The sequence below is a fragment of the Carassius gibelio genome, chromosome A2 (genome assembly GCF_023724105.1).
Source record: "Carassius gibelio isolate Cgi1373 ecotype wild population from Czech Republic chromosome A2, carGib1.2-hapl.c, whole genome shotgun sequence".
NCBI lineage: Eukaryota > Metazoa > Chordata > Actinopteri > Cypriniformes > Cyprinidae > Carassius > Carassius gibelio.
Window position 1 is genome coordinate 12575631 of NC_068372.1, and position 72089 is coordinate 12647719.

At 39.3% G+C, this 72089-nt stretch overlaps 1 protein-coding gene and 1 long non-coding RNA gene across 2 annotated transcripts; both read right to left on the reverse strand.

The window, feature by feature from the left end:
* Positions 1 to 23360: 23360 nt before the first annotated feature.
* LOC128023311 (uncharacterized) lies at positions 23361 to 25901 on the reverse strand. The gene is made up of 5 exons (XR_008186023.1): positions 25520 to 25901; positions 24511 to 24638; positions 24286 to 24372; positions 23617 to 23744; positions 23361 to 23496 (listed from the first exon to the last, which is right to left on the reverse strand). It is a non-coding gene; the product is annotated as an uncharacterized LOC128023311 (long non-coding RNA).
* Positions 25902 to 40998: 15097 nt separating this feature from the next.
* On the reverse strand, positions 40999 to 46975 carry LOC127939729 (uncharacterized). The gene is made up of 3 exons (XM_052536128.1): positions 46764 to 46975; positions 41272 to 46268; positions 40999 to 41021 (listed from the first exon to the last, which is right to left on the reverse strand). The coding sequence occupies exons 2-3, from the start codon at positions 46091 to 46093 to the stop codon at positions 40999 to 41001; spliced, it is 4845 nt and encodes a 1614-aa protein (XP_052392088.1). The 5' UTR covers positions 46094 to 46268; positions 46764 to 46975.
* Positions 46976 to 72089: the final 25114 nt, after the last annotated feature.

Consider the following 72089-nt stretch of genomic DNA (forward strand, 5'->3'; position numbering starts at 1 on the left):
TGGAAATTACAAGTAAAATTTCTGCAATATATACAGCAATAAAGATGAATGTGCAGTGTTTCACTTTTCAAAACCTAACTGTGGCATCATAATGTGGCATCTTTGATACCACATTAAAAGTTCCATGATTAAATGTTACTATACAGCAAGATTTAACATGACCTCTGAAATTGGGAGTTTAAGCCAAATGTTTGCTTCTTTTTTCCTTTCAGGTGCTTGGGGAGGAAGAGCACCTGCAGTATGCTATATCAGTGGAGGGCAAGCTACTTTGAAACTGTAGCTTTCCAAGCTACAAGCTATATGCAACACAAAGTTCCATGTAGTTCAACTACATTCAATTTGCTGTTTTGAAAACATTATTGCTGAAGCTTTACTAAAAGCAACTCAATGAAGTATAGTTAAGTATATTGGAGCTATTAATGGGGTGATAATATATATATATTTTTACATTTAACTAACCTATTTATTAAACTGCAATAAATAAATAAATTATTAAACATATAACTAATCTAATAAAATGCTTATTGATTTAATGGGATAGTCCACCCCAAAATGAAAATTCTCTTATCATTTACTCACCCTTATTCCATCCCAGATGTGTATGACTTTCTTTCTTCAGCTGAGCACAAATAATTGTAAATAAATTATAAATTTCAGAATCCACATAATACAAGTGTATGCACAGTGCACATGACGGTAATTCACACTAATTGTAAATAAATAATAAATTTCTGAATCCACACAATACAAGTGTATGCACAGTGCACATGACGGTAATTCACACAACACCAGAGGTATAAGACAAATATTAACAGTATATATATATATATATATATATATATATATATATATATATATATATATATATATATATTTTAACTATAAACCAACACTTTAACTGTAAACCATATTTTGCTAAAACAGAAGATCTAAATGCTACACAAGGGCTCAAATCAGGGAATCTTTTCTTAAATTACATGAACTGAACAAACTGATTCAGAATAATTACTCAGATTTTACAATGCAATAAATAAAGATTGGAAACAGAACAGTTAGAATGTATAACAGGTTGGTAAAAGGCAAAGAGAGAGTTGCAATGAGTATCTTATTTGCAGTGGTATAGATTTATTAAACAAAACATTCAGTAGCACCAGGAAAATACAGGATAAATGCAAACCAACTTACTGTATGTAATAATGGACCAAGAACTGAACTGAATTAAATGGGATATAAAAAACAAAAGGAGTAACTAAACTAGAAACGGGTAATGAACAAGGAGCAAATTACAGCAGACTCGAAGAACATAGACAAAATGTGATTATTCCATCAGCTCATTTATATGCACATATATTGCAGAGAAAAAGCTTGGAATTAGCTTGGAAGTGTCTGCTGGTGAACATGTAGAGTCTCGCGTTCCATTTCAGTCACTGTTTCATAGCTTCTCCATTTATCTGACAACAGAAACAGAAAATGAGGTAAATGAGAACAGCATTTGTTCATGTCTTGGGTGCCAAGTTAAAGAGATCTGTCTTTTATCTAGATTTAAACTGACAGAGTGTGTCTGCCCCCTGGGCAGAAATAGGAAAGGGATTTGTTGCCCACAGTTGATTTTGATATTCTAGGTATTATCAAATGACCAGAGATTTGAGATCACAGCGGACATGAAGGAATATAATGCAATATGAGCTCACTCAAGTTTTAAATAGATAAACTATTCAGGGTATAATATGTAATTATCAAGATTTTTAAATGTATTTGTTGTTCAACAGTGAGCCAGTGCGGATTTAATCAAATAACAATAACATGTCATTACGTAATTCTTATTGTTGAGACCAACCTGTTGATATACTCATTTAAAAGATATCAGTGCAGGAATTAATTTTGGATTTAATTAGGAACTATATCAGTGGAAAGAAAAATTATCAGTGTATTTTCCAAGCACCAACTTTTCTAAATTTATGTGAAGATACTAATCCCCAGTATTATGGTAATCCTCTGACTGCATTAATGGTTTTAGAGGCATTATTCAATTATAGACGTCACTCATTATAGCCACCATGAAATTGCTTTCAGAGCAAACAACTGTGCACTGTCTCTAATGCAGAATGAATATACAATGGTGTGCAACAGGCACAGGGACTTGTTTACACTAAAAATGACTGTACACTACATTTTGGCTGATGTACGGTTTAATAGTATAGCATCAGTGACAAATTGAAATATTTGGTTCAATTTTGTTGGGGCATCACACCTAAACATATATTGAATATTGGTTCAGCTTATTATGATTTATTCTGATAATCAAAGACATGACCTATCTCTTAATATGAAACCCAAAGATCCCCAAAAGAGTTTTAGCACTTAATCCCAGATTCCAACTGTATGCATGAAGAGAACTTTCAAAATGTAATAAGAATTAGTCTGTCCAAAGAGCCATTTAACCTCTAGGTAAGTTATCAACATGAAGCACCATGTGGGAGGAAAAAAAACATGTATATATCTTGTTCCTATGCATATGAAGTAACACAGCATGTGAGATTTTATAGGAGTTATAGCGATATTTTACATTACCTCTTGGTCTTAGCTGTACAAGCTTGATAATCAAGCAGTTATCTGCAATACCTATAGTACGTACAGTACTTCTGAAGAGCTGGCAAATACTGATTGATTTATAAGATCACAATGTTCTCTTTTTTGCACGTTCTTTAGATGTTTTGCATTATATATATATGAATAATAAAGTGAAAATGGTCTGACAGAGAACTCTTAAGTCATTTTCTAAGGTAATAATGGCTGAATTTGCTATATGTATGGCACTTATATAATTGGCCTAGAGAGTAAAATCTGAATAAGTGCTCTGTAAAAGCACTTATGTTTGATCATGATAATTACTTTAACATCAGGACAGCTTCTCAGAAGAACATCCAATATATATCTGTAAAATGAAGACCTGACGGTTCGGGCATGGCAGGCTAAAGATGAATATTGCCTGGGCTTGTTCTTAATTACTGAGTGGAGAGTGGAGACTAATACGATTAAGTATCCAGAGGGCAGTGTTCTACATAAATTACCATTAGATATAACACTTAGTCAAACACGCTAGAAAATTAGGATTATGAGGTAAAATGCTCTTTTATCGATAAAAATGTACCAGGACGATGGATTTCATTTAATTTATTTACGAATGTGTGATTCAATTGCAGGTTCCTCTTTTAGAAAAATCTATGTATGCATGCGCTCACTCTTCAGAAACATTCTCTTGAAAAAAAATGCATCCCATATGGATTAAGTTCAGGGCAGGATTTGTCAGACTGATTCAGAACGAAAGTCAGCTGTTCATGAACCAGACTACACTGGTCACACTCTAAGTTGTTATGCATGAAGCCTGCAAGGACAGCTTAAATAATATGCCTTAAAATTGTTTTGCTGTACACATTTTTATTTATTTAGATTTTATTTTTATTTTTTTATTTTTTTTTTTTATTTTTTTGCATTCAATACAGAATGCAACTGTGACTGATATGATGTGATTTTCCAACCCAGGCATATTGGACTACATTTCTCAAGGCTTGCAAAAAGATACTGTTACACAGTGCAGGCCCATCCAACAAATGGTGTAGGTGGTCACCTAGGACTGACAGCTGCTTTCGAATCACTCTAGCGGTAATTAGATGTCATACACTGATCGATTTGCACAGCACCGCTTAAAGCCAAATAAACCTTTTGATATCTACAGATGATGCACCATGGATGTACAGTACAGTGTGGCCTATACTGTGGGCAGAGAAGGATCTACTGGGATACAGTCTTGCCACACCTGTTGCCACCCCATTTATAAATCAGATAATATTTTTTTAGGTATATTTTATGTTCATAGCCTACACGTTGAAGGCCAAGGAGACCCACACCAAACTTCTTTCAAACAGAAATCGCCGTTTTGGAATCCCCTCCCCTTCACAGTCACAATGGTGAAATTTCAGTGGCAGCAGGGCAGCCTGGGCAGTGAGTTTAGAGGTAAGTTTGACACCAAGTCGAAAAAGTTCATAAGCAGACAGTTAACCCTGCAACAACCACATTGTTACGTTATTTACATCCGCAATACTTTCTTTTCTCATCGAATGTTTCTGTGATCATCAGGCCAGATAAGGGTCTAGCATTAGTCTAGCTCACTGATTACACAGAGAAAGGGTCCACAATTCAAAAAATAAGACCCACACCATCCAGAAACCTAGCTACATCCCTGATTTGACTGATCTGATTATTTCAGCTGGCATCCCTGATTTTCCCACTCCGTGTAATGTAGTGTAGAGAACAAAACATGTACTGTAGCATTTTAAATTATGAATATTGTCCATGGCCCCCTTCTGAAACCTCATGCCACCCCAGGAAAAAAATCTCTAGATCTGCCACTGACTGTGGGGAAAATAGTCAGTTGATCCCCTGCTGATTTTGAAAGTTTGCCCATTTACAAAGAAATGAACCATCTACAATTTTTATTGTAGGTTTGTTTTCATGGATAATGGATAGAGACAGAATATCAACCAAAAAAAAAAAAAAAAAAAAAAAACATTATTTAATGGTTATAAATTGAATTGCATTTCAAACAGTCAAATAAGTATGTAATGCCCTTCCAGCCAGCAACAATTCTGGCTCCCACGGAATGGTTATGTACCCATGCGCTAACACAGATTAGTCCTGTCACTTTATGAAAGTACTCTTAATGTCAGCTCATTATGTGAACAAAAGACACCTGTCCTCAGAATATGTATCCTCCATTCCAACCTCTCCACCACCATGGATGGAAAGGATGTAAGAGGATGTAAGAGACAAGACTGTAGACCTGCATAAGGCTGGACTGTACTACAAGACCATCAGCAAGAAGCTTCTCTCTGCTTGCCAATAATGGTTTCTCCACCAAGTACCAAGTCTTGATTTGCTTGGGGATCAAATACTTATTTAACATCATGAAGTCTTGTTTCAAATAAATGCTGTTTTAATTAATTTCAAATGTGAGAATGATAGATAAATTAAAGTGAACTTGTGGTAGAAATCAAATCCAAATGGTATATTTCCGGAGCTGAAAAAAAGATGCTTTGAATGCTATATATTTTATCTATTGCTGTACTATTAGTATTTGTTTTAACAAACGTAATTATGCCCATGATCACAGACAAACTTGTAATTTGATGGAAAATTGTGTTACATTAAATAATAACAGATCCTGCTCCAGTATCAAATGGTTGCTTCTGAAACTAGTGAGGGTGATCTTACCATAATATTTTTGTGCCTTCCATTGCTATGGTGTAAAGAGCATTCCTTTATAATCACTAAGAAGCTATCACTCATTTTAGTTCATCAAGATCTCACAAAGTTCCATTGCAATCAATGAAGCTCTTAATCTCTTATTTACATTGCATTTACATAATGAGATTATTCGGGAGCATTCGGAACTCAGCACTGAACAAAAACTCCAGTGTTCTGGGCATGGATGCTAGCTTGAACGCAGTGGCCAATCAGAAGCATTTAAGAAATCAACCGGTATGTCTGTGATTGGCTACTTTGCACAACACTGCAAAAAACACATTGTAAATAGAAACCTTTGGTACACCACAGTGCTCGAACACAAATAGGCACCGGAGCATTTGCTGAACAAGTTTTGACAATATGTTATTTTTACAGCTTCTACTGAGGGTATCACCCCTGTAAGACCGGGCCTGATTTTATCTATCTCACTCATTCTCCCTGCCAAAAATACATCTTGCCCTTTGTTTGCTCAGTTTATTTCATTTTTATATATAGTTAATATTTTATTTATTTGTTGTATGTACAGTATATATATATATATATATATATATATATATATATATATATATATATATATATATATATACAGGGTTCTAAATTAACTTTTTTGATCAACAGCCAATGTGGCTGGTAACTTTCTAAAGTTACCAGCCAATCAGAATTTCCACTAGCCATTTTTTTTTTCTGGTAAAAATAAAAAATTATGAGTGCCACTAAATGCATTTGATCATTTTATTAACATTGTTGGCATGAAAAACATCAGTTTATAATCCGTACTCACGAATTCATAAACTGTTACCTTGGTTTAACAAATTGTGCCCACGAATTTCCAATCCGTGCGCTCAGTTTTTGTAAACTGTACCCTCGGTTTTTGAATCCGTACCCACAAATTCATAATCCGTACGCACACTTTCGCAATACGTTCCCACCAATCTGTAAACCGTACTCACGGATTCATGCAGCAAACTCCTGTTAACATGCAGTTTTATTGACTATTATTATGTGGAATAGGTTTATTAATAATAAAGGAATAATCTTTTAATAGCAACTGATTATTATTGTACAATAAACCTGGCATTGTGACTAACTCTGGAGTAATTTTTTCCTGTTTTTTTCCTGTTCCTGTTGTTAATTGTTTTGGATAAAAGATTCTTATGCATAACCTGTATAATAATATATAATAATGATAAAAATAAAAATAAAGTTATTTTTATCATTTTAATTTGTAAGCTAAATAAATGAGTACAAGAAAATAATTCATGAATTGTTTTATTTTTAAATAAATTTTGACAGTTTTGTAAATGCTTGTCTACAATTCTTTCTTAACATGCATGAAGACTTATTTTTCTGATTTTATTATACTAAGCTCCATCCACCCCACCTGCCGGAGTTAGATGCATGTTTCACTGTTAATGTTATTAATAAATAATGAGGCCGAAAATAACATTGCATTCAGTTAGAGAGAAAAGGAATGAAAACATAACAGGCATATCAGAATCAGAAACAGTAAAACACCAAAGCTTCTATTCCTTTTAAAGCAAAATATAATTAAATAGGTAGATCGATTAATAAAGACTTATTTTCATGCAGTACCTTGCATAATACTTGTTATGATCTCAAAACACTTTTACCATGGTGCGTGATCAGCATTTCAGCATTCACTGATTTCAGCATTCACTGATTTTTGCTGAAATCAGTCATGACAGATTTCAGCAAAATCAGTATTTTGGTATTTACATCACACAATCAGAACCATATGTATGGCTTTTCTGCCATAGTAAACTTGCTTTGTTGCTCACCTGGTACAGAGTTACACTTGCAGTGCAGGGCATTTGGTATGGTAAAAGAGCTCAAAGACTCGTAAAAGCAACTTAAAATAGCATGGTTTCTTCAACAAATGTGTTTCTACCTCATGTTTGTTTTGCTCACATATCTGTTAGGTTTAAGGTAAGATCGTCTCGGTTCCCTGATGGAGGGAACGGAGACGTTATGTCGACCGACAAATGGGGTCTCACTTGGGAGGCCAATCATCTCTGAATTTAAGAGAAAACGCCAATGAAAATTGGCTAGTGGATTAACATACCTGAGCCACTCCAGTGCCGACGGGTATAAATAGGGCGACAGGTGCATCCACTCATTACGTTTTACGCTGAGGAGCCGAGAAAGTGTCCCGGCAACAGCGAATGGTTCAAGGTTGTGGCATGGGGACATAACGTCTCCGTTCCCTCCATCAGGGAACAAGGGTTACGTACGTAACCGAGACGTTCCCTATCTGTCGGTCACTACGAGTTATGTCGACCGACAAATGGGGTCCTATGGAAAACGCCACAACCTGAACCTCATCACAACCCTGTGGCGCTGCAATTGTTGACAAGCCCTGGCGTGCCACAAAAGCTACGCTTAAGGTCGTAACCTTCCCAAAGCCCCAGCGCAAATTCACTGACCTTGGTACCGAAGGGGCCAAAGAGTGAGTATATCGCTGCAGGAGAAGGCCATGCTGCTGTTCCGCCCACATAAAGTTAATGGAAGGGATTTCAACCTTCAGAGAAAGATTGCTTCAAATCTTCACTATTTGTTATTTCAGCTGGCAAGACAACGGGGAAGCAAGCCTTAGGAAAAGGTCACTACGGATACCACATCCTACCCGTAGGGAGGTGACGTGGATATACCGATATGGACTGACCCAGGGGCAGTACTACATATGGAAGGGGTCTCTGAGGCAGGTCCTACCTTGGAGTAGGGATGGAACGGCTGCCAGAAGAGACTTACAGAACGGGTCTGTCAAGGAAAGACACAGGTTTGCCAAGAGGGAAACCTTACTGTGGAAGAATACACATATGGGATTACCCATAGGGAACCAAGCCATATGAACACCTAGCCCAGTACAGGGGCTGACCGGGACTACGGGCATGCTAACACCAGTACTGGGCCTGGCGACAGACTGCTCCGCCAAGTCTGACTGCCGAGGGTGCTGGAGGATGCTCGACCAGGGTACGCCAACCGGGGAACTCTACTGGGAGAAGAAAGGCGCTCACATCCCCGTGTTAGGGGGAATGGCGCAGCAAGCGTGACACCCAGCCAGCCCTTCCCACCAATTACCTGTTACCCAACACACGGGAAAAAACTGGCTCTACACGGAGGTTGTAAAACCTCGCAAAGGTGTTAGGTGTCGCCCAGCCCGCAGCTCGACAGATGTCTGCCAGAGAGGCGCCGTGCACCAGCGCATAGGAGGGGGCCACACTCCGTGTGGAGTAGGCCCTCACCCCCAGGGGGCACGGCTCGCCTTGGGAATGGTAAGCCACGTATATGCTGGACCACGTATATGCTGGATCACGTATATGCGAAGCGCTCTTACGGGACACAGCAACGACAAGGCTGGATCTGCCTCTTCCAGGGGCAGCGCTTGCAGGTTCACCACCTGGTCTCGGAAGGGAGTGGTGGGAACCTTAGGCACGTATCCAGGCCAGGGTCTCAGAACAATGTGAACTTACCGAAAATGCTTGGAGATCCCCGACCCTCTTGATGGAAGTGAGCACGATCAGGAGCACTGTCTTGAGAGACAGGAACTGAAGCTCAACTGAATCCAGCGGCTCAAAGGGACCCCTCTGAAGTCCCGCCAGGACAATAGAGAGGTCCCAGGAGGGAATCAGGGGTGTCCTAGGAGGATGTAACCTTCTGGCACCCCTCAGGAACCTAACAATCAGGTCATGCCTCCCCAGGGACCGGCCGTCCACTGCATCGTGATGGGCTGCAATGGCAGCCACATACACATTCAGGGTGGAGGGTGAAATCCCACGCTCCAACCTTTCTTGCAGGAAAGAAAGCACGAAACTGACCGGCCATCTCCAGGGGTCTTCTCGGTGAGAAGAACACCAATTCGTGAACAGATTCCACTTCAGAGCATAGGCCTGCCTCATAGAAGGGGCTCTAGCCTGAGCGATAGTGTCTACCACCGCTGGGGGCAGATCACTTAGGTCTGCCGCGTCCCGGTTCTGAGTCAGTTTAAGTCAACTGAGGACATGACTCTATGCTCTAAACTGAATTCAGGAGGTCTCTCCTCAGGGGGATGCGCCATGGAGGGGCTGTCACGAGGAGCATGAGTTCCGAAAACCAGGTCCGGGTGGGCCAGTAAGGCGCAACCAACAGGACCTGTTCCTCGTCCTCCCTGACCTTGCACAGTGTCTGTGCGAGCAGGCTCACTGGGGGAAACACATACTTGTGTAAAGCCTGAGGCCAGCTGTGTGCCAGTGCATCTGTGCCCAGGGGGGCCTGGGACAGGGAATAGTACAGCTGGCAGTGGGAGGACTCGTGGGAAACAAACAGGTCTACCTGGACTTCCCCGAATCGACTCCAGATCAGCTGGACCATCTGGGGATGGAGTCGCCATTCCCCGGGGAAAGTGAGCTGTCGTGAGAGTGCGTCGGCTGCATGATTGAGCTACCCGGGATGTGGACAGCTCGCTGCGACTTGAGCCACGTCTGACTCCAGAGGAGGAGATGGCGGGCGAGTTGAGACATGCGACGTGATCGTAGACCACCCTGCCAGTTGATGTACGAAACAGCCGCAGTGTTGTCCGTGCGGACCAACACGTGCATGTCCAGCAACAGCGGACGAAACCGTTGCAAAGCTAGATGCACTGCCAGCAACTCCATGCAGTTGATGTGCCAAAGCAGTCGAGGTCCTGTCCAGGACACTGAGGCTGCCTGCCCGTTGCATGTCGCGCCCCAGCCCGAGTTGGAGGCATCTGTTGTGACAACAACATGTCGGGACACTTGTTCTAAGGGCACGCCGGCCCGTAGAATGGCAAGGTCCGACCAGGGGCTGAATAGGCGGTGACACATCGGTGTGATGGTGACACGATGTGTACCATGCCCATCTCGGGACTCGGGAGTGTAACCAGTGCTGAAGTGGCCTCATATGAAGCAACCCCAGCGGCGTGACTGCGGCTGCGGATGCCATATGCCCCAGGAGCCTCTGAAAGTGTTTCAGTGGTACCAATGTCCTGCCTCTGAAGGAACTCAGGCAGTTCAACACTGACTGGGCATGCTCGCTGGTGAGCCGTGATGTCATACTCACCGAGTCTAACTCCATACCGAGATAAGAGATTCTCTGCACAGGGGAGAGCTTGCTCTTCTCTCAGTTGACCTGAAGCCCCAACTGACTGAGGTGCTGGAGCACCAAGTCCCTGTGATTGCACAACTGCTCTCGGGACCGGGCCATAATGAGCCAGTCATCGAGATAGTTGAGGATCCAGATGCCCACTTCCCAGAGTGGGGCAAGGGCGCCCTCCGTGAGCTTCGTGAAGACACGGGAAAACTGGGAGAGCCCGAAGGGGAGGACCTTGTACTGCCATGCCTGACCCTCGAATGCAAACCACAGAGCAGTCTGTGGCGAGGGAGGATGGGGACATGAAAGTACGTGTCTTCCAGGTCGATCGCTGCAAACCAGTCCTGGGGCTGAACGCATTTGAGAATGCGTTTCTGCGTCAGTATATTGAACGGGAGCTTAAGCAGGGCCCGATTCAAGACTCGCAGATCCAGGATAGGCCGAAGACCACCGCTTTTCTTGGGTACGATGAAGTAAGGGCAGTAAAACCCCGTCCTCATCTCGTCTGGAGGGACCAGCTCAATTGCATCCTTAGCCAGCAGGACAGCAATCTCCTCGCGCAAGACAGAGGCGTCCCGGACTGCCCCGAAGTCTCGAGCACGCCATTGAACTTGGGGGGGGGGGGAGTCGGACCGTCCGGATGAGCCAGCGTGACGGGTTGGGCAGCGCAAGCCATGCTCCCAGACTCCGTACAAGTGGCACCAAAGGGACAGTCGACATACCCACAGTGGTGCAGCGATGGGGAGTTGTGTCGGAAAGCCCAGAAGGCATTGCGTTCTGGGTCATCACAGCCACACTCCTGTGTTCCCGGAGGAACTGGCCAGAGACGCGAGGAGAGGCGTTGTGTCTCTGAACCACGACCTCTCGACGGCTGGCGAAAGGGGGCATCGTGGGTGAGAATGAGAAGGCAGTGCGTCGCTCATCGTCAACCCACGAGCCTTGCAACTCGGAGGAAAGGGAAATTGCTCTTTCATTGAAAAAGTGGGTGCCACTGGCCATTTGACCAGCGGTGGAACAGAAAGAAACATAACTGAAGATTTTCTACTCGGCCCTCCCCCGGGGGAAGGAGTGGCGCTGTCTTCGCCAGCTCCTGAAGAGCAGATTCCCACATCTCCGAGTTGCCTGTGTCAGGGCCGTTTAGTCGACTTCTTTGAGGACTTCGCAGCCGGGAGGGACACAGTGGGCGCCGCTCTCCTGCGCGGAGCTAGACGCACCGGCCTCGAAGAACTCTCAGCACGGGGCGGAGCTGGTGTGGAGGATGCAGGGGGGCGCCCACGGCGACGAGCAGGCTGAGGCACTGCCTGCGACAGAATGGTGGGAGCCAGAGGATCACGTAGTGGCGAGATGTGCTGTATGGCCTCAGTCTGCTGTTGTTCGATCAGAAACTACTGGGCACAGCCCCTGACAGCGTCGCCACACAGGACAGCCTGGGACATGGGAGCATCGAGAAAATGCACTTTGTCAATGTCTCTCATACAGACCAGGCTGAACCTGAAACGGCACTACTGGACCACCAGAGTGGACATCGCCTACCCGAGGGACTGCGTTGTGACTTCCGTCACCCGGAAGGGGGAGGTCAGTCGCCATGCACAGCTCTTGCATCAACCTCGGGTTGGTCCTACCCTCGTGCATTTGTTAAAGCCTTGGCTTGTTGGGTTTGCAGGATAGCCATGGCATGCAAAGCAGAGACAGCTTGGCCCACAGCACTGTAAGCCTTGGTAGCGAGCGCGGCCGACAGCTTACAGGCCTTGGGTGAGAGGCGCGGACTATCCCTACCAGTGGCGGCGTTTTGCGGACACAAGTGCACCGCAATCACACTCTCCTGCTGGGGAATGTCAACGCACCCCTAGCTGCCCTGCCATTGAGGATAGTGAGGATGGAGGAACGGAATGAGCTGCTTCCGGTCGTAAAAGGGGCCATCCACGACTACATCACTTCCCCATGCACATCCGGGAAGAAAGGAACCAGAGTAAAACACGGTTGTGAGTCGCGCTTCACACCGAGAACCAATCAAACAGCCATGAGCACTCAGGGCTGGGCGGTGCATTCACCTCCATCCTGATGCTCACAGCTGCCCGGGCAAGCACAGCTGTCAACTCTGGGTCTAATTCGGCAGTGGCGACAACACCCGAGGGGGGCAGCCCCGCCGAATCTTCATCCACAGAGGTCAACAGCCCATCCCCGATGCTGCAATCGACATCTGATCTCCGGCGGCAAACTGAATGACCCGTTGGGACTGCCATAAGACAGCCCAGCAAAATCACCCAGCAGCCGCACAGGACAAACACTGCAGAAGGGGTAAGAGGTCCGTAGGGCATGGCCTCACTGTCACCTTCAAATCTCCCAGAGCACTAGCCGGCAGTCCTCTGCTCGAGACAGAGAAACCAGAACGGGTAGTGACAGAGGGGTCTGCTCCCTTCCCTTTAAGAAAGGGGAGACGCGATCACAGCGTTGCCATGGTCACACATGCAGTGCGTGCATGAACCATCCATGAACGCGCCTTCAGCGTGCTGAACGCCCAGACACAGAAGAGAGCGAACGTGGCCATTGTCAGAGAACAGGAAACGACCGCATCCAGAAGGACGCGGACAAAACGGCGTCTTGAAAAAGACGCGAATCATCCGCGATTTGCTCTTTTAGGAAATCTGCTTTCTTAGTTGAAGCGCCCAGGGGAATCGCTGAAAGGGACACCGCAGTTTGCGCCGTACCGCCAACCAGAACAGCTTCCCGACACAGCAGATGAATGGCTTTGTGGAGTATAACAGCTTTCATACAACCACTCGGCTCCGAAGCAAAAATCTAATGAGTGGATCCACCTGTCGCACTATTTATACCCGTCGGCACGGGAGTCGCTCAGGTATGTTAATCCACTAGCCAATTTTCATTGGCGTTTTCTCTTAAATTCAGAGATGATTGGCCTCCCATGTGAGACCCCATTTGTCGGTCGACATAACTCGTAGTGACCGACAGATAGGGAAGTACTGTTACTTCCTGTTTACACACAATAAGATGGTTCTTAAACCTTTTAAATTGACTGTTTGTAATCATAAGATACTTTAAAAGTCTTAAGAGGAGCCTATGACCATAATGGCAGATGGCAATCATGCTTTCTGATGCCTAATTATTACAAATGATATAAATGATTTATTACTAAAATGATTTTATTTGAGTAAATATGTATTACTGCTTTCATAACACCTGCTTCATTTACATTATATTTAAAGTATGTCTAAATGAGGATAGAAAACACACAGAGTAGCATTGATAGTATTATTGTTATAATCCATCTTTGTCTTTCATGGAGTGCAGGAGTCTTCACCTGGGGCACTACTGGTGTCATTGGCCTAACCAAAGGGCATGCACTCTGTTGTGAGATCATTCCACTGCCACTGTGATCATCAGTCAAGAGAAGAGTAATGCCCAAATCAGGTTTCATCACATCAAATCAGGCCCCCAGTGCTCCACACCCAACTGTAACCTCTTAAATATTCAGGAAATGAGCAGTCTCAGCTATCACATACTGACAGATACATGCTGCAAGCAGTCAGAAAAGTTTAATCTCATTATAGACTAGCATGAATGCGTCAAACTGGCTGACTTCACATGCCCAAAGAAGCCCTTCAGATATAAGTACATCTGCTCTATGAGTCCTGGACACTGTGAAGTGCAGCCACTCAGATCTGGCTGTACCTTCAGCCTCAAACCATCCCACTGAGGTCATGGGACTCAAGGAGCAAATAGACGGAAACGTGATGCATTTGTCAGGGCGCCTGAAGTTAATGAGAAGTCCCAATTCTCTTCTCATGCTCAAAATACACAGAAGGTCAAACTATTTTGACGTAACTTATATTATACTAATATATATATTTGGTTGTGATATTTAGTTTGTAGCATGATACATTTATATGACTCAGTCAAACATTTGGGTGTACAACAGTGTTTTAGTGGCACATAAAAAAAAAATAAAAAAAACAATTATAAATTTGTAATGTTTCAAGAATGGGCCATTATGAGTTTAGATAATTAGAAATAAATTTTACATATTAAATAATGTTTTTAAAATTAAGCTATATCATTACAATATTAAAGTAAACTGTAAATAAATGTTTCCGTGTTATGTTAAATACAATACTTATTGCTGTAGTACATAAAAAAAAAAGGTTTTCTACATATTTTTTTCAGTGTAGTATTATTTTGAAAATAAAGTAAATATTAGGAGAATTCATCTATAACATTATGAGATTATTAAATTCATACTTTATTCTCAATTCTTCATGACCTTAGTTCAGTAAGTTTAGTTCAGCCTATTGTGAGATCATTCTATAAAACATTTCAGATTTTTGTTTGTTGATTATTTTTTTTTATTGTTTAATGATATACTGCCTTAAAATAGAAAATGTACAGAAATATACATTTTAAATTAATTAAGTGACTATTTTGTTAATCTATAATATTCCTTATTTGCCTAAAAAGCTCGATTGAAACAATGACAATGGCAATAATAATAATAACAACAACAACAACAACAATAATAATAATAATAATAATAATAATATTACAGTTGTTAAATGATTTAAGCTGTCATCAACTAATCAATGTTGTCACAATGTAACTTTTCTACAGCTCCAGAGTAAGTCACATAATTTATGGATTAAAAAATAATGACAGATTTTAAATTGGGTTGCAAATTACAAGCAAATGGCAGCATCTGCTTAAATTGTATAATGGGTGGTTTGTGTTCAGACAATAATTGTTTCTTGTGGGAATGTAAGCTAATTTAAACATTTACAAGGAATAGTCTTTGATTTTATGTCTACGAAATTCAGAATGTCTGTTTATATATATATATATATATATATATATATATATATATATATATATATATATATATATATATATATATATATATATTCCATCACTTGCAAACCTTCCCTTCTAAATTACCTAAATTCAGTTGCATTTAGTTGCGTTTTGAATCCATCTCTGAGTTTACAAGACCAGGATCAATACAAAAGTAAGTTTGTTAATCCTTTTTGACCACTGCCAAGCACCGTACAGTTACTATTGCATATTGCACACAACTGCACACATTTTTCCATATTTTCCATAGCATGTGATGTCAGTTTTCTTTTTATTAAACAGGATATTTAAATAATTGTTGAACTTGTGACTGACAATAAATTGCCATCTGAACACATGTGGTTTATCATTGAAGTCTCATGCAAATTCATATGACCCCATAATAAACAATTAGACAAATAGGTATAAGCTGAAATACCACGTGGTAAAGTGGCTTAAATGTTTAGCACATCCCCCCCAGAGTGGGAATAAAACAGAATTGCAGAAAAAGGCAACACACTCAATTTGCCCACAAGCTTCATAGTGACTGATGAAATGAATGCAATGCTGCATGAATAAAAGTAGCTATATGAACTACAACATAACCTTTAACCCAACAAAAACATGCGTCCTCTATGTGTCCTCTATTGAATATGCAATCACTAGTAAGCTATCCATTACCAGCCACTCAACATGAGAGATCAGTTCTGATGGGGCTTCTATAAGAAATTAATGAGGCAGGAATTGAAAGTGCCTGAGGCCATGGGTGCACACTATGGTGGGATGATTTCAGGCAATTCCTTGTTTTCAATAAGTAATGACCAATCTTCTTCTTTTATTTACTGCAGAAGACAGGTTTAACAGACTTTATGAGAGCCCTGAAGCTGTATGTGCTTACTGGAACAAGTACAATTCCGACACACGTCCTGTATGTGACATGTAGCATTTAGCAATGCCTCACATTATCACGAATGAGGGAATCACAACTGCAGACATACTAGTGATCCATAACTTACACATTAGGCCTAATCTATCAAGACATCATGACAATCCTTAAACCAGCTGCCTCAGGTGCATCTTCCCGATTAAATTACAAAGGAGAACAAACTTTTAGAAAATATACCTAGTTACAGGTTGAAAACACATTAGATTCTCTATACTATACTTCATATAAGAAATGATGCTGAATTAAAGTGAGCAAGAAACAGAAATTGTATTTTCTACACTTTTTGTTATACTTTTGTGATATACTGTATAAATAAATGTAACTATTATTTATTTATTAATCAATTCCCTAAGCAACTTAGCAGGGTGAGTGTGTTTGTGTGTGTGTGGTGCGGGGTGGAGGTGAAAGTGCATTGGTTTAAAAGTATGCAGTAGCTATAAGTGGTTGTGGAGGAGGTTTGTCTATAGATGTTTTTGAAAGATGTGATGGTCTCAGCAGTGCAGGTGGGGGTTAGGAGCTTCTTCGACCAGAGAGGAGGAGAGGGGGTGACCTTTGCCTTATTGTGAAGGAACAATGAATCATCTCTCATTAAGTGAACTGAGCAGACGGGAGGGAGTAAACATTTGTATTAGTGAATTGAGGAAGTAAGGTGTTTTTCCAATGGCAATCCTTGGGTTCATTTGGGTTCATTTGGCTTGAAGACTGGACTTGCTGGATCATCGTTACTGTGTCATTGAGATTTAAATGTTTTAAGGTCCATGTGTATCTATTACTTGTAATATTTTTTGTATATTATTATTATTATGTATATTTAGACATGATAATTCATAAGTGTTTTCCAGCGAGAATGAAAAGTGTTATTACTGTAATATTGTGCACTTTGTACTGTACTCACTGGTGAATGAGACATGAGGTAATCTGACAGCGTTTATTTCAACCCACCACTAACGCCGTGTTTCTTCGTGTCGCTTGTAAGCCTCCGGTCTGCTTTAGCGCGTTCATGTGTTATGGAGGAGGTGTGGCTTTTGTAGAGTAATTATGTAGAGACCTTTAAGTCAGGAAGTAACTGGTGAAACAGGACATTTGAATTAAATTCAAAATGGCAAAAAAAAAAAAAAAAAAAAGTTTTCACTTTTCACTGTGTTTGGCTTCAGTCTTCTATTACTAAAACTACTTTACAAAGAAAGATCAAATATTGCATAATATATTCACTCGAAGATACAGCTAGAGCGAAAAAGCTTGTTTTGAATCTATCCCTTGCATTTTCCCATCTCCCTCCCTGTCTGGTTTTGATAAGCTCATAAGTGCATTTCGGTGAATGCAGGCATCCTCTGCAGCGTTCCAGTAATAGGTCAATTAGCCATAATGGTCCGATAATGTAGTTTACTTGAATTGTAATTGGATTTGGATAAGTCTGTGGTCTCTATAATGTCCTGTGTGCATGGGAAAAAAATGCATATCAGTTACTACAGTTAATTGTTATCACATGACAAGGTCTTGAGATGTCATTGGGAATCCTTTGGGTTTCACAGGATGCAGGACTCACAAAAAATCACAACATTGAAAAAAAAAAAAACTGAACAAGCACATTAATTAATTCCCTACAACATGAGCAGTGCCCATTTTCAACAGATAACTTGGTCTGTATTGTTGGAGCTGATACTGGGAACACATTCAGCTCCCGTTGTTCTGAGGCAGATGATTAAAACAACAATTCTATGAAAGATTTTCCTCTTCCCAGCTGTGGAATAAGCATGCTGGCATTAAAGGAAAACAGCATCCCCCCTGAGATTAGATTGACATTTAACATTCTAGGACCATCCACTCGCTGTGAATGCAGGTCATTTTTAATTTTATTATTCATGTTTCATTTTTCTAATAAAAATACCCTTCAGAGGCTCAGAAACACATCACTTAAAGCTTAACTGCCAGTATTATTCCGAATGGAGCACAAAAAAACATTTATGAAAATGCATATCCAAGTATGTTACCAGTTGTATATTCATGTGTGTATTTAAGTTTAAATTAAATATTAAGAAAGGATCTTCCCAGGTTTTATGTTCTTGGTAAAATTCCAGCATTTTAGTTTTGGCCATGAGAGTGTGTATTAATTTATTTATTTATTGCAGTTAAAACAACACAGTCTCACTCCCTACTCGTCAAATGTCTGACGCATGGTCAAGTGATCTGGCGTCACTTTTTTGACGCACTGGGTATACCTTTGGCGTTATTTTTCAACGTGCAGGTTAGTCCGATAGACTTCTATAGAACTCAGCAGCGTTTAAATTTGACGTCTTGGTTCAGCACACCGCAACGACACTGAATAAATAAAAATAAGTAATAGGCTACAAAAAAATTATATATGACAGAGATCGTTTTTATCTGGTCCTCCAACTTGTTTTTGAGGTTTAAATATTCTCGCAATCTGATATCAAAGTGATCTCTGTGCCAAAGCTTAGCGCGTTCATCAGTGGTGAGTTTAACAACACTCAACTGCAGGTAAAACCGCATTCAGCGGTGAGTTTGACCAAAGCAAAACTCAACTGCAGGGAAAACGGCATAAAAAGGTGAGTTTAACAACGCTCCAAGGCGCGTGCAAGTAAGCAGTTTAACCGTTTTCTTACAACCCATTCTCGCTTATCGCTTATTCATAGTTCATCATCTCTATGAAATCACGTTCAAGAAGTCTCATTCAGCACACATCGCGATACTTGCCATCAGTTTCCATGTGCCACAGGGTCGGTGAGTAGATATAATTACGCTCTTTTAATGCCTGTTATAAAATGTATTCTGTCTTTATTAATCATTTATTATTGTTTACTCGCTGTATTATATCAGTCATCTGAGGCTGTCTTTGAGTTTCATTGCGTTTAACTAAATGAACCCACCTGCTAACTAGTGTGATTAAACCCTGTCGGTCACGTGACGTGCCATAGACTTTCAATATATTCATTTCATGTCAAAGATGTAAATTTGTAGTAAAATCATGGTAACCACTACACGTACAATAGCAACAAATTAGATTTGAAGTTAAAACCCAGGAACGGGACATTTACCATGTTTTTACCTCAGTAACTGTAGTTCTACTATGGTATATTAATAACCAATACAACAGTACAACAGTAATTGTCGTTTTTGATGTGCTTTTACATTACAGATATCACACATTTACTGTACCATGCTTTTGATACATTTTTATGTAAATCCAAAAAAAAAAATAAAACTAAAAGGACACATTTTTCCCTTCCTGCAGTTCATTCATATCAGTTTATATTTTAAATATTTTGCTCACAAAACATTATTAAAATTCTGTTTATAATTCTATTTTATTCTACCCCTCCCCCATTCTTATTTTTATTATGTATTTTTTTTTAGCTGAAAAGATGTAAAGGAAGCAGTCATCCCTGTGGTGTTTGTGGAGAGGTATTTTTTTCAGAAATGGAGAAGACAGAAAGCTGCGGAGGCAGACATTTGCAGCAGTAAATCTGTGTTGGTTTTACCTTTTTATCAAACTGCTGTTATAAATTGCACAGCATTTGTTGTTTCTTAAACTTTTGCACTGTCCAAATACCCACACTTGCCATCTTTGCACTTGACCAATCGATTATTTATTTGACGTATTTCCTATGTTTAGGCCAAGTGTTCGAGTGAGCATGGTGACCACAAGTGTGTGTCGAACTATTCATGACCTGATGACTGTGTTTCCCAATCCTGATCCTGGAGAACCCCAGCACTGCACGGTTTTGGTGTCTCTCTTATCTGACAAACACACTTTTGAGGTCTTGGAGTCTTCACTGATGAGCTGATGAGTTGAATCAGGTGTGTTTGATCAGGGAGACATCTTAAATGTGCAGTGTTGGGCTTCTCCAGGACCAGGATTGGGAGCCACTGCCTTATGGGACACACTTAAGTGTTTACAGAGATTTTTATTTTTTTTTTATTTTTTTTTATTGCATTTTAAAATAAATTCTAATTCTCTTTTCATTAGTCCCTATTACAGAGGGCAATTTAATTTTTGGGGCTTCTAATTAAGTGAAAAAGCAGTTGCAAATGATGTACAAAATAAATATACTTTTCTGTACACCATGAAAACATGCAACACTTTGTTTTACTACCAAATTATTCTCAGTATCTAATTATTATTATTATTATTATTATTAATAATAATAATATTTCACATACATTGGAAAGGTTTCCGTGAGCAGATCAATTACACTACTGATAACATTCCTTTAAGCATGTAATATTTTTTTTTAATAATTCATATGAATATAGCTTGCTATTATTGACTAGCTTTTAATAATAGATGCATTTAATATATAATCATACAGCATCTTTACAGAGGCTGCTTTTATGGTCTAAAAGTAGCATGTAATAATATTTCCTTCCTTTCTGTCTTTCAGGATTGTTTGCAGAAAATGATGTTCTTCTCGATCATGCACAAGGACTCACCTCTTTAACTCTTTATCTTCCCAACACACACAGAAATGCACCCTTTATCAGTGTTTAGACTTTGCAGTGCAATTTTGTTTTAGTTCTAAGCTTATAATGAATACATTGTGACCTTCCAGCAACCCATATATTGTATACAGAACCAGTGATCAAAACAATGGTTGAAAATAGTATTTTTATATTGATAAAGCATTGTGTTCTCTTTTTCAAGCTTCATACAGTAAACTTTACTTCTGGTGCTTTTATCATAAAAAAACAAACATCAGTTCTCATCAGGAGTTTTCGTAAAGGACGTATTCATGCACAGCCATCCCCTAGTTCCAGTCATGAAGTGAATGATGTTATTGTCAGTTTTATTTCTGCATTTTTATGTAGCAGGTGTTTGTTTTCCTGAGCGTTATCTTTCTTCCATTGTTCGGACAATCAGTGTTTATTTGATGCTGTGCTGATGGAGGTTTATAGATGATATTGCACACTTGACATGCATGTCTTCATGGTTTTTATTTTCTGAGTTTGAAACAGTGTGTTGTATCACTTTTTGGTCAAATAAATTCTCCAGTGTTCTCTGAAAGACTATCTGTATTTACTTTTTTTTTCTTTCTTTTTTTTAAATAAAAGTATTTGCAAAGAATTTTTATTCTTCATAGTGGCAAAAACAACTTATTGACAGAGGATGCAGTGCAGTTATATGGGCAATTTGTTTTTGAATCAGTTTTTTTGAACTTTGTTTTTATTGCTAGAGTTTAATTGGTAAAGAATGGCAAATCACAGAAAAACAAAAGTGAATAATTTTTATAGCTTTAAAACAAAACATAACATGCAATTTAAATGTTACAAGCTAATAATTTGATTAGAAAATGCACCTGTCTTTGAAAAAAAAAAATAGATTTAATGAGAGGAATCGGTTCGATAGAACTGCGAATGCTGGCCATGTGCTCATCAATATTGCCCAATTTTTGTCAAGCTGAAAACAATAATTAGCGCATTTGCATTATTGTTGGAGGAAGGTGTAGACGTTAATAAAACACAATCTAATAGGTAGCAAATGTTATTGATGGTTAACCAATCTATCCCTTCAGCCGAAAAACATCGGTCATAAATGGATAAGGAAGCGTGACGCCGCTGCTCAGCTTTGATATCATTGGCTGTCAATATCCCTTGTCATCGCAGGGTTGTCTGTGGTTGGAATATCCTTTAACCCATATTAAACAGCGCATCGTGTTACAAAAGTACGTTTTGCTACTATTATCACATTAGTAATATATTAAGTCAACAATTAAGGGTTGCTATGTTGAGGAAAAATACCTCTTTAGCGAGATCCTAACCCTAACCCTAATCATAACTTCGACGAACTACAAAAAACAGCCCCTAGTTTCGCCTTTCCATATATAGAACGACGGAGGCTTGTGGGTAATGTAGTTTAAATCGTTTTATTGACGAAATGAAATAATATATTTAATGGAAAACTGGATATATGAATAGTTTCATTGTGTAAACCTCTATGATATAATTGAAAGACAGAGTGAAATTTGGTATTTTAGAGTGAGCAATATTTAAAATGGCTTTATGAAACATTTCCATTTATTTCTGAAAACTGTGCCCGACATTATTTTATCAGCATAGCATAAGTAAAAATCCTTCTGGTTTTCTCTTTGATTCATTAATTGGACTCTGATTTACAGCCATTTCAAATGTACAGTTTTTGGCTCTTCCGGGGGGTGCTACTGGGCCCCTGGGGGTAGAAGGGCAGTAAAACCTACATATATGTATTCTCCTCATCATGGACAACAAACTGAGCTGAGTCACATTTATGTCTGACAGTTTTCACAGACTAACCTTTTCTTATTCTTATGTCATGAGCAGTAAAGCTTTTGACAGGACATGGTGAGGCCATCTGATGAAACATGGCAAAATAAGAAAGAAATGATTTAATAATAAAAATTATAGATTATTTATTTTATTTTTGAAGTTAACAGTAATAAATATAATGGATAAACCTGCAACAACTTGCCATTATCTATTCCCCACTGTTAAGCAGTAATCAAGGACAATTTATACACATTGTGATACTTCACTATTCCACAAGGAATAATTCATGGAGTACTCAGAATACTATATATATTAACTAATTAGCAACAATCAGTGTAAAAATGTCCTCCTCATCCCCTTATCTTGGTCCTCAGATGCTGAACATCAGTAATGTGCATGTTCTTGGATTTAATGCAGTACAAGATCCATGTTGATCATTCCTGCTACATTCTCAGTTATCCCTCAAGTGTTTGTAACTATAAAGTAAATGGCTTTTCAAAATAATTCAACTAGTAAATCCCTTTATATAGATATATATAGGCATATTTGTGATTAAATATATACAATAATAACTTTCTGGTGTATTGTTGTTCCAGATGTCATTAATGTTTAAGCAAAAAATAATCCTGGTAATTAATATGTAGTTTTTCAAGTGTAGAATAAACCCATAGTAGCCTACAGTATCTAGTAAAATTATGAATTTACCAAGAATTTTCAACACACAATATTCACCATATTAATTTTATTGAAGCATAGACTATGAAGTTGATAAAGTAGCTTCAAGACAAACACAATTCAAGGAAAATAATAATGGATCAAAAATTCATTAATATCATAAATTAATCAGTTCACACAGATGAGTGATGAAATGTCCTTAAAAGTAAAAATAATCCATTCCCATCATCACATCTAAACTGGTTTCATCTCCCCATCATGATCTTCTTCTCTCGTGTCTGGAAACAGTTTGTGGTTGATATCCAGCACTGATGTGGTGTAGCCTTTTCTCAGCCAGAGGATCTCTCAGTCCTAACATCCCAGACCTGGTCAAAGTGAAACAAACAATCCAGATGAAGTTGTTTAATGGACAGAGAGCTCAGCTTATGTTCTGTGTGATTTTAGCAGGGTGAGCAACTATGACCCTTGTAGTACTGTACACTTACCATTCTTCAAGCTGTTTTAAGACCTTTAGAGAAGGTTTTTCTCTGAAGACAATTTACCACATCCTCTTCTTTCAGTCCTTTCAAGAGCATCACTTGGTCAAAACCCCCCATTTGGCTGATGAGATCATCTGTACAAATTAAAATACTGCAATAAAAATTTCATTCTGCAAGAATTAAGGCAAAGGACTTGCTCATGAGACACCCCTTAGCATGTGACAGAAATTTTTGTCTCTATAATTAATCTATTGTTGCAGTAAATGTGTCTTTTTTCCTCTCTAATCTATCTTCAAAGTTCCTGACTTCTCTCACAAATGTGTTTTAGTGTAAGGCCTGGCTTCAAACCAATCAACTATCAATCCACAATTTATAATACAACATTTATGAAACAATGAAATAATGTAAACCACTTTTATAAAACTTGTATTCTTTTATTTAAGACAAACAGTTGGTGTTTTTTTTTTTTTTTTTACTTAAAGTTTAAAAATATTCCACTCACACTTTGCCAACATGCTATAATTGTAATAGCTGTATATAATTTTTTTTTTTATTAAGAATAAAAACATAGAAAGAATAAATTACAGCTGAGATGAACAGTCCTGTGAGATAAAATCATAAAGTGCTGTAACACATAACACAGCATTGCACAGCATTGCTTCAACACACACATACCAGAGGACTTCTGTCTTTGTTTGGGCTTAAGATGGCCGTCTTCATTCCTCATCCTGAGCAAATCATTTCCTTGGTCTTCCTTCTCTTCTGAAAAACAAGATAATCTTACTCTGTGTGCAATTAACATTGCTCATTAAACATATAATTAAGTTAATTTAAAATAAGATTCAGACCAGAGCATTTGATGAGTAAATGTTGATTCAAAAATATTTTAAACAAATGTACCTGGGAAGAGCTGATCATGGCAAGATTCGCTGAGACTCAGTAATAGCTCTTTTAGTTTTTAGGAAGGTTTGTGAGGGTTGGCTCTTAAAAGAGCTGTTGAGCTTGAACAGCATTATCTGCAAACAATCCTGTAAGACAAAAACAAAGAAAAATACTACTACATTACATGCATCTTATACATTACTGTGCGTATGTGTGTGTGTAATTATACAGCTATGTTCATATGAATTATTAAAAAAAATAATTACAAGCTAACAGGACTGTTATCAGTAGTGCGCAAGTCTTAATAATGCCAAAGCGCAGTGCCCTTAATGAAAACTAAACCCACATTATCTCCAATACCACTCAGGAGCTCTATAACAGGCTTAGTGTATCCCATCATGCATCATTTTTTGGAATAAATTGTGAGACTTTTTGTCGAGATCTCACAAGGGGTCACGGAAAATGTAGAATATTAATAATAATAATAATAATACTAATAATAATAATAATAATTATTAGATATTGAAAATAATTTTTCAATTAATTTATTTTAAAATGCAAAGTTGAATAATCAAACTAAAAATCTCTGTAAACACTTAAGTGTGTCCCATAAGGCAGTGGCTCCCAATCCTGGTCCTGGAGAAGCCCAACACTGCACATTTAAGATGTCTCCCTGATCAAACACACCTGATTCAACTCATCAGCTCATCAGTGAAGACTCCAAGACCTCAAAAGTGTGTTTGTCAGATAAGAGAGACACCAAAACCGTGCAGTGCTGGGGTTCTCCAGGATCAGGATTGGGAAACACAGTCATCAGGTCATGAAAAGTTCGACACACACTTGTGGTCACCATGCTCACTCGAACACTTGGCCTAAACATAGGAAATACGTCAAATAAATAATCGATTGGTCAAGTGCAAAGATGGCAAGTGTGGGTATTTGGACAGTGCAAAAGTTTAAGAAACAACAAATGCTGTGCAATTTATAACAGCAGTTTGATAAAAAGGTAAAACCAACACAGACTTACTGCTGCAAATGTCTGCCTCCGCAGCTTTCTGTCTTCTCCATTTCTGAAAAAATACCTCTCCACAAACACCACAGGGATGACTGCTTCCTTTACATCTTTTCAGCTAAAAAAAAATACATAAATAATAAAAATAAGAAAGGGGGAGGGGTAGAATAAAATAGAATTATAAACAGAATTTTAATAATGTTTTGTGAGCAAAATATTTAAAATATAAACTGATATGAATGAACTGCAGGAAGGGAAAAATGTGTCCTTTTATTTATTTACTTTTTTTTGGATTTACATAAAAATGTATCAAAAGCATGGTACAGTAAATGTGTGATATCTGTAATATAAAAGCACATCAAAAACCACAATTACTGTTGTACTGTTGTATTGGTTATTAATATACCATAGTAGAACTACAGTTACTGAGGTAAAAACATGTAAATGTCCCGTTCCTGGGTTTTAACTTCAAATTTAATTTGTTGCTATTGTACGTGTCGTGGTTACCATGATTTTACTACAAATTTACATCTTTGACATGAAATGAATATATTGAAAGTCTATGGCACGTCACGTGACCGACAGGGTTTAATCACACTAGTTAGCAGGTGGGTTCATTTAGTTAAACGCAATGAAACTCAAAGACAGCCTCAGATGACTGATATAATACAGCGAGTAAACAATATGGCGCTAATCTGATTAATAAAGACAGAATACATTTTATAACAGGCATTAAAAGAGCGTAATTATATCTACTCACCGACCCTGTGGCACAGAGAAACTGATGGCAAGTATCGCGATGTGTGCTGAATGAGACTTCTTGAACGTGATTTCATAGAGATGATGAACTATGAATAAGCGATAAGCGAGAATGGGTTGTAAGAAAACGGTTAAACTGCTTACTTGCACGCGCCTTGGAGCGTTGTTAAACTCACCTTTTTATGCCGTTTTCCCTGCAGTTGAGTGTTGCTTTGGTCAAACTCACCGCTGAATGCGGTTTTACCTGCAGTTGAGTGTTGTTAAACTCACCACTGATGAACGCGCTAAGCTTTGGCACAGAGATCACTTTGATATCAGATTGCGAGAATATTTAAACCTCAAAAACAAGTTGGAGGGCCAGATAAAAACGATCTCTGTCATATATAATTTTTTTGTAGCCTATTACTTAGTTTTATTGATTCAGTGTCGTTGCGGTGTGCTGAACCAAGACGTCAAATTTAAACGCTGCTGAGTTCTATAGAAGTCTATCGGACTAACCTGCACGTTGAAAAATAACGCCAAAGGTATACCCAGTGCGTCAAAAAAGTGACGCCAGATCACTTGACCATGCGTCAGACATTTGACGAGTAGGGAGTGAGACTGTGTTGGTTAAAACACTTTCTTGTCTCAGCTTAATGCACAGATATGACTATAAGTAAGCCATTTGATTGCCCTGAAGAGTGTAAAATCATCCGCGCTAGACGCTCTATTCGCGTTTGGTGTGAACACAGCATAATACTGTGTTTTCTTTTTGAGCTTTCATCATCAACCTGTCCATGTATGATTTGGGAAGTATTTAAAACCTTAGAAACATTTATTAGTTTTTACAATTCAGTTTTTACTCATAATGCCACTTTTGTTTAAGCAGTGTGACACTGATTCTCACCAAATGAGCTGCCCTTGGCACCCTGACACTTGGAAGCAAGCCACTGCAGATGTAACATTCTGATTAACCGTACTTGAATGTGTGCCAGTTACTTTTGCAGTAATGTGGAATAAGGTAAGACATTAGAAATATTATCTGTTCCTGGCCCCTTTTCAGCACTAAAAGTTTATTTTCATTTCATTTTTTTTTTCTCTTAATTCTGTTATACCTGTTATTGTTGTTTTTTGACACCTTTTATATCTTTCACACAAATGGCATATTCATTTTTGTTATTGCAACTTTGCAACTTTATTGGTCATATTTGTTATATAATTTCTTATTATTTGGACAATATTGTATAATTGCAACAAGAAGCTGGTGCCTTGAGCAGCGTAATCTATCCATTCTCACTTCTTACATGCTGTAGAAGAGTGTCGTCAAAGGTTCTTGGTTCTACAACCTGCAGTATTTTTTTTTTCAGTTGATGTTAATTTGTGTTTTTAATTTAGTAACGTATTGTATTTTGTATTGTGCTTTTATAAAACTAGGCTATAGAGATGATAATTCTTTCTCAATTGGATATATATATATATATATTGTGACTAAAAATAAACAGAAACATACTCAAGAAGGTAGGCTATGTTCATAACTTGGACTTAAATCTTTAAGAGAGCATGCAAACATCTGCCTTTGTCATGTTCATTTTGTGATTGCGCTAATGCGCCTTATGTTTTATTAGTTTTCTGATAACTTCTCTGTTGTTGAAATGATGGGGTTGCGTGACGTTGTTCCTCAGAGGCGTGTAAATGCTGGGTTTTAGTGAAGTGCTGTGTAGCTTCTGGCCTGACGATGGAAATGCAGCGTGATTTTTGCCTTGATGCTACAGGTCCGAGGCTATTAGCTCTGCCAGGGCCTTTTGAAGCATTGGCTCGCTCTGGCCCGACAGTGGAAAAGCTACTATTGAAATCTCTACTCTTCCAAAGGGACAAAAAAAGCAGAAGTATTACTTATAAAACTAAAAAAACGGCTAGAATCTGCATTTAAAAATAACTTTTACAAAATATACTACTTTCTGAGACAAAAGGCCTTTGTATTTTACAAATGCTTCACTCCCTTCATCACACATAACAGGGATAAACTGTTATTGTACCTTTCAACAATATCTATGGGTTACTCCTCAGGGGTGAAAAAGTGTACCAAATTCTTCATCTGTTTTTCTCCAGCTAGTAACGCTGTGTATATCTGAGTAGAAATTATTATTTCAAAGTGACAGATTTATCTTTTTCTGTTACAACTTGTCAGAAATGCCAAGCTTCAATTTTCCAAGGCCTGGTTGTTATTGTGCACCCAACTTCCCTCTTTCTTTCCTATCTGGCTGATCCAAACTAATGAAAAATCACGTCTTCCACAAAGTTGCGAGAGCAGCATGATTCAAGTGGCTGCAATTTTTGTATGACATTAAAATCTGTTGTTCGCAGCATTCCAAACTTGTGCATTCCAAACTGATGTTGAGAAACGACACCATTTATTTGGAATAAAAAAATAATAATTAACTGTAGAAAGCAGGAGCGTGCTGAGATAGTGATTTTACTTCTGCAGCTGCTTAATAAAAGCATCTCATCATCTGTTGTTGTGAAGCATTTTCTACGAACATTTCGTATGGTCATAATTAATTTACATATTTTTAATGTGCAAATTTGTTAGGTGCATGTCATTTGTTAAAATAATTAAATTAATGGAGCAACGAAACACTCCACTGTATTCCAGTAAGTACCCCCAAGAAAAATGTATTAGTATTTCGGGCATTCAGAACATTGTGCACTTTAACTAATTAAGTAATATTGTACATATTTTATATTGTGCAAAGTTTTGGGAATGACAAGCATGATGTGTGCTTGATTAAAAATGATAGAAAAGTTTTTGATGGCATATTTGTTTTTGCTCATGAAATATTTTTATTAAAACTTAATATTTAAAGTGCATATCACAGTACAATCTAGTGTATTATCAAAGCTAAAATGGTCATATTAAATGTCTCCCTTTTTTGTGTTTAGTTCGCCTACCATAATAGCTTAGCCTACCAGCTTAGCACACTGTTGCACTGTTTAAGTAAAGCTCTGAATATGTAGTTCAATTAATTGTTAATAGAGGTGCCATGCTTTAAGCTTCAGATGGGAAGAAGCTTTAGTCTGTAAGAAACAGATATGAGGCAGCTTAAAAATCATCATCATCATCATCATCATCATTGGTAAAATATCAGGCTATATTCCTGAAATTTATAACTGAAATGTTGATACATTGGTGTATTGATATTGTTGAAACAACCATTGGAAAATCTGATGCACTGTAGAACACTCCTGATATAAATACTATATAAACTGCAAAAATTAATAAAAATAAATACAAACCATGGAAATGTATGGTACGTTATGAGTGGTGGTTTTATGGTCAGTGTATGTGCTCCAACACACAATGATCTGTGTCATGTTTTCCTCTCTCTCTCTCTCTCTCTCTCTCTCTCTATCTATCTCTCTCTCTCTCTCTCTCTCTCTCTCTCTCTCTCCTTTTGATTACCTGTCTGTCTTTAAAGTCTCAGTGTGCTAATATAAAAAAAAAAATATGGTAAAAGTTTATTGTACATATAAAATGTATGAAAACACAACTCAGAATATGTAAACAATCTTTCAGTTGACCTGAACTTAAACTGCTCTTTGTCTGTGATTGCTGTACAGTTGCTGTGCTGTGTGTCCCCTGGCAAGAACTCAAACAAAGAGCATAACTCATAAGTGCCTCGCTTTCAGTAATGACTGACTCCACTTCCTCATGAATGCCTGTCACATGAACTCAAAGAGCACCCACTGGAATACATTAGATAATTGGGAAAATGATGAGAAAACAATCAGTTTCAGGCTGCTCATCTGCAGCTAATGCGAGGGAAAAGTAAGCAAAACATTGAAGTCAAATCTGTTCTACAACAGGTGCAATGACAGCAAAGAGTGACAGCATGAGCTAAATACAACATCCTATGATTATAGTGACATTACATCATTCCCACAGTTCCTCGTTCTTCATTTGCATTTTAACTTTTAATTAGTAACAAAATGGACATGGAACAGCTCCATCAACCATTGCTGTAATGAGTCATGTGATGAGTTATGCAAGTGTCTTGAGCCTAACTGGATTTAAATGCTGTTTTATAACAAAGTTCGGGAGGAACAGTCGCAGTTCATTAACCTGATTAACACAAGTGGAGACCAATCAGTAATCAACTCATGACAAGGTATAAATAACAGCAGAACCTATCTCTGTTCATTGACGGTTTTCAGCATCCCGGTTCGCGCTGTCCGTCATCTTATCACAGACGAAATTTTCCTTCCAACAAGGAGATCCATACCGGCGATTTCTCAGATCTGCTACTTTGCTGACCATGATCATTAAACACGGCCGTTGAGCACCATCAAACGTCATCGCGACAGCTGCTCTTCTTGCCAAGCCACACGTCGTGGCCAATAGACCGTGCGAAGTTCAAGCTCGCCTCGCTTGACACCACAATTGATCCGATCAAGACCGGGCTCTCTTTGAGCGCTGGAATCGCAGCACCAGCAGGCATTCAACCAGCCCGCTCCTCAGTTCTTACTGCAGCAAGCCTCTTTCACTTCCCGCAGCGGCTCAGCCTTTCACCGCGGCTTTTTCCGGCCGAGGCGCAGTTTGAGGCCGCCTCCTCTAGCGGTGCAGACCGTGCGTCATAAATCAATACATTTTCAGATGAAGACGGTAAATACAGGTTTGCGGCCAGAAGTAGTGCGAAAGCCGCGTGGAGTTCCGATCACATATGTATGTGGAAATTCAGATCCAAATTGAGCCTCGGATGCGTTCAAATATTTAAACTTCTGCGACCAGGCCGTGTGCAAACGCCCGACGGGATGTGATCTTTCGGTGCGAGGTCAGAATTACCTATATTTTGTTAACCTTGACATTATTCTTCAACATAATTTATGTAAAATGATGGTTCATAATAATTATGGCAGAAATAATTATTAAACCATTATTTACGTGATTAGCCCCACAAAACCTACTGTTTTTATTTAGGGGGTAATCTGATTTGTGACGATGTATTCATACATTATACACTCTATTCATTCAAATTATTAACTTTACCATGGTGAACATGTCAAGGTAACAGTTAGGGTTACTGCACGACCAGTTTGAAAGTTAAGCACGCCTGCCGCGAGAGGGAGAAATGCGACAATCGTGTACAAATGTCGCGTGCTGTGGAAAGGAGGCTTAAAGTTCGTTAAATCAGGCCATGAGGTAGTCATCATCCACACTGAAATGTCCAAAGATATCATCTGCCTTACCGTGCATGTTTAAACCTCACTGAGGTTTTACAGACAAGTTTCATGCAATTATTCTGGCAGGACCAATTTTCTTGGGGACATATTTCACCATCTACTGGCGTGATCATTATGCCCTCGTTTTGCCGCAGGACAGCAGTGTGAGTAAATTCTGAGTTTTTCTAGGACCGTAATATGAAAGCATGCAAGTAAATATCTTTAGAACTGCTTGTAAGTGAATAGCACATAACTGCAATTAACGTTATTGCCATAATCATGTCTGTTGGTATGTTTTACAGACATAATGATTTTCATTGCATAATGATTCTCATAGTTTTCAGAAGCCTTTGTTTCCACAGTCTATACTACAACGTGAAACCAGTGTTCCAGATGTATCCATTAGTGCTAGTGATGTGTCGTTCGTAAACGAATCGTTCTTTTTGAACGAATCTTTTAGGTGAACGAATCTTTTAGGCGAACAAATCGTTCATGTTATCCACGGACTCATATTTCTCGTTCAGTAAAGTTCCTCCCTTCATAGCAGCGCGGCGCTTTAAGCAGCGCATGTGCAGCTCAGTGAACCGGGTAACAACCGTTCATCCTGTCAAAGAATTACTCAACATCGAGCCGATAGCCTTCGAGTATGAGATGTGACAAAGTATGTGATTTGTTGAATGTAGTAACGAATACGCCCTTCAATGAACGAGTTTCATATGAGTCTGAACTAGATCTAGAGATCTTATCGTTCGTGAGTGAAATGACTGAACTGGCACACTTGTCATTCGTGAACGAACTGAATGAACGGATACACGTCGTTTGTGAATTAAATGAACTGGCACATAGCTTATCTTGTTCGCGAACATTTGAATTAGAGTAAACTGGGTTAATCTGCTATTTTAGCATGTCAATCTCGAAAATGCAAAGCGCAGTTATAGGTACAGTACTGTGCACATACGCTCGTCTTGATATTTAGCAACTCCACGTTTAATCCATAGACCGTAAAAGAAAGGTTAATCCCCGATTTATGGATGTGAATATATAATATACAAACTGTCTGACCAAACAATTAAAATGCTAATTAGGCAAGAAACCCCGTGCTTTGTTCATCTGAACAACTCAATTAGACTTCCTATATCGAACACGATTATACACACATTTTAATAAAGCCAGATCAGTTTTTGTAACAAGTGAATGCGTTCGTTGACGTAAGACATACCACATAATACACTCTTTTGCCACCTGCTGGCATATTCTGTGTAAAACGAAGAAATTATCTCTGAACTAATCATTTTGGTGAATGAACCGAAAATGAACGAATCTCTAGAAAGAATCATAATTTCCACCACTAATTAGTGCTGCAACGACGTGTCGACGTCATCGTTTACGTCGACTACAAAATGCGTGCAATGCGTGGACGCGTCACACTGTTTACATCTCGCATAATGGCATACGGCGAATGAAGAAGTTGCATTCTATCACAAACAGAGACCACTGTTATTAAAAGTATGAGAATACTTTAAACAGAGGACAAATAAAACGTCTCTTTGTTCCCTTTGCAAAACCGATATGGTGTACCACGGCAGCACAACTGCGATGAGCGAGCACCTCAGAGGAACATCTAGGCGCTCTCCGGTGTCTCCATGCAATTTAACTGGTTACCCTGTGATCTGGTGACCAACTTCCTAGTTCAGGTCTGATATTCTTGCGCTGCGGCATCCTGAAAAGTTGAGATGTTTTCAACTCGATGCGGTGTGGACGGCATGCCTGAGAAGAAGGAAGAAAGAAAAAAAAAAATAAATAAATAAAAAAAAGGGGTGATAGGTGACCGGCCCCTTAAAAGACAGCGCGCCACGAGACAACAGTCACAAACCACCGAGCTACCCAGAATCAGCTCCAGATCTCTGGAAACCATGGTAAACCTTGCAGAACCATGACTACATTCTATGGCCATGATGCTAAAGAACATTTCATGACGTCTCAGACAACGGTAAATTTATTGCTACCGAGGTTTAATTATAAACGCTGTCATAAACTCATATTTACAATAGTAAAATAATTTTTGCCTCTTATTTTATACTGCCAAAAAAAAAAAAAAAAAAAAAAAAAAAAAAAAAACTTCCTCCACATTGGTTGAAAATGAACAAAGGTTGAAAATGTTACTAACCTGTCTACTCTTCCCACAGTCAAGGAGGGGGAACTCAGGGCCCAGTGGTTAGAGAGTGGACTCCTAACCCTAGGGATGTGGGTTTCGAGCCACGGCCCGGCCATGCCATGACCTGAGGTGTCCTTGAGCAGGGCACCGAACCCCCAGCTGCTCCCTGGGCGCCGCAGCATAAATGGTTGCCCACTGCTCCAGGTGTGCGTTCACGGTGTGTGCGCGTTCACTGCCGTGTGTGCACTTGGATGGGTTAAATGCAGAGCTGCTTCCACAGGAGCCTTTTCCATATCTCCCCATTGCCGCAGCAGTGCCTGCTCCCGCAGGAGCCTTTTCCGTATCTCCTCACTGCCGCAGCAGTGTCTGCTCCCGCAGGAGCCCCTTTCGTATCTCCTCACTGCCGCAGCAGTGTCTGCTCCCGCAGGAGCCCCTTTCGTATCTCCTCACTGCCGCAGCAGTGTCTGCTCCCGCAGGAGCCCCTTTCGTATCTCCTCACTGCCGCAGCAGTGTCTGCTCCCGCAGGAGCCTTTTCTTTACCTCCCCCATATATTTAAAAAAAAAAAAAAAAAAAAAAAGTCATCATGTTAAGCCATTTCACTGAAATAAGCTGTTCAGTTTTCACAATAAGCGACGTGAATTTCAACAAGGGTTTATGATCAGCTTCGATGCCCCACATTCCCAGTCGCATTAGCCTCTGCATAATACGCTGTTTTCAAACATAAAAAAAAAAAAAAAAATGAAAAAAAAAAAAAAAAAAAAAATTAATTTAAAAGACTCTCTTGTTTCCACTTTCCGTCCAGCGAGCACCAGTCTCTCAGCGGACGCAGTAAATATTTATTTGTTTCCACTGTCCGTCCAGCGAGCACCAGTCTCTCAACGGACGCAGTAAATATTTATTCGTTTCCACTGCCCGTCCAGCGAGCACGAGTCTCTCAACGGACGCAGTAAATATTTATCCGTTTCCACTGCCCGTCCAGCGAGCACCAGTCTCTCAGCGGACGCAGTAAATATTCATCCGTTTCCACTGCCCGTCCAGCGAGCACCAGTCTCTCAGCGGACGCAGTAAATATTCATCCGTTTCCACTGTCCGTCCAGCGAGCACCAGTCTCTCAGCGGACGCAGTAAATATTTATTCGTTTCCACTGCCCGTCCAGCGAGCACGAGTCTCTCAGCGGACGCAGTAAATATTTATTCGTTTCCACTGCCCGTCCAGCGAGCACCAGTCTCTCAGCGGACGCAGTAAATATTTATTCGTTTCCACTGCCCGTCCAGCGAGCACGAGTCTCTCAGCGGACGCAGTAAATATTTATTCGTTTCCACTGTCCGTCCAGCGAGCACCAGTCTCTCAACGGACGCAGTAAATATTTATCCGTTTCCACTGCCCGTCCAGCGAGCACCAGTCTCTCAGCGGACGCAGTAAATATTCATCCGTTTCCACTGCCCGTCCAGCGAGCACCAGTCTCTCAGCGGACGCAGTAAATATTCATCCGTTTCCACTGTCCGTCCAGCGAGCACCAGTCTCTCAGCGGACGCAGTAAATATTTATTCGTTTCCACTGCCCGTCCAGCGAGCACGAGTCTCTCAGCGGACGCAGTAAATATTTATTCGTTTCCACTGCCCGTCCAGCGAGCACCAGTCTCTCAGCGGACGCAGTAAATATTTATTCGTTTCCACTGCCCGTCCAGCGAGCACGAGTCTCTCAGCGGACGCAGTAAATATTTATTCGTTTCCACTGTCCGTCCAGCGAGCACCAGTCTCTCAGCGGATGCAGTAAATATTTGTTTGTTTCCACTGTCCGTCCAGCGAGCACGAGTCTCTCAGCGGACGCAGTATATATTTATTCGTTTCCACTGCCCGTCCAGCGAGCACGAGTCTCTCAGCGGACGCAGTAAATATTTGTTTGTTTCCACTGTCCGTCCAGCGAGCACCAGTCTCTCAGCGGACGCAGTAAATATTTATTCGTTTCCACTGCCCGTCCAGCGAGCACGAGTCTCTCAGCGGACGCAGTAAATATTTATTCGTTTCCACTGTCCGTCCAGCGAGCACCAGTCTCTCAGCGGACGCAGTAAATATTTATTCGTTTCCACTGTCCGTCCAGCGAGCACGAGTCTCTCAGCGGACGCAGTAAATATTTATTCGTTTCCACTGTCTGTCCAGCGAGCCTCAGTCTCCCAGTGGACGCAGAAATACCTATTTGTCTCCTCTATCAGTCGGCGAGCACTAGTCTCACAGCGGACTCAATAACATCTATTTTTCCACTGTTTGTCCAGCGAGCACTAGTCTCCCAGCGGACGCAGAAATATCCATTGATTTCCCTGTCCGTCCAGCGAGCACCAGTCTCTCAGTGGATGCAGTAATTATCTAATTCCTTCTACCTGTCCATTGGGCCTCAGTCTCCAAGGGGACACCGTAAATACATATTTTTCCTCTGCCTGTCCAGCGAGCACTAGTCTCTCAGCGGACGCATTATGCATCCATCTCTTCCTGTTCTTCGTCCAGCAAGCCCAGTCTTCCAGCGGACGCAGGGACATAATTCGTCTCCCATATCTGTCCAGCGAGCCTCAGTCTCCCAGCGGACGCAGTAATATCTATTGGTTTCCTCTGTCTGTCCAACGAGCACTAGTGTCTCAGCGGATGCAGTAAATACCTATTCATTCCTCTACCCGTCCAGCGAGCCTCAGTCTCCCAGTGGACGCAGTATGCATCCATCTCTTTCTGTTCTTCATCCAGCGAGCCAGTCTTCCAGTGAATGCAGGAATATAATTTGTTTCCTCTATCTGTCCAGCGAGCCTCAGCCTCCCAGCAGATACATTACGCATCTAGTCAATATTTCATTACACCTCGCAGGCAGACGGTGGAGCCCGTCTTCCCGACATCGTAACCGCTTCTTCCTCAACTATTAACCAACAGGACCTGCCTGCTCCTCTACTTCTGCCAGAGGCAATGTGAGATCTCCTGGTCAAACGACCATACTTCTAAAAACGTCAGCCCGCCAAATCTCTGAGTTTTGGGGGGTTCGTAGTCTGGCGGCTGTCCTTTTGCTCTCTTGTTTTTGGGGGGAGTACTCTGGGTTCGGGCCACATCCCGAGCTCTGAGCCCTCCACCCGGACAGCACGCCAAATACGCATAAACTTACGGTATTAATATACGTAGATGTGAACTCGTGAAATGCTGTTTTATAACAAAGTTCCGGAGGAACAGTCGCAGTTCATTAACCTGATTAACACAAGTGGAGACCAATCAGTAATCAACTCATGACAAGGTATAAATAACAGCAGAACCTATCTCTGTTCATTGACGGTTTTCAGCATCCCTCCTCCACCCCATTTCTCCTCACTTATAGATCCATCTACTCTTACCACAACCGGGGGGAGTACTCTGGGTTCGGGCCACATCCCGAGCTCTGAGCCCTCCACCCGGACAGCACGCCAAATACGCATAAACTTACGGTATTAATATACGTAGATGTGAACTCGTGAATACCCTGCATAGTTTGCAGACATTTGACAGTGGTTCAAGCGGACTGTGTGAAATTAAAACAAAATACTTATTTTCTGCCCATAAAAGTGCTTTTACTTTCTATAAATAGAAGACAAATTATGGCCTGAAAAGGTAAATTTATTTTAAACAAATAGTCAGTGAAAGCATGTACATAAATACCAACATAATTCAACATCAAAATTCAATAGCCACATTTCATTACATTAAGTAATGTGCACTAAAGCATACCATATCAGCGTATTTGTAGAAAGTGCCTACTATTGAGACGGTGTTTTTTTTTTTTTTGTACTGACATTTTGTGACTTAAGGGGATTTCTGTGATCAGTGATGAAGAAAAGATGAGAGCAGGTGGAACAGACAGACCCGCAAAGTACTGTCACGTTTTATAAGCAGCATCTCGGGACGATTTCCACATTGCCTCTCACAAGAGGATGATCCTCCCTTTGCACTGCATGGCTGATTCTCATTTCTTTGGCTAATATGCCATAAATTAATGATAAGCCGTCACCCATGCTGTAGGTCCGAGGGCATGTTTAGGGAGCGGGAGGCAGATAATTTTTCCATTTCACACTTGAATTTTTAATAGCCCTGTTTAATCCAGAAATACCAGACATAGGCCTGGAGCATCCCTCAAATGATAGACTACTGAAACTAGCTGTATGTTCAGCATGGACTAAACATCCTGACTAAACCAAGGTTTATAGATAAAAATCACTATTTACAAAAAAAAGCTTGGGACGACACTCCCAGCTTCCCTGGAAAAGACCATTTGTACCATTCAAATTGAGCAGAAAATTAACCAAATGGGGTCACTTTTTTTTTTTTTTTTTTTCACAATGTGACTGCTCAGACATAAATTTAAAGTCAGATGTGATATATGAACAAGACCACCATATTTAAAAAATCTTGTGGGATGAATATGATTCCTTTTTGCCTACATGCAGCTCATACAGTACTAGATGTTTGTGAAGGCATGTGCATTCAAAAACTCACAAAACAGAGGCAATATGTCTTTGCATTTATTTTGAAAGTATTGAGTAAAGAAAAAAAAAAAAAACACTTCCAAAACCAAATAATAATAATAATAAATAAATAAACATGCAAAATGCATATTCCATAACTAATGGTATTTTTAAATAAATATGTTAAACTTTTATTGGGTTTTAGAAGTTTTGTCTTATATGTGTGATGTCTGACAAAATCAAATACTGGTTTTACTGTAAGCCAGCAGTATCATTTTATCATATTTTATCAGATTAGTCACTGAAGATTCATGGTTCCAGCACATATCTCTTATATTCTTTATATGTTATGACAATTTAATTCATATCACATTAAGAACAATTTTACTGAAAGACTCACAGAACTGTTGAGGGCATGCTTTGTTCATAAAAACTTAGAACTCATAGCTTTTGTCAGTAATTCATTTCAGAAATGTCTTTTTGAAAAAAAAAAAAAAAAACTATTTTCTTTATCTTATATTCATGAGAAATGTACTGGTAGCATGAATGTCAATATAGTTGGCATGCAATGAAGTGGGGCCTGTTGAATGGATGATTAACCCCAAATTATTAAAAACTAATTTCCTCATTTGTTTCAGACACTGGCTTCCTTTCACTGTCAGCTAGATTCCAGCGCAGCATCAGAGTCATTTAAAACACACTGAAGTGGAAAGGCTCTGAGAAGCCAACTTGACAACAGTCTATTTCCTTTCGCCCATGAAATTTCACTCAAAACAGCTTACTGTCCAATTACACTCACAGCGTTATTTCAAAAGACATTAAAGGCGAAATGGAACAAAACTTTAGACCATAATCAAATAGAACCAGTCTATGAGTCTGTTTGGCAAACATTTAAATGGATTTATAATGTAAATTGACTTATACTCATGGTTTAATCCTTTTAGGTAGTTTTCTTCTGAGAGACAGAGAATAAACATTGCATGAACAACTGGACAGTCTGCCCGGGGCAAAACATTTTCGGCCAACAAATAAGGCATTTAAGTGTTGTAACTCGAAGCTAAACATTGCACACACAAAAATCAAGTGGGCTATTGTTTCTAAAAATTGGATTGTATCAACTTACAGAGCCATATTGTTTCATGACAGCAGAATAAAAGCTGTATACCTTTTTCAGAAAGGACTACAGTAGTTCTTGTCTAGTAAAAACAAGAATTTGTGGATTTTAATTCTGTCCAGACAGAATGTCTCTGATGATGGTACATACAAACATGCATTGTTTTGAGGTATTTATTTGGGGCTGGTTAGTAAAGGTTTGCAATCACTATGGCACATCCGGTTAGAATGCAATGACTCTGATGTTTCTTCTTTAATTTTTATTCTCCACTGTAGATGGGTATGTGTGGTTCTGAAAGGATACACACAATAATGGTAAATAAAAGGTACACAATGATAAGTATAACAACAATAAAAATTTACAACAATATTATATAGTTACAAAAGGCATTAAATAGGATTAACTATATTCAATGTATAATTACAATAAATCAACATTATGTACAGACTGCTCTGAGCGGGACTCGAACCCGCGGCCGTAAAATTATTAGCGCCATTCCGGCGGTCTTATGTAAACAAATGACGGTGCAATTTTAGAACGTTAATCTTGAGGCATTTATAGGTACGCATGCAAATAAGCATATAATCCACATAACGGGTCTGATAAGCATATAAACAGCTGTCATGAACTATCATAATTACATTAATTCACACAAAGGAATGGCAATTGCTGAATCTTTGTACACACGCATACAGTATTCCCATTAATATCTGAAGTCTGTGATTAAATTAAACCGCAACAATACACAAATGTATTAATAACAAAGATAAGAACATTTAAACTTACTTCTAGCTGCACGCACACACTTGAAATAAACTTTTGGAGAACACTCATTAGCTCCGCACTAAACTTTCTGATGCAACACACTTCTATATCCTTTGGCGGAACTACTTTCCGATGACGCTAAAGCTGTACTGATTCGTAGTTTCAACTGTCAATTAAAAAGCCCACCAATAGCATTCACTGTCCATTGTTTGTTATCACAGTCCTTTACAACAGCCGCCCCCGAATTTGCACAGTCAAATTCGTCTTTATGTAGAAGGACTTTTCTCTGCTTTATCAGTGTTATGGATGGATGGTAATTTAATAAGACGAGCTACTGGTCTGGTGTATACTTTGTCTTTTATTTTCACCTCTGCTGTCCTAATCCGTCCGTCAGCTCCAGGAAAGACATTGATGATCTGTCCTACTGGCCAGACAGCTCTGGGTATTTGAGGGTCTAGGATCATCACGATCATGCCAGGCTGTAAATTATCAGTGTCCTTTTGCCACTTGGAACGGGTCTGTAGGTTAGGAAGGTAATACTTGATGAATTGTCTCCAAAAGTGATCCGCAAGGACTTGTGTGTGCCTCCATCTGCGACGACTTAAAAGTTCTGATTCATGGTAGACAGCCTGGGGGAGCGATGGATCGGGCCGCCCCATGAGGAGAAGATTGGGTGTGACGGGATTGGGGTCTGCAACATCAGTTGATGCATAACCCAGAGGTTTGGAGTTTAAGATTCCTTCCACTTCTATCAGCACTGTCCTTAATACCTCCTCGGTCATGCTTTGACTTTGCAAAGTGGCATATAGTGCAGACTTGATGGATCTTATTTCTCGTTCCCAAGCTCCTCCAAAGTGTGGACTACTGGGGGGGTTGAATTTAAACTGAACTTGTTCTTTTGCCAGTTGTGCTTGCAACAAAGGATTCAAAGCTTTAAAGGCTTCCTGGAGTTCTCTGTCCCCACCTTTGAAATTAGTGCCTTGATCTGAAAGTAGCTCAGAAGCCTTACCTCTACGAGAGATAAAACGACGCAGTGCCATCAGAAAGGAGTCCGTATCAAGACTGTGTAGAAGGTCTATGTGGATGGCACGAGTGGTGAGGCACTTGAAAAGGATGCCCCAACACTTTTCATTGCGTCTTCCTACTTTCACTGTAAAGGGCCCAAAACAGTCCATACCAGTAGAAAAGAAGGCAGGCTTAAACAGTTGCAGCCTAGCTTCGGGTAGGTCTGCCATCAGGGGCACAACTGGCTTGGCTCTCCATTTTTGGCAATCAAAGCAAGAGTGTTGTTGTTTTTTAACAGCTGCTTTACCTCGAAGAATCCAGAATTGACGGCGAAGCTCTGCAAAAACTCGTTCAGAACCTGGGTGACAGAGTTGGTTGTCCATATCCTGAATGAGGAGTTGTGTTACTTTGTGAGCTGGGTCTAGAACCACTGGGTGGATAGTATCTGGATCTAGCAGTTCACTGCGGCGGAGTCGACCTCCGACTCGGATAAGTTGGAATACAGGGTCATATTCAGGTGCAAGGGTGATCAAACGGCTAGATGATTGTACTGGTCTGCCTATTGCTAGACAGTCAAAGTCTTCAGGGAAGCTATCTTGTTGAGATTTTCTTAGGAGATCTGTTTCTGCCAACTTGTAGTCATCAGCTGTTGGGTTTCCCTGTTTCCCAGCCACCCCATGGCGTAAGAGTACAGCTGCTTCAATTAAATCTTTAAAACTGTTGTACTGATTTGGATCTGGGAATGAGTGATCTTCAGCGACACTTACATGATTGCAGCAGATAGATTTCCTCAGTTCACAACTATCAATGTTACCTTGGCCTGGGGTAATGGGCCAGTGGTCCTGTGGCTGCCAGAGGAATGTTGGTCCTTGTCTCCACCGATTATCTGTTGCTAATTCTACCAAAGTTTTTCCACGGGTGATGCCGTCTGCTGGATTATTAGTAGAATCAACATAACGCCAGGTGTAATCACTGGTAAGTTCCTGAATCTCAGAAACTCGTGTGCCCACAAAAACCTTAAAGCGACAGGAGTCAGACTGTAGCCATGTTAGGACTGTGGTGGAGTCAGTCCAGAGGAAACAGGAACAAATGTCTAATGTAAGCTCTCTATTAACAAGAGAAGCTAACTGTGCACCTGTAAGGGCCGCACACAGTTCTAACCTAGGCATGGATAGCTGTCGCTTAGGGGCCACTCTTGATCTAGCAGAGAGAAATGACACTTCAGCACCTCCCTCTGGGTTTTCTGTTCGTAGATATGCAACAGAACCATAAGCCTTTTCCGAGGCATCGCAGAACACATGGATTTGTCGAGTGCAGTCAGGAACATCCATCTTTGGACTTGCATAGCAGCGGGTTAAGTTGATCTGGGACAGGTGTTGCAATTCCCCCTGCCAAGAGTGCCAAGTTCGAAGGAGATCTTCTGGCAGTACCGGATCATCCCATTCTCTGTGTTTTGCCCAAAGATGCTGAATGAGGATTTTGGCCCTAGTTGTGTAGGGAACAATGAACCCGAGAGGATCATATTGACTTGCTACCACTTTGTATATGTTCCTCATTGTTGGTTTCGGGCAGTCTAGCAGACGGCACTTATACTTTAGAGTGTCTGAATTGCACAGCCAACGTAGCCCTAGTGCAAATTCTTGAGGATCTTCCCCAGTCTGATTGAGCGAAAGCTCACTGCTCTCTGACCTGGCTTCCTTTGGTAAATGACAAATGACCTCAGGAATGTTGCTTGCCCATTGCCGTAATTCGAATCCACCTGTAGCTAACAGGTCTCTTAATGAATCCACAAGCAATTTGGCTTCATCCAACGAAGAAAGGCTCTGTAGACAGTTGTCTACGTAGAAGGATCTTTCAACAGAGTCTCGTACCTGGTCTCCTGGTTGACTGTGGTCGAATACATGCCTCTGCAAAGCGTATGTAGCACAGCACGGACTACATGTTGTCCCGAATGGGAGCACTTGCCACTCATAGATATCGGGTTGTTTCTCTCGGTCTAAATTGCGCCATAAGAAACGGAGGAGTGGCTTGTCTTCTGGCAGCAATCTCACTTGGTGAAACATGCCCTTTATGTCGCTACTGATAGCGACAGAGTGCTCCCTGAATCTCAGCAGTACACCAAGTAAAGAAGACCCCAAATTGGGTCCAGGCAGGAGTAGATCATTTAGGTTTTGTCCTTTGTAGGAGAATGAGCAGTTAAAGACAACTCTGTTCTTCCCGTTGTGACTCACCATATGATGAGGGATGAACCAAGATTCATCAGTCTCACTCAGTATCTGCTCTTGTACCTTGACTGCATAGCCAGCTTGTTCTAGCTTCCTAATTTCGTCATTATAAGCTTCTGCCTTTTGAGGGTCTCTCATCAAGCGATTCTCTGTGCTGCGGAGGTTGGCCATTACCGCTTCCTTTGTGGCTTGTAGTTTTGGCATGTGCTTTACCCTGAGAAGAGGAGTGGCATAGCGCTGGATCCCATTGATGTCAATCCGTTTGGACTTTGCCTTTAACAGGTTAACTGCATCCTGATCTTGCTTAGATCTAGTGATAAGCTTCTCATTCCTGTAAGGCAATACATCTAGTTGCCAAAGTTGCTGCACATTTTTGAACAGTTCATTGGAGGGAGACATAATGGAAATGTTCAGGCACTGTTGAGTCTGAAGCTGATAATGGACAAGCTTGGCAGGACCCTGGATTGTCCAACCCAACCTCGTTCTCACTGCTGCTGGTCCACCCGAAGGACCCAAGAGCACTGGCGCAATTGGCGTGATTAAATGAGGATAGTCAGAGCCAATTAGCAAGAGTGGATGAGCTTTGTCAAGGGCAGGAATGGGCAGCCCTCTGAGATGGCTGTACTTGCTTTGTAGAACTTTAATAGGGTAAGTATGTTCTGCCAATCCTAGCTGATCTGCTGTGAAAGCTCTGTTGATCTTAAAGACCTTCTGAGGCTGACAAGCAGGAGATATTGAGAAGGAAACTGTATTACCTTGTATGACCTTCATGTCCTGTCGAACTGTTCTCAGTACCAGATTCTCTGTCTTCCCGTGAAGATTCAGTTTCTGAGCAGCAGCCTGAAGGAGAATTGTTCTCTCTGAGCCATCATCTAGAATGGCGAAGGTCTCTAGCACATGCTTTCCATTACGTAAAATCACTTTGATGACTTTCAGCAGTACCTTACTGCAGCCTGCTTGCCTATCCAAGTAGAGAACCTCACTGGTGGGATTCGAAAGAGGAGGGGTTTCTCTAATTGGTCTATCATTGAGCTCGTGGAGTGCCTCAAGATGCCTGCCATTACAGATTTTGCAGATTGTTTTCAGACGACACTGTGCTGCTTGGTGGGTGCGACCACAACGCCAACATTTTTTATTTGTTTTTACCCAGTAACACTTCTGTTCTTTAGTAAGCTGACTAAAGTTCTGGCACTGATTCAAGTAATGTTGGGTGTTGGAGCAATAGGGACAGTATGCCTTTACCTTGTCTTGAGGTCTAGAAGCACTTGGACCAGACCCTTCTGTAGGTGGATTGGTGGTGGAAGGGCCCGAGCTGTGAAATATGGAAAATGTCTTACTAGACTTGACGTCCTTACGTCTGTCCATCCTTTGATCAAGGCGTTCCCTTCTTTCTCCAATAAACTCAAAACCACTTTCTTGAATTGTCAGTTCGTATTCCAGCCACTCTGCAAAGTTCAGAAGTGTGGGGATGCGGACTCCCAGGGGATACATGTACCTCTTGAAATCAGCTCGCAGGTCCTGAGGTAACTTGGATAGTAACCTAGTAACATGTGAGCCACACTGGAGTTCAACATTTCCACTTTGACCAAGTTGATCTAGCATGCCCACGAGAGCTCTGACCTTAAGTGCGAACTTCTTAAATCCAGTTGTATCATGACTGCGGATACTTGAGCCTTCCATGAGGTCAGCAATATGGCGTAGAGCTAACTGGTGGGGCTGTCCATACTGTTCTGCCAGGGAAGCCATGGTGTCTGAATAAGGTCTCTTTGAGTTTGTGTAAGAGTCTGCTATCAGAAGGGCATCCTCGAATTTGAGATGATCTAAGAGGATCTGATATTTAAATCTCTCTGTGGCATCTTCAGGCAGAATATTATCCAGGGAGATCTTCAATCTTGCAAACTCTCGTGGGTCCCCTTTGGTGAAATCTGGAATTGTGGGCTTAGGACCTCGATATAATTTCTCTCGCTGAGGGTTGTGGAAGTCCTCAGCAGTCTCCTTGTGATACTGCATACTGACATGAGGAGGTATGGGGGGATACTTGGATTGTCTATCAATGTCATGTGACCTCTGCACATCAGATGCCACTGAAGAACCATCATCTGGTTCAAAGTACTCAGGCGTCGCTGGACACGAAGGTGGGTGTGATGTCCTGCCTAGTCTACGCAAACATGCAGTTAATTCCTCCACTAAGTCTGGGATGGCTGCTGTTGGAGGTGGAGGTAGTGGTTTATTCACTGGAGTTCGAGGAAGTGGGACATCATCAGCTACTGGTGGAGGTGGGGGTGGCCAATCCTCCTCCTTGTCTGGTATAGGGGCTCTACTAACATCCCATGTCGATTTACTGTGAGGCGGAATTTTATAACTATCAGTTGGCTGCTCTGAGTATGGCAGGTTGGCACGAGGTAGCCGCCATGGTTGCGAAGGGGCTTTATCGTGTGATGGTGGCACTGACCTATGGTGCAATGGAACCACAGTATCACCTCTCATATCTCGTTGCATGTCTACAACTGTAGACTGTAGTTTCTGATTCTCCATCTTGAGCTGTTGAATAGCCTCCAATATCTCTGAGGATACATCCCCTGATACACTGTGGTGAGGTACAGGTGTGCTCTTATACATCTGTTCCACCTGGCCAGAATGGGTCAACGGCCTCTGCCTGAGTCCAGTAGAAGTGTCGAAGTGTCGAAGTGTGTGATGAGTGAGGGGGGTCATCTCGGCTACCCTCTCAATACGATAAGGCTCCTGTTCCTCTGTGGTGAAAGGTGTAGTTTGAACAACAGGTGAAGATTCATTATAGTGCGGGAGAGAAACATCATAATCTTTCAACCAGGCTGGTGGTCGCACTTGTCGTTTAGGACGCACATTAGCAGGCCTTCCTTCTCTACTCCTTTGGTCAGAAGACATTTTATCAATTCCACAGCAATTGCAATCCGGCTCGAAGGACCATATGTTTTGAGGTATTTATTTGGGGCTGGTTAGTAAAGGTTTGCAATCACTATGGCACATCCGGTTAGAATGCAATGACTCTGATGTTTCTTCTTTAATTTTTATTCTCCACTGTAGATGGGTATGTGTGGTTCTGAAAGGATACACACAATAATGGTAAATAAAAGGTACACAATGATAAGTATAACAACAATAAAAATTTACAACAATATTATATAGTTACAAAAGGCATTAAATAGGATTAACTATATTCAATGTATAATTACAATAAATCAACATTATGTACAGACTGCTCTGAGCGGGACTCGAACCCGCGGCCGTAAAATTATTAGCGCCATTCCGGCGGTCTTATGTAAACAAATGACGGTGCAATTTTAGAACGTTAATCTTGAGGCATTTATAGGTACGCATGCAAATAAGCATATAATCCACATAACGGGTCTGATAAGCATATAAACAGCTGTCATGAACTATCATAATTACATTAATTCACACAAAGGAATGGCAATTGCTGAATCTTTGTACACACGCATACAGTATTCCCATTAATATCTGAAGTCTGTGATTAAATTAAACCGCAACAATACACAAATGTATTAATAACAAAGATAAGAACATTTAAACTTACTTCTAGCTGCACGCACACACTTGAAATAAACTTTTGGAGAACACTCATTAGCTCCGCACTAAACTTTCTGATGCAACACACTTCTATATCCTTTGGCGGAACTACTTTCCGATGACGCTAAAGCTGTACTGATTCGTAGTTTCAACTGTCAATTAAAAAGCCCACCAATAGCATTCACTGTCCATTGTTTGTTATCACAGTCCTTTACAACATGCATACATACATATATTCTTTATCATTTTTATGGTTGCACTTTATTTTACAGCACGTATACTTACATGTACTTATACTGTACTTACAGTGTATTTATATAAGAAAGTTCTGGTAATTCAAGGTAACTACATGGGGTAGGGGTAGGTTTAGGGGTAGGTTTAGGGTTAGTACCTAGTTATTACATAGTTATTGTAATTACTATAATAAGTACATAGTATGTACATGGGGAACAGGACTGTAAAATAAAGTGCTACCATTTTTATTTTAGTTTTTTGTGTTTGTTTGTTTGTTTGTTTCTATGAGCTGTCTTCACAGCTCTGTCACAGTGTCTGGGTTGTTGTTCCCCGGGGTTCCACTAGATGTCCTCCTCCTCACGGTGTCTGTCCCAGATCACTTCCTGTTCCCTTATATGGTCACCTTCCTCCTTGTTACGTAATTGATTGTTCACCCCACCTGTCTCCTGTTTCCCCATTATCCTTCTGTGTATAAATACCCAGTCTGTCTTAGTCTATGTTACGGAGTCCTTGTTTAATGTTATGTATTATTCATGTCCGTCAACTCTCGTCTTGCCTTGCTCTGCCTTGCTTTGTGTTCGTGTCTTGTTGTATGTGGATTGATGTTTTGGTTTCGACCCCTGCCTGGACTGTTTACCCCTCTGGATTATCCCTTGAAATAAATCATACTTACCTGCAATTGGTTCTCGTCGTGTTTCAAGCGTCTCGTAACGTGACAAGCTCAGGATTATTTTCTACTGAAGGCACTTTGAATGTACATACAGTATTCTTATGGTATCATCAGTGTTTTCACTACTTCTAAAGCATTATCAGTCACATTACATTTACAGTTCAGGAGATTGGCTTAAAAAGTTACATTGTTCCATTTGCGAAAATGGCAACAAACATTTCACATTCTCAGTAAGGTCATGAGGAATAGCTGAGCAAGGTTCAAGTACTGCTGGCATCCCATTCAACTAAAATAAAGTGAATTAATACAGGGTATGTGGAATTCAGTATTGATATTGTTGCAGTGTGAAAAAAAAAAAAAAAAAAAAAAATTAGGACTTCTCTTTTCTGGGTCTGGATCCTGATCATCCTTTCAGCTTTTATTTATGGATACTGACCAGATCAGTGTAAATTATCCTCAAGCACACTCGACTATCCATAGCACATGCTTCCAAACAACAGACATTCCCAGAGAGATCAAAATTAGTTCATGAAATTACAGAATTACTGTTACTCAAATGATGTTACAAATAAAAAAGATATTGTAGATCACTATTAATGCATATTAATGCATAACATTTACAGAAAGAAAGCTGTGCCTCTGAAATGAGCCCAGAGCCTTGAATTATCTCCACAGACCCTACAGCTTCTTGAAGCCATGCACTTTTTTACTGCTTGAATAGGAATAAATGTTATTTACCATCTATTGTTCTTCTCTGAAGTGGTTGCGGAAAGATGAGCAGTAAGCTCACTTTGTCGTCTGATACGCCTTTAAACTTGGCAGAAATACAAACCCTTAGACAACAGCTTCATGCCATTCTGCTTGGTTGGTATGTCTTTTATATTTAATTGCTTTTTATTTGAGTCACACATGAGGTAAAAAAAAAAGGCCCGCTGTAGAGACTTGCCAATTTAAAGATATCATTGTAGATTTGTTACTGTTAGTTTTTTAACAGTTTTGAAGGTAGTGAAACATGGAGGTTTAAACAAAGCTTAAAGGGTTAGTTCGCCCAAAAATGAAAATTATGTCATTAATAACTCACCGTTATGCTGTTCCAAACATGTAAGACCTCCTTTTATCTTTGGAACACAGTTTAAGATATTTTAGATTTAGTCAGAGAGCTCTCAGTCCCTCCATTGAAGCTGTGTATACGGTATACTGTCCATGTCAAGAAAGGTAAGAAAAACATCATCAAAGTAGTCCATGTGACATCAGAGGGTCAGTTAGAATTTTTTGAAGCATTGAAAATAAATTTTGGTCCAAAAATAGCAAAAACGACGACTTTATTCAGCATTGTCTTCTCTTCCTTGCCTGTGTTCAAATCAAAGCAGTCTGGATATCTGGTTTGCGAATGAATCATTCAGTTCACCAAATCGAACTGAATCGTTTTAAACGGTTCGCATCTCTAATGCGCATTAATCCACAAATTAATTAAGCTGTTAACTTTTTTAATGTGGTTGACACTCCCTCTAAGTTCAAACAAACCAATATCCCAGAGTAATTCATGTACTCAAACAGTACATTGACTGAACTGCTGTGAAGAGAGAACTGAAGATGAACACCGAGCCGAGCCAGATAACGAACAAAACATTGACTCGTTCACGAGTCAAGAACCGTTTCTGTCAGACGCGTCTGATTCGACAACCGAGGAACTGATGATACTGCGCATGTGTGATTCAGCGTGAAGCAGACCGACACACAGATCGTCTGAACTGAACTGATTCTTTTGGTGATTGATTCTGAACTGATTCTGTGTAAGTGTTATGAGCGCGGGTAAACCGAAGGCTTGAATCAAGGGCAATCATCGCAAAAGACGCCATTACGACGAGCGCAAAAGAACCGGTGAACTGTTTTCTTCAACCGGTTTATTGACTTGAACTGTCCGAAAGAACTACTGGTGATCCGAACACCGATGCAACCGGTTCTTCACTCATGAACGAGTCAGTCTATTGTTCATTATCTGGCTCGGCTCGGTGTTCATCTTCACAGCAGTTCAGTCAGTGTACAGTTTGAGTGCATGCATTACTCCAGGATATTGATTTGTTTGAACTCAAAGGGAGTGTCAGCCACATTAAAAAAAGTTAACATCTTAAGTCATTTGTGGATTAATGCGTATTAGAGATGCGAACCGTTTAAAACGATTCAGTTCGATTTGGTAAACTGAATGATTCGTTCGCGAACCGGATATCCAGACTGCTTTGATTTGAACTCTCTCACAACAGACATGGAAGAGAAGACAATGCTGAATAAAGTCGTCGTTTTTGCTATTTTTTGGACCAAAATGTATTTTTGATGCTTCAAAAAATTCCAACGGACCCTCTGATGTCACATGGACTACTTTGATGATGTTTCTCTTACCTTTCTGGACAGGGACAGTATACCGTACACACAGGTTCAATGGAGGGACTGAGAGCTCTCGGACTAAATCTAAAATATCTTAAACTGTGTTCCGAAGATAAAAGGAGGTCTTACATGTTTGGAACAGCATACGGGTGAGTTATTAATGACATAATTTTGGGCATTTTTGGGCAAACTAACCCTTTAAAGATCAGTTAGATACTGTTTACTTATATATAAACTTGAGTGTGCTTTAAACCAAAAACATCACTGGAAATCGCAACATTACTGGAAAATGGTGCTCAGCACAAGTATTTATTGCTAAGACTCCAGAGAGTGGAAGTAGTAAAGGTGTTTTAAAGACCTCATGATTTTGATGAGCGCATCTCCCATTTTCTCCAAATAGTTTGTTATTTTGTTGTTTATTTCCTTTCCAATTGCATCTTTTAATATACAAACCTTTTTTTTTTTTCAACTTAACTTAAACAGGAAAGAATGCAAGAATAAGAATAATCCGAAAACCAGGAAGTATCTGGTGGACTTACCATTTGCATTTGTGTACATAGAAAAAATATTTGATCTTTGAGTTCATCTTATGAAAAATGGGGACAAAAACTAAAATGTTGCATTTATAATTTTGTTCAGTGTATATTATTATTATTATTAAATCATTTTTGTTTAACCTAATATAATATTAGATTAATATTTAAAATGTAATAAGATGTTATATTGAGTTGAATAAATATAGGTAACCACAACAAACATTTGTGTTGCCAGACAAAGAAAGCAAAGCATTCCTTCAGGCTCTAATGCTTATGCAGGAAGATTTGCTATGGTCTGTGCTGCATCATCTGTTATTCAGCATCGGCTGCAGATAAATAATCCAACAATCAGAAGTGTGCTGTATTCAACTCACATTCACAAAACCACCACATGAACATAAAACAGCAAAAATAATCAAAAAAGAAAAAAAAAAAAAAAAAGATTTATTGGATTCATATTCAACGAACAACAAACATATAAAATAATGTATAAGTTGTAGACTAATTAGCATTTAATACACATACTTAATGTGTACATGCTTTTTTATGCCAATACCATTGTTTTCTTTTGTAGCTTTTGTAAATGAGCAATGTCAGTCTGGTACATTTTGTTTACACTGATACATTTGAAATATTTCTGAGGTTTAAGCACCCAGTTTGCTGTACATAATGACTTTACCTTAACACTGCAACAAATCAGCCAGTGTGATGTCTCACTATGCAACTGTTTGTGCTATAACAACATTTCCACTGGCAAAAGAGAATAAAATGTCAGTCATAGCTGACTGTTTTAAAATAAACCTGAAAACATGCTGTCGAGAAGTTGCTGGAAACGTGCAGCTTTGTGGTGCCTACCATAGGCATCACATAGACCTAAATTATAAAGTCAATCTGTTACAGTTAATGATGCCATATTCTTACAGCAACTCAACATGGCTAGATATACGAGTTACTGTTTGCCCTATGGAGAGACTGATGCATGTGTTTTTTTTATTTATTTATTTTTATTTTTTTTGGAGCCAAATAGCACTCATACTTATCATAATTAAACTGTGATGCTCTTTGTACGATTGAATCATTAAAATGTTTTCATTCATTTATTCATTCATTCATTAGTTATTTTGTTTATTTATTATTTTCATATCCAAAAGGAACTGTTCAAGTTTGTACTATATATTATAAATGTATATTTGTGTTCCCCTTTGAAAAATATATTTTTTTAAATAAAATAAAATAAAATAAAATAAAATAAAATAAAATAAAATAAAATAAAATAAAATAAAATAAAATAAAATAATAGTTCAGGTGCTGAATTAATGTATGACAAATCAATGAAACCAACCTGAGTCATCAACCTAAAATAACAACTAGACCCGAACTTGCATGCTGGCTGGGGACTGCTGGTTAAAACAATTTTATAAAAGCTTTATAAAGACAGAGAGGGTAAGAAATACAGTATTTATAAATTATGTATGAGAGCTGATGAGCAATAATGAAACATTTATACAAATTACAGTTTTTTTAGTGGCTGACTGAATATTTTATTAGCCCTCATGTTGTGACCTTTTCCAAAGAGGATGTTTTAACCAAATTTTCAATTCTGGGATTCATAAGACTTAGACATATTGGAAGTCATAATTGATGAACCCTGCAATTCAATGTTGACCATGTTTTTGAGCTATTAAACATACGGGTTAAATTGTAACATTCCACTGATCAGGAATAAAGGATATGCTGCAGGCTTTATTTGTGGTTTATTTCACCTGCATTTCTTTCTTTCTTTTGTCTTTTACATAACCTCTTTAAATTTGTATAAAGTCATGGTAATTTACTTGAAGTCTAAACCTGCTGATTACACATATTACAGCAGATGCATTGAATGAGCATACAGATGCACTCTCGGATGAAAGTCTTGATGGTTGGGAGGTTAGGTGTTGAGTGCAGAGCTAGAGAGACATCAGCTGGGGTCTGAGGATCTTTGGTGAATGGAAAGACATGGTCACAACCTGGCACAAACTTAGGGGCCCATCCAAGTATGTAAAGCGAATGAAAGAACAGAAAGGAGGACTAAGAATCTCCAACGGCAACTGGCAGTGCTACATTTGCAAGTGCCTGCACTTCAGCGTCCATACATTTTTCGCTGTTCACCATTCTTGCGAAATAAGTTGACACAATGTTTACAGTATGTTTTCACAGCATTTTAAATCATGCTCGGCGAGAGCGTTTTCGAACGCGTCTGGCCAATCAATGTCTACTTACATCACAGATAGTACCAGTTCTACTGGTTAGACCCTGTTCGGGAGTAGGAGCTAATTTGGTTCTCGAAAAAGGCAGTCTGGCCTGGTCATTCCCAGACATTTAAGAACTGAGTCTGGGGTTTGGGTAAGGGGGTTTGCTGGATTATTCATTAAATATAATTAATAAACGTGTGTCTGTTTATGCTATCTTGGATTACCTTAGTCTACCTGTACCTTCCTTCCACAAGAGTGTGACTTGAAAATCAAATGTCAAATCATACACATTTACCATCTTACTTTAATTAAACAATAAAGAATCTATAAACCAAGCCTTCAGAGCATGTGCACACCAGGATGCCACATAACATGCAAACCACAGGATTGAACTTCACAGCACCACTGTATGAGAACATAAGGCAGTGATTTGCATTTGTATTGAGACATTAACATTAAATAATTTAATGTCTCTGTTGACTTTAATAGGCCGTTCATTCATCAGACTATTATTAGTCGGAAGGTGTGGGTAAACCTGAGTCACCGAAGGACTGTGTCAGCACTACGGGACTTGAATGAGAAATCCGTTGATAGAAGACTTTGTACGTCAAACACCCGCATCACACTGATGTTGAGGGACGTCACAATGCTGCTGAAATGAGCTCTTTTTTTTATCTCAAACCCACTGGTTGTTTTTCAACACTGCATAAAAGGCTTTTGACAGCAGAAATTTGTAACAAAAGAGAAGAACAGCCAAGAGGCATCCTCTCTCCCTTGCGTTTTTCCTACCTTATGGGTTTCTCTTTTTATTCTTTGTGCATGTGTCGGGCTGTCAAACAGAATAATATCACTATTTAACACTAAGGTGTGTGTATATGAATGACCTGATGCTGTACCAGAAACAATAGTGGAATTTGTTGCGACCTATAACTGTCTTTGACTTTGGGAGACCAGTGTGTTTTGGCAAGGATGGCATTTCCTTATAGGCTTCAGGCACAACACTAGAGAGACAGATGCTGCAAGTTGTGTTGGCAGTGGCGGCTGCTCCCATAGAGTGTTTCTCCAAGGCAAAATAAAACATAAAAACAAAGAAATAATGCATATATTAAAATCAGGAGTGCTCGCCGAGCAGTGAGTCACAAACTTTTGCAGACCTCAATAAATCAATTATATTCCGTGTGTTTTTCATAAAGTCGGTGTGGTGATGCATGTGAATCTCTGTGCCTACCCAAATATCTTGGTTTAAACAGCTGATGCATTCTGGGTAATGTAACGGGTTACTTCTCACACAGCAGTGGATTCTTTAATCTTGTTTATTTCATAACGTTATCAGCAGATACAGATGTTAAAACAATGTAACACAAGCTAACAAACGCCAGCGGAGTCATGCAGGTCTATCCATTGAGCACCATTATTCACTGCCAGTGGCCTCTAAAATTAACTTTACGCTAACAGGAGAGAGCAAACAGAGATGATATATCAAGCAGGAGTAGATAGAGTGATGCAGGATGGATTGGCAGATGGATGAATGGAAACAGGGGAGGAGAGCCAGACTCTGAGCTGGCACAAGTGTTTATCAATGATGACGAGCGAAGGTCGAGGGAAGGAATGAATCATTGTACTTACAGGCTCACTTCTGCCAGGACACAATTTTAGAATGCTCAAAAAAATAGAATATTGTTCAAACATACTACAATTCAAAAGTTTTATTTTCATCTTTCTTTCTTTCTTCTGACATGTGAATCATGACATGTGAAATAATGATTATAATATTTGAAGTTTGAGAAAAATACACTTTGACTTACAAGCGGGCCCACAATGAATCTGTGTCCACAGATGTGTGTAGAAACCTCAGCAGATTTCTTCAGAATTGCAACATCTATCATTTATAAAGATCTCCTTCCGCCAACCTCAATCTTGTTTATTAAATATTGTGTTTAATTTTATTATGCTTTCAGCTACTAAGCATGCCAGACACGTCACTCCAGTTGACACATTTTACAATATTTAAATCCATTCTGCTACACTTTGCACAAAATCTGCACAGACATATACAAAAGGTAAGCACATTCTGCCTAAGCCATGAGTTAAGGTAGCATATCAACTGCAACACAAACAAGAAATTTAATATGTAGGCATCTAATGTGCATGACAGATTGTTGTTTTTCAAGAGTGCTTCTTGATGTGGAATTCATCAGAATACTCTAATACGTACTGTTACAGATTTCTTATGTTCCCTAAATGCCCAGTAAAAAGAAACATGTCATTTAACGCAATTTTGAGGCATGGACTAAAATTAAATATGATAGCACCTTAGAGTTTATTGTACAATCCTGAAAGCAAAATAACACCTGAGAGTGCTCTCTCAAGAAGCTGACAGTTCTGAGAATGAAGATCAAAAACAAAAGCACTGTTTCTTTCTCTCATGTTCCACTTGGGAAGTCAACACAGTTTTCAGTCCTATTTTGTCAGACGGAGCCTCAATTTTACAATGTGAACAATACATGGTGCCATGAGTTTATTTTTTTTTTTTATTTTTTTTTTTGAGGGCCCCGATTCACTTGGTGCCCAAGACAAGATGAAACCTGATCAAAATGGAAATATATAGGGGATATATACATACAGGCATATCAACATTTTTATTTACATTTTACATTTGTATAAGTAGCATGGTAAAACAGCAGAGAGTTCATTACACACTTAGTAAAGTAGCTGAAATTTGACACAATATTTAATAATTGAGAATGAGGTTGGGGGAAGTAGATCTATATGAATGATGGGCGTTGCAATTCTACAGACATTTGTTGGGCTTTCTGCACATATGTGGATGAAGATTTAATTGTGGGCCTGTTTCTAAGTAATTCCAATTGTAGTGCTTATCTATATCTTCAGACAGAAGAGTAGATTTAAAGTCTGTTGAAAATGGTGTGTAATAATACTAGGTAATGTATTAACTAGCGTTCCTTATTGTACAGTGTTACCAAAATATTTGAATGGGCATTGACACTGGAGAAGTGTGTTAATGAGAATCAAAACATCTCACTCTTTCTCCCTCTGTCATGGTCATTCCTCTATCACACCTCCACACATATCCAGAGTCGCATGGCATCACAAACAGCCCAAAGCCTGCATCATCATTCTCACCTGCTGCTGTTCTCTGAGGACAGCTGGGCTTTGTTCTTCCTCCCAGTGCTGGCAGGTCTCCCCTCCTCCAGTCCTTCACCCTCCACATGCACACATTGACAGCCTATTCATTCCCCAACTCACATCATGAGGTGACACTGACACCCCACACAAGGATGTGATTTTAAAAAGACCCTCTTTTAAGTGATTGAGAGAATAATTTAATCCAATTCCTGAAGAGCAGAAAATTGTGTTTATTTTGAATCTTGCTTTCTCCCCCTCTGTGTGCAGTCACAGATTAGATAACTCTATGACAGGATCCCTCCCAACCATTGACTTATTAGAGCAGAGGGATGCTGGGAAGGGTGAAGATACTCTGTGACAGTCAAGGAGGGGAGCAGCCTGTGAAACGCAGCTTAAACCTGTATGAGAGCTGTCCACCCCTGATTCAGTACAATGACTCCAGTTCAGATGCCTGAGTGACTTGTATTCGAAAGAATCAGCCTACCCAAATGTATTCTTGTATCTGCTGTTGAGGAGTTCATGTCTATTGTTTTTCCCCAGTGGTCTGTGGCCTGAGACCAATTTTAGAGGAGTAAATCTGCTAGATATACCTTTCTAGAATACCAGTGAAAAAGGGAGTAGGAATAAAACAAAAGAGAGACAGCATGGACACTTTTGGTCATGGGAGAAATTTCAATTTCATTGATTCCCAGTGAGATGGGAACAGTAGCTGTAAAGTACAATAGGCTACTCGTTCTGCACAAAATCTCTCAATTACATGTGTCTACAAGAAGGAATTATAGCATACTGTACAGAATCATTCTAGGGCTGACTTCAACACTTGAAGACGCAAGCTAATATGGTGTGGTTGTGTCAGAAACAGTTTTTATTTCATGTTTGCTTTTGTTATCTGTTAGGTTTAGGGTAGGGTTTAGTGTATGTGGTACGTATTTTCACATTATAGAACATTAACCTTTTAGCGTCACTCATCAGACATTTAATTTCTAAACTGCCATACAACAACTAGCATAATAAAGTATTGCCAGATTCATATTATTCTGTTTTGGATAAAACTTGACATTTCAATTTAAGTGTTGTGAAACGTGCAAGAAGCAACGTACTATTTTGCCAAACTTAGTATTTTGCCAACTATCAACATAATGAAGTATTGCCAGATTCATGTTCATCTGTTTCAGATAAAACGGGACATTTCACCTTGAATGTTCTGTGAAGCATGCAAGAAGCATTATAATATTTTGCTGAATGTAATGTTTTGCTAACAACCAAAGTAATTAAGCACTGCCAGATTCATGTTCATCTGTTTCAGATAAAACTAGAAATTTCATTTTGAAAGTGTCACAAAATGTGCAAGAAACAACATAATATTTTGCTTAATATTTTCCTTTTATCCTGGGTTAAATCTGTCAATTTAATTCAACTAAGCTTAATACAAGCTGTTATATTTTTTGCTCAGTTAGCAAGTCTATGTTCTGGAACAATTTTTGAATTTTTTTTGAAAGATACAATTGTACAGTATGCTGAAACTTTTTGGTTTTATGTGCTTTCATACATGGTTTCTAATTGGATGAGAATGCTTGATTTGAGACGCACATCTGTTGTGTACAGGCATAAACTGTATTTGAATTGTTTCTTTAGTAAATGTTATGCCAAATTATCATGCATATTCAACATGCAACCTACAGCCCATGTATACTGTAATGTTGATAAAAAGCCAGGGGGTTGGTATTGTACTGAAATCTAGATTAGGGTACTGACACAGTCCTAAAGACTAAGTATACAGTATTCTAGAAACAGTTATATAAATGAGAAGAAGATATCTGCAACCTCTGCTGGGGGCTTGACAACTCATATGATGTCATAATGGGGAAATGCTGTCCACCCAGATCACTCCACCCAGACTCGGATTTCCCCCTACTGGCTACATTAATAACTGCAGACTTTTTCACGAAGGAAGGCTTTTGGTATTGTTAGAGAGATGCTTCAGTAGATCCAAAACTAAAGTAGTCATTCAGCAATACGTGTTTCTGAATTTGCCCTCAATACACTATGTGCGCATGTAAGTATTGCATATTATTAAACATCTCAGATGGCAAGGCCATGTGATTATATGCAAATATTTATCTCATTATTTCACCACACCATCTGTGTTGTAGGTGGTTTTTCAGCTTTGGCAAAAAAAAATAAAAAATCTTTCCAGCCACCCGAAAAAGACAATATTCTCCTGCCTAATGAGTCAGTTCTAATAGATCTAACAGTCTCCTGCTCATTAAATATTTACAGTAAATGTATCACAGTAGTGAACCTTGAACCCTGAAAAAAAAATCAATTTGTGTGTTATACTGTATCTGTCAGTAAATACAAATGTCAATCTTGAACACCAACAGTATGAATGCAAACCTACATAACATATTCCCAAATGATTGTAGTGTATCTGAGGAAGACAAAAAAATATATATATGTTTTGAGAAGGACTAAAATGGAACAAAATAATGAAACAAAATATAGCTTATATTCCACTCCAAATATATTGCTTTGCCGAGGGAAGGAAACAGTGGAGGAAACAGAAGGTGAGCTGGTGAACTAAAGCTTACCACGGAAAACGGGAGAGGCAGAAAATGGAAGCAATGCTCCTTTCACTTTTTACGCAGCTGTTCAGGTATTCTTCCAGTGACACATAAAGCTCTGACTTCCCACACAAAGCTCTGCAGCTGTGAACCTCTTCAACACCCTGTCACTAGGATTAATTCATATCTCTGTTTGTTTTAAATGTTCACAGTAAGAATGGCTCAGTCAAAATATTTGTCGGATAACAGCAGAAGAGCAAAATGAGCACCAAGTTTTGCTGTACACCAAAATCGTTAGTGTATAGCTGAGGGGAAAACACTCAGGGATGAGTTAGATTGCAGCCTCTAATTTCATCTGCTTTAGTCTCCATGGTAATGTGTCTTTCTCATAGTGTATTCTGATCCTGCAGCAGCCAGTGATGGATGACTAATTTGTCCTGGTCACTTGGAAACTTCAGAGCAGCATATCATATTAAAATTTATTTGGAACAAAGTTGGGTTCCTTGGATACAGAGTTAGGATTTACTGATGATTTGGTTTCCCTCCTCTCAGGAAACACTGAACCAGTTCACAGAATTATCCACACCACACAAGGGACGCTCCGATATCTGCCGACTATCCAGTGGTTCTGGGTTGGCATTGACCTTGTGGTAAGGAAACGAGTCATTACATTATGGCTTCTAGAGTTTTGCTGTTTGGGCCATCAAGATCTGTCCATAAAAGAGAAGATGCTTGCTAACTTGCACACACATACAATTTTATATATATATATATATATATATACATATTGCTATTTCAGCCTTAGCATGTGGATTTCAGCCTTGGATGTTGTACAGAATTGTTTCTCTAGTTCCTCAAATCCTTCAATATCCAAGCACAGTGGCACCCACAAAACATCTCAACCTCTTGAGATCACTGAGGTTTAGTGTCAGTTTTAGAAACTATAGCCAAAATACAGCAGTCTAGAAAAATACATTATTGTTTTCATGACAAACATACCATTTTATTAAACTATCACATGTGGATTACTTTGAATCTGCATAAAACACATTCGATCAGCAAGATCGGTTTTCTATACAGTTTTTTGTTGAACAATGAGCTCTCAGCATGCATAATTGATGCAGTTAATGTTACAGGCTTACATTACTGTGTTGTTGCTGTTTTATGACATGAAAGTAGGTGTTTGTTTGCCTCCATTTTTGAGGTATTTGAATGGTGGTCATTATATCTATATAAAACGACGTACAGAGGCAACATATTTTTCAGTAATGAGACTCTGTACCCTTCTGTTCCTTCTAGTTTCATCTTCTTAATTGACTCCTATTAGCTTTTAGAGAAATCTTAAAACAGAGGTTCACTTTTTTTACAGCGTGCCCTGTCTATGATCACTCATTGCTTTCAACAAAATGTTGAAAGTACAGCTGAGTCCGTTTTAGCTTTCGTCAATAATTGTGTCTGATGAAGATCAGGCCACGTTTTTTTATGGGTAATTTATGCAGAAATCCACATATTTTCAAAGTGTTCACAAATGTATTAATGTACTGTATGGTTTTGCTTTTGCATTATGTTTACAGGGTGTTTGTGAATCCTGGGAGACCAAAACTAGGAAATCCGGGAGATACTCAGAGTAAAACTGCTTCTCCTCCACGCTGAAAGCGGCTAGTTGAGGTGGATTGGGCATCTGGTTAGGATTCCTCCTGGACACCTTCCAGTGGAGGTTTTCAGGCATGTCCAACAGAGAAGAGCCCCAGGGGCAGACCCAGGATACACTGGAGGGATTATATCTCTCAGCTGGCCCGTGACCAATGGAATCCCTCAGGGTGAGCTGGAGAAGTGGCCAGGGGAAATGATGTATGGGTATCCTTACTCAGCCTGCTGTCACCGCGACCTGGTTCTGGATAAGCAGTGAAAAATTGCAGGATACCAGCCTGGCTTGGCCTGACAAAAAGTGCTCAAAATTCTTCTAAAATCAGCCAATAAATCAACTTGAACAGGATGATATGCTTGTAGAAATTTGTAGTGGCCTTGATCAGTGGTGAACGAATACACTAATCAAGTACTTGAGTAAAAGTACAGATCCGTACTCCGGTAAAGTAAAAGTACTAATTTTTCATTTTTTTTCTTGAGTGAAAGTACAAAAGTACTTGATTTTTTATTTAGTTAAGTAAAAAGTACTGATAGATGAATGTTTATTTTGCAGTTTTATACACACTGCTTTTATCATTTAATTTTAAATTAGCATATATTTATTATAACCCTACTGCTCAAAATACTGTGATTTTCCCAAAATAGGAAATAATGAAGATAATAAGGAAAATATAATTAATTAATTATATAAATAATATAAATTTCTTCTCAAAGCTTGTCTATGGTGTATAAACATACCTGGCCAAATGCCCCCATCACTTCCCACCTTGGTAATTACTGTTATTACTATGTTCTGAACAGATTTAGTTCAGAAACAAATGACAACTTTGACCTAAATATGATTTTCAGATAAAATAATTAATAATAAAAACTCAACATTTGTAATTTACTTTTAACAGCATCAGGTGGCTGTGCACACACAACATCTCACGATTCTTACTTGTGAATTCAGTTCACTGGAGACTTGCACTAAATGACACATGATTGTAAAGCACTTGGGTTGTACAAAAATACACAATAAAGTATCATTCATTAATTTATTCATTCATTCAGACACCGCTTCTGCATCTCGGAGCATGTGATATATTATAAGGAGTAACAATAAGTTTTATGAAATATAGTGTTGTAAAAAGTAAGATCTTATGCTTTGTAATGTAATGCAGTAAAAGTAAAAGTTACTCAAAATAAAACTACTCCAATAAAATTGTCAGCTTTATGGACCTGTCTTTGTGTTTTTGCCCCTGTGTCCCAGTTTCTGTCTCCCGTGGTTGGCTAATTTGATTCCAGGTGCGTCTAGTTTCTTTCCCATGTGTTTCAGGTACAGGAGCCGGCTATAGTGCCCACCATAAGAGAGACAGCCGGGGATGGTGTGAATGCAAAGTGGAGCTCCACCCACTACCCAGCTGAGGGTGAGCCGAGTATGAAGTGTGGTTTGTGCCAAACCTGGGATGGGGATCCAATTGGTCGGCCCCCTGGAGTCGGCGGCCATTCCTATTTCATGGCTTCTCCAACCGTTTGTTCCACCGTGGGCCGTCATTATGGCTGTGGCCTGGGTCCAGCTCGACTCCACCTGCTTCAATCTTCTCCTGTCTCCTCCCTGGCTCCTCCCTCTGTCGCCTCCTCCCTGGCTCCTCCCTCCGTTGGTTTCTGTCTTTCAGCCTCCTCCTGGGGTCCGTCCTCTACCAGAGCCTCCTCCCAAGCACCCATCTATGCCTACTCCTGTTGTTGCCGACGGTGCGATGATTCATCTTCCAGGAGGTGGCGAAATGTCAAGATTATGGACCTGTCTTGAGTGTTTTTGCCACTGTGACCCAGTTTCTGTCTCCCGTGGTTTGTTAATTTGATTATAGGTGTGTCTAGTTTCTTTCCCATGTGTTCCATGTCCCCATTAATTTAGTCATTCCATACACCTGTGTTTTCCCCATTATCCTGCCTTTAAAAACCCTAGTACTTTCCGTTCAGTTTGTGTCGTTTTTCAAATTAATTGGCGAGTGTGAGAATGGCGTCGCTCCGCCATGGTGTCAGGTGTGTGCCGGAACAGGGAGTTACGGTGGAAAGTGTGCTATTAGCAGTGGGAGAACAAATCGGTTGCGAAAATATATCTTCTGCTTCTAGGATGAACAAAGCGGTGGTTGTTTTTCTTAAAGAGGAGCGACTTGTTGCGAAACTTATTGAGAGTGGCGTTGTGATTAATGGAGGTTTCTGTCCAATCCTCCCTTTGGCTACGTTAACGACTAAGGTGATTATTTCGAATGTGCTGCCGTTTATTCCCGATGACGTTATTGAGAGAGAACTCGTTAGGTTTGGAAGAATCGCGAGCCCGTTAAAAATCATATCACTGGGTTGTAAAAGTTCGGAACTGAAACATGTGATGTCGTTTCGACGACAAGTCTTCATGTTTTTAAAAGAGCCAACGCTGGACATATCGCATAGTGATGGCGGGAGACTGGAATTGCACTGAAAATTTTAATTTTGATAGGAATAGTGAAGAACCACATTTTCAATCAGGTGTAGTGCTGTCTAAAGTGATTCAAGAGCATGATTTAAATGATGTATGGAGAAATAGAAATAAAGGGATAAAACAGTATACATGGATTAAAGTATATAATAATGAAGTTAAAGGGGCTAGATTAGATAGATTTTATATGAGTACGTTTTTTAATAGTAGAGTGATGGATGCTGCCATTATTCCTAGTGGTTTTTCAGACCATCATATGATAAGTATAGATATAAATAAAAAAACAACATTTAGATCACAGTATTATTGGCACTTTAATAAAAAATTACTATATAATAGGTTATTTTGTGAGAGTTTTACTCACCTTTGGGAAAATTGGAGGTTACAGAAAAATAATTATGAAACTATAAGTCAGTGGTGGGAGGTTGGGAAGGTGCATATTAAAATTTTCTGTCAAAGTTATCAGTCTCAAGTATCACTTAAAATTAGAGATACTGTGCAGAAATTGCAATCTGAAATGGAAGAAATGGAAAAGATGATGATGGTTAATGAAGAAGGGATTAGTAAAAGTAATGAATTAAGTAAGAAGAAGTTAGAATTGAAACATCTCTTACAAGAGCAAGTTAAAAATGCTTTAATAAGGTCACGTTTTTGTTCTGTTGAAGATATGGATGCTCCCAGTGCCTATTTTTTTAAACTGGAGAGAAATGTGGTGCAGCATAATCCTATGCTTTATCTAAAATATCCAGATGGGACAATTACGGACAATCCAGATGAAATTAGAAAACTTGCTGTTGGTTTTTACTCTGGTCTTTTTAATGCTGAACAATGTGATGAGGAGAGTGTTGTGGACATCTGCCAAGATCTTCCTAAGTTGCAATCAAAACAGAGAGAAAATCTGGACAGTGACATTACTTTACAAGAGCTCACAGATGCAGTTGAACAACTTTCAGTGGGACGTTCGCCGGGCATTGACGGGATAACTACAGACTTTTATCATCATTTCTGGAAAGTGTTGGGTCAAGATTTTTATGAAGTAACAAAAGAGTGTTTTCAAAATGGCTGTCTTCCAAGTAGCTGCCGAAGAGCAGTATTGTCATTGTTACCTAAAAAAGGGGATTTAGGATTTTTGAAGAATTGGAGACCTGTTTCACTTTTATGTACAGATTATAAAATTCTGGCAAAATGTTTAGCGAATAGGCTGAAAAAAAACTTGGACACAATTATTCATAGTGATCAGACGTATTGTGTACCTGAACGGTCTATTATGGATAATCTTTTTCTTTTAAGAGATGTTGTTGATCTGAGTTTTAAAGAGAATATTAATATGGGTTTTTTGTCTATAGACCAAGAAAAAGCCTTTGATAGGGTCGACCATGGATATCTTTTTAGTGCTTTGAGTTATTTTGGTTTTGGTGAAAAGTTTATTTCTTGGGTAAAATTGTTATATCGAGATGTTTCTGTTTTAGTGAAAGTGGGAGGTGGGTTGAGTGCGTCAGTCCCTGTAAAAAGGGGAATTAGGCAAGGATGTCCACTCTCTGGCCAATTATATAGCATTGCAATCGAACCACTTTTAAGACGAATTAGAAGAGATCTTAAAGGTTTTTCAATACCGAATGATTAATTGTAATAAAATTGTATTGTCTGCTTATGCAGACGATGTTACTGTTTTTATAAATGGACAGGATGATGTCACCAATCTTACAAAAAGTCTAGAGGTATATGAAAAGGCATCTACTGCAAAAGTTAATTGGAGTAAGTGTGAAGGATATGCAATAGGTCAATGGCTTAATCAAAGGCTTCCAGATTTACCGGGAGGGTTAAAATGGGGGAGGGAAGGTTTTAAAGCTTTGGGTGTTTTTTTAGGTTCTTCTAAGTTTCAAGGAAAAAATTGGGAGGGAATGCTGGAGAAGGTGGTGGCCCGATTATCTAGGTGGCGATGGCTATTACCACACATGTCTTATAAAGGGAGAGTTTTGGTCATAAATAATTTGGCTGCGTCCGCACTATGGCACAGGTTAATGGTGGTTGAACCACCAGAAGATTTGGTGACTTCCATTCAAAAGAGATTCGTGGATTTTTTCTGGGACGGCAAACACTGGATTCGTGCTGCACAACTCTATTTGCCTCCCTGTGAAGGAGGACAGGGATTGATGGATATCAAGTGCAGAATTCAAGCATTCAGATTGCTTTCAGCTCAAAAACTTTTGTGTAGGAAAGACTTGGTCTGGACTCGTACTGCTGGTGCAATCTTGCGAAGAATAGAAGGTTTGAATTATGATCTGCATCTTTTTTGGATAAAAATTCAAGAGATGGACTTATCAGAGATCACATCTTTTTATAAATCTGTGTTGGAAGCATGGGCAAAAACTTTCAAGATTAAAAGAGTATTTGAAATCCCGAAATACTGGGTTTTGGAGGAGCCACTGTTCCATAATCTAGTAGTTCATGGAATACTATTGTCTTCAAAGAGTGTACAAGAGAACATGCTGAGACGAAACTGTACAAAATTAAAAGATTTGGTCGCTTCGGAGGGATGGAAGACTGCAGAGGAGATAATGCTTTCCACGGGTCTGCGATCACGACGCCTGGCTATCCGGTTTTTGGAGGAAATACGTTCTTTTTTGCCAGGACATTATAGAGAACTTATACAAAGAGAGTATCTGAATGAACAGACTGATGTTCCACCTCAGAAACTGCTTATTTCGTCAACTTGTGACACCAGTGTGTTGGAAGAACATCCATCCATTGAGGGCTCTGGAATTTTTGAGACATGGACAGTTGGTGAAATGTCTAAAAAGGTTTTATATAACCTATGTGTTAAGACTGTTCATAAAGAGGCACTGAAAGAGCGGCAGCCGTTGAAATGGATAAGGATTTTTGGGCCTAACTTTCCCATGAGAGATCAGTGGAGGTCCCTGTATAAGTCTCCAATAGAGAGGCGGACTGGGGATTTGCAGTGGAGGCTTATTAACGGGGCAATAGCTACGAACAGATATATGTCTCACCTGAATCCAGCAGTTAGAGGGGAGTGTGAGTTTTGTGGTGATGAAGAGACTGTGGAACATCTGTTTTTAAATTGTAAACGATTGGATGAGTTTTTTAAAGTTTTGACGGATTGGTTTAGAGGTTTTGGTTAAACTTTTTCAGAATGTGTTTTTGTAGGGGACATAAAATATAGAATGTCAAAAAAGATCATCTCTGGTCTCTTAAACTATGTTTTAGGCACAGCAAAACTGTCCATTTGGAAGACTAGGAAAAATAAACGACTTGGTATTGGTGGTTTGGACCCAGTAATAATGTTGAAGGGTTTAATTGCAAATAGATTGAAAATTGAATTTTCTTACTATGTTTTGGTGGGAGATTTAATAACTTTCAGAGAAAATTGGTGTGTAAAGGAAATTTTATGTTGTATTTATGAAGAACAGCTTGTTCTTAATTTTTTAAAAAAGAAACTGTTGTAAGCATGGTTTGGTTTTAACATTTGACGAAAAAATGAAGGCAAGATGTCATGAATGAGGATTTATTGTGATAATAATGATATATTGAAGGAAAATTGTAATTAATAAAGTTGTGTTAAACCTCTCTTCTCTTCTCTTCTCTTCTCTTCTCTTCTCTTCTCTTCTCTTCTCTTCTCTTCTCTTCTCTGCCCTTCTCTTCTCTTCTCTTCTCTTCTCTTCTATTTCTGTGTATGTGTGTGTGTGTGTGTGTGTGTGTGTGTGCATGCTTTTGTGACATATCAGGACACAACTCTGTGACACAGGTATTACATGGAGAGGGTGACTTATGAGGACATAAGCCATGTCCCCATTTTTCAAAACGCTTATAAATCATACAGAATGTAATCATACAAAGTTTTCTGTGAGGGTTAGGTTTAGGGGTAGGGTTGGTGAAGTGCGATAAAATATACAGTTTCTCCAGTATAAAAACCATTACGCCTATGGGATGTCCCCACTTTTCACAAAAACAAACGTGTGTGTGTGTCTGTGTGTGAAATTGTTATTGATTTTCTGGCACCTTAAATGCCCCATCTGGAAGGGACCATATTCCTTGCATCCTTTTCCTTCTCATATGTCACATTAAAACACAGCCAAACTGCTGAAGGAATAGTCTTTTTGCTGTATGCAGGATATCCACTTTGACCAATGCCATGACACATGAATAATTAATTACATACAAGAGTTGGTAATGAAGAACCATGGATAACTTCAATTAGGACGATCGCCCAGTGTCCTCAGGGCATGCCAGTAATACTTCAGTATGGTGGGATATCTCCACTGGGCAGCATGCATAGCCTCTCGAGACCTGTTGGGTTTGATATATCAGACCTTTGTCTTGGTCATGAAATTCCTCTGGGTTATAATTCAAATTGAGGCCTGGTCTCATTGCCACAGAGGACAGCAATTAAGCCCCATTAGTAATACAGCAGTTTAAATGTAGGCCAATGACTCTGCTGCAGTCAGAGGATATATGTTTCTATTTCTCTGAATGCTCTGGGCTCATGTAACTTTTTTTGTTTGTTTATTTTTTCAGAAAAAGTGTCGCTTATGTTTTACTTATAATGGACTCTTTAAACAGTCCGAAACCATTTTCATGCTTTTCATTTTTCAATTTATGTTTTCAATAAGCAATTTCCAAAAAGACAAAATGTCTGAGAAATATATACATTTATTTTTGTCTTAACATCAATGTTTCTCCATTCTGCCACATCCGTAAATTTTATCACACACACACACACAAAAAATTCATATAATAAATTCAAACTTCCAGTATTAAACTTCTCAATTGTAAACAATGATCGACAAATGGTCTCACTTTTTAAATGAAATTCCCATAAATACATGGTCCAGATGGAACCATTATAGATGCTTCATATCAGAACATAAAATACAGAGATCAGTAGAGAATCATAAACCTCCAAGGCACTTGATTCAGATAGAGCTGCTTTGATCTGTGAAATCACACTGTATCATCAGCCTTTTGTGGTTTAGTAACTGTACAAGATAACATTGCGATTTCAATTTCTATTCAATCAGTTATGCAGCTTTACCTCAGTCTCTGAGGTCAACATCTTCTGGTTTCCCACTGTCACTTTCAGAACTGAGATGCCACAAGCATAGTTATTATTTTCCTCATTCTTTTGGTTTGTTTCAACCCAACTTTGGGTCAAATAAGGACAAACCCAACCATTGGGTAACATTTTTATGTTACTTTTTTGTACCTAAAAGTTGGGTTAGTACATATTTGACCCAAAGTTGGGTTGAAACCCTGCATTTTTTGCAGTGTTATAATAATAATAATAATAATAATAATAATAATAATAATAATAATAATAATAATAATAATAATAATAATAATAATCCCGCTCCATTATCTGGCAATTATTGTTTCAGAAATCTATTGTTATGTTTCACATTCTGACCACAGATACATAATACTGGATTTGCCCAATAGGACTTTCAGTTTTGGAAGAGGTATCCCTTTTCAATATCTACAAAAGTGTTCACTGAAAGTACTTTAAATTCCACCCCCTAAAGCTATCTCCATTTTCTTCCAGCATTAAGTCCATGCAGCTGTATAAATACATACATTACGCCATAGTACGCGAATGCTTAATTCATCAGATTCTACTGCAGAACCCTAAATGCTGTAACCGCTATCTCATCTAAATCCCTGTTCTTTTCTTCCAGCTTCGTGAACCCATTCTCCCCCTTTGTTTGACCAGTCTCTGGAGATCTCAGCAGCTGATTAGTCTCTTCTGTGTCTCGTGCTTATCTCTGATTCGAATCCAGAAACTCTTGCCTGGGGCGTCAGATTAAGCTCGTCTTGTTCATGAAACATTTATTTTCAAACGAAACTTCTCCAAATAAATGTGCTGCAGGTCGTTCTGAACTTACTCTTAAATACTCTGAATTGTAGATTCATGTACAAGTGTATAGCTTATACTTAATTACATTGTATCTTGTCAAATTTTGTCCAATTTCCAGTAGATCATATTTTTATCACGTTCAAATTGCCAAGCACAGTTTGTTAACATATTCATTCTTATAAACGAAAAATAGTGCTCATAGTGGTTCCAGTCTAACAACTGTAACAATTATTTGGTTACATTTTATGATACGTTCCTATGAGTTAACATTTTTTTAATGTAATACCTAACATTCGCCTAAGTGTCATGTTTATGTTCAGTCTCAATTTCTTTAGCCTGGCTTGTTTTTCCTTTGTATATATACCATACCTGTTTCCCTTGTGCCAGTTTCTTGTTTCCCTTTTTTTTTTTGCCATTTGTTATCCTGTGTATATTGCTGTATTCATTTCAAGTCCTAATTACTGCAATTCAGAGATGACAACATATGTGACGTTCTACCTCGGAGCTGTCCACACCCTCGGACTTGGAGGTAATGTAACACCTAAGTAGCATCTACAGTAAATGAATCAAGCAGCGGTCAGGTAGTACACGGTCATGTGATCCAAGTCATAGAGTTCTCAGAACATTCCCAGCTTAACGCATGAATGATTTGGCATTGATAGTGTTGCTATTGAAATGCATAATTCTGATTCTGAGGACTTGGGACAGTTTAGAGTAGAAAGTCAGAATTACAACTCAGAATTACGGTATTCATGAAATGGCATGAACGCAGCTTATATACCTCTGTGTTTTACTAGTCTTGGTTGGTGATTTTTCTTTACATGCGATGTGTGAAGCTGTTGTGTTTTATGGATTTCCCTGTGTTGGATTACTGTACTTTTTAAATACATTATAGTGCTAGAAAATAGACCCTTGCTTCAACAGGTCCTTCTCCTGGAACAAACTTGACACTTGGAATAAAAAAGATATTGTGAGAAAGTTTACTATTATTATATTGTTTAATTAAATGTATACCATATGAGAGTAAAATTAGTCAGAAAATAAACATTAAACAGCTAAACATTCTTTAGAACAATAAATGATGAATAAATAAAGGCCAATGTCATGAGGAGGACTTGATTCATTACCTTATTCTTTCCAGTAAAAAGATGAGCCGGGGGTAATAAATGAGTCTTAAGAAGGGCAAGCCTTGAGATATTAATCTTTTTAGACATCTAAACGGCTGAAAAGAAGGAATCACTCTATTAGTGCTAAAGGAGACATCCTCTCTCCTACACATTATGTAAGCCACCGAGGAAACATTGCTGCTACCCTGAGGCAATTATATCATCCCTGCGTCCACATAGCTGGATGGCAGAAAACAGAAATGGGGTTAAAACTTCCTGATTTAGTGAGCTGACTCCATACTTGGGGTCTGGAACAGTGAGAAAAGAAAAATCGAAACGGCTGACCTTTAAGAGGTGGTGGCATGTAGCAGCAATGGCTGACAAATAGCAATGAGGATTACCGATGGGTGTGACCTTCTGCGGTTAAGGTCAAATCTACAAGAGAATGCCTTGAAATGTTTGACAATTGCCAAAACTCCAGGGATAGAACACAGAAGATGCCTTCAGATCCCAGCATGCCTGTAATTCCTGTTAAATAGCAGATAAACGCCCCAGAAAACTCACAAATGGCTTGTTTAACAGGATCTATAAAAAGTGACCCTTTAGGTGTCATTCCTTGCAGATCTTCAAACCGTTTGACGCTGTTCTAAAGCTATATCTGAATTTCACTTTCTTTTAAGATGAGATGTATCTCACAAGGTGCCAGTATCTCAGCTTGTCAGCCAGCCACCAGCTTGCTGTGTCTGAATCTGCTTCTGAAGTCTGTGGAAGTGCAATTAGAGAGCTGAAGTCCACCCATATTACTTTAGGATACAACCCTGTCAGTCTGCTGCTATGTTAACTAATGAGTCTTGCTTCTCACTGCAGATTAAATGGTCAGTATAATCTCCTGACTTTCATTAAACCTTCCATCTTTCAGATGCCGTTATATACAGTAGGTAAACCAGACTTGAAATCTATGTGTGAATGATGAGTAATGGATTCTAACCACAAAGGGGGAACGCTTATTCACATTATGTAAGTATATAGTTATGAAGCAAACATGATCAGTCATAATCAAAGGTGTTTGTATGTGTATATGTATGTTTCAAAGCTATAATAGACTAACACATCAAATATATAATATTTGATAACATCAAATACATAATATATATCTTTTTGTTTCCAAAAAACAGTCACACTTTTTTTTTAATGAGAAGCACACAATTAACAAATAAAAAAAAGGTAGATGGTGTATAATGAGTTAAACTGCATCTGACTGTGCCTTAGAATGTGGGAAAAGAATTACCATGGGAATTAATCACTCGAGCATCTGAGCCTCTACCTGTTTAATAACAAATTGAATCACTTCCTCCAGACGTTCATTAGCTCAAAAAGGGAAAGAGTAAGGTTTTATTAGCCGACAGAGCCTTCATTAAGAGTCAATTAAATAATGAACACAGCATGCCTTCTTCTTGTAAGATGATAGACGTGCTGTGAGTTCTCTTTGTTCATCATCTGAAGAGTATATGTAGTAAAGATAGTGAACAATAACAGGAGCAGACAAACTCTACGTAATAATGATGCTCTAGAGAGCAAATGTTTGAAAAAGGTTACAAAAACAGACATATATATAAACAACACAAAGCTTCCCTAAATCCTATAAATTGCATGATACAAACGTGTGTCTTCAGGGCTATTGCAGGATACACATGCACCTTCTTGAATGTCACCGGGGGGATCAGGACAATCACAGTTAAGACCATGAGCATTTCTCAGAACCAGCGATTCCCTGGACAGATACAAAAGTAAATACCTGTTTTATTGATTCTGATGGTTAAAACTAGTTGCGCATCACTGAACGAATCTCTACATAATTAAAGCTGCGGTAGGGAACTTTTGACGCTCTAGCGGTTAATAAACAGAACTGCTTGCGTCTTGCGGAAGAATATCGTAACCAGAATTACTTCTCTCTGTTTATGTCTATGAAGAATCACAAAGGTACTGGGTTACTCCGCCGCGGTCCCCCGAAGCAATCTAAAATAGTCCGAATATAAACACTTATTATAGGTGCACCCTAGTGATTCAGGACAAGCCAAAAACACGGTTTGGAAAATGGATTCATGGTGTACTCGCTTATTATATAATTTTTTTCTACATTTTGAACATGAACAAAGTTACGGACCGCAGCTCTGGTTATTTCGGGAGCGGATGATTTTCTGCAAATGGCAATAGGACCACTGGGAGGAGCCAGAGGAGCTTGATTTTTTCACAGATTATCTGTCTCATATTCTACTGTCAGGACATAATGACAGGTTTAATAAATATGTAAAAAAATATTTTTTTACAAAAGTTCCCTACAGCACCTTTAAATGGTAAGTTTCAAATATTTGATGTGTTAGTCATGACCAAACATTACAGAATTAATTTAATATATAATTAATGATAATGAATACTCAAATCTATATGCAAAATATTTCTATAATTCATACATATTTTACATAGGCCTA

Coding starts and splice junctions, on each gene's coding strand:
- LOC127939729 (XM_052536128.1), bottom strand. CDS start 46,093: ATGTCTTCTGACCAAAGGAGTAGAGAAGGAAGGCCTGCTAATGTGCGT. Junction 41,022..41,271: donor TCAATTCTGGATTCTTCGAG/GTAAAGCAGCTG, acceptor CCTTCTACACAG/TCTTGATACGGACTCCTTTC.